Here is a 72,089-nt window from a genome sequence, read left to right on the forward strand (position 1 = left end):
CGTTAATAAACACACGGGAATCAAAAATTTTAATTTTTGGAATTTAGTCTGTATTCTCTCTTCGGAAACACTGTAGACAAATGGAAATAATTTATGAGTATTCCTTGTGTTTGGATTAGGGGTTGCACCTAATTCACACGCGATGTTACAAATCTGAGACGGCTTAGTAGAAAATTAGTCATGGTGGCAAAACACGGGAATATTGAAAATAGTTAATATAGAGAGAGACTCCCAAGGACAAACTCATGCAACTTCTAACAGGGACGCAAAGATTAAGCGAAGTCCTGCGTACGAGTCGTGCATTCAAAAGGAAAGGGCTTTGTAAATGTTTCGATGAGAAATAAAAATCGCTGTGATGAGGTCAAAGGCACACCGAGGCGCAGCCAAATATGCATTTTCTAATAGAATATCACCACGAAATTGTTACAGACAACGCTTTGTGGCAGGGGGAATTGTTTTCTAATATGAATATCATAAGATATCAGGTTTATATAGGATTGATGTTACTAAAACTATCATTTTATGAACGACCGAGTTGCACTCCTGAATTAAGCAATGGGTATGAATGAAGAGAGTATACGGTGTAAGGTGTTTCAGATTATAATTTTAGTAGAAATTGCACAATACATTTTATGGTACCCTTAACCATTAATACTAACTATACTAATAATTAATACTTAATACTAATACTTATAATTAACCTTAAATATTTCTAGTGTAATGTTTACTCATTAGTACAACTAATTTATATCAATGTTTCATATTCAAGAATAAGGAAACATTTGTGTAAATATTAAGTGTAGTAATAAACATAATAAAGAGTTTTATTACATCGATCACCTATTACAAGTCCCCTACCTCTTCACTATTTAGATCTACTTTTTAGTCTCGCTGAACTGGTCGTGAGGGCAGGAACTTGTAGAAACCAAAGAAGTATAATACTCTGCTCATTGTATGACCCCGCATGGCATCGGCAGCACCTCACTACTTACGTTGTTATATTTAACTAGTTCCTATATCACCTCTTCTTAGAGAAACTGCATTAACTGACTTAATGTATGAACTTAAACTAAAGAATAGCGTTTATAAAGGGAAATCAATCATTATACAATACAATAAGCGTAAAAAAATTGAAATAAACGGGAATTACGACGTGCTAAGCTGCGCGGACATTAAAAATTGTCCGTAGGAAACTACACCGGCTACTCCATAAAATGTTGCTTTCTCAAAATAGCCAAGTCCTTTCCAACTAACATTTTAAACTGCGAATATTTAATTTGATGGGGCTAGTATTTTTATTAATGAAATTACACTTTGGGCAGCTAAACATTGAGATCTCAAGCATCGTCTCCAACTGATGAACATTTCATTTATAGATCATCGTTTCCGGTTGCTATCATTTTGATTATTAATGATCACAGGAAAATGATTCAATCATAGACGTAGGCGAAAATGTTAAAAAATATTTTTAAATATAATGCAGGCGTAGTATCTAAAATCATCTTGACTACACTAGTGTCATCCCAAACCTTTTCAATGAATAGGCTCATCAGAAGCAATGCCGTAGTTGTCTCATCCGATCATGGAGACTTTTCATTGCCCTATGACTGCGAGGGAGAACGTCGGGGCCTCGCGGGAGTTAACCCACCTATTGTCAAGGTTATAATATAGATACCTATCGGTGACGTAAGTCCGTTCATCAAGGCCAGACGACTGCGCTTAAGCAGCGAATTGCGCACCGCATGAGATTTCACCCCCGGGGGAAGGAATCGGCATATACGCACGGGAGGGCTCCATTCCGTTGAATGGCGCGAGAGTTGAGCTCTCGTTCTGAGCGGGACTTAAGGGAGATGGGATCACGGACTTCTTCCGTCCCAGATGGGAATATGGAGAGAACGCCGAGGTCCCTTCATTCAGCAGACATAATATGCATGTACAAACATTTCGTGACCCCAAAATGCCATCTCCGGAAAAGGCATTCCTAAAAATCCTCATGTCCTTTCTTCGTCCCTGAGAGCTGAAGTCGTTTCCCGCTGCGTTACACGTGTATCGTGACGTCACCTCCTCATCTCGGCGTTTCTCTATTTCGGAGAGCATGATGCTGATCTTGCCGAAGCGGTCGCAGCGCGCCGCCCTCCCTCGGGCATCTTCAACTGTGTAATGCGAGCGATTCGCCCTCGGACTTATTTTCATTCGCCATCGGTTTTTTGCATTCACGGTCACTCGGGCATGCAAAGTGAGCGGTTCCCCGTTTGTGGGAGTCGACAATCTGCGAAAGAGCAGAAGGAAATGACGTCCACTGGGGTCCTTGCAAGCATGGACATCTCGAAAGTCACTCTAAACGGTTAATATTAATGTCTAATTACAACACGAGAAAGAGCTATGTGGCATGTGGCAAGGGGCGGCGGAGTCAGGACTGCTGGTTTGACTAAATTGGAGGAGGCTTTTGCAGGAACCTCTTTCACAGTCAACATATTGTGGCGGGGAAAACCAGTGAATTGGACGGCGAGTAGAAAATGCAGTTATATCATTCAAATAAAACTTTGTTTTGTTGATGATAAATGCGAATTTAAAGGCCCCACATTTTTACTGCCTTGGGGCAACATATGTCTTATCTATTAAAACTTAAGAGTCAGATTCGTAGCAAGAGAATTTTCTATGCCAAAAAAGTTATTACAGACTGGTTTATTAGTAGACATTTTAAAATATCTATAAAAATAAAGCTCATTGTTATGTACTAGTCAATTGATTTGAATTTTTCAAGATTAATTGTAAAGTGTGTGCTATGACTAATGTCGTTAATAAGAGGTACTTTACTTCCGTAGAGAGAGTTTCCTGCGTTCTACGTGTCGTCCATCTTTTTGATTTGCCGCGAATCGAAAGGAGAAGGAATCAGAACAAGTGGGAACTCGTCGGCGAGGAAAGATAGATTCATTCATATAGGCTTGCTAATGGTTCCAACAAGCAACAAATTCTACTTGAAATCAATAATCGCCGATAAAAAACAGTTTTCATTTAGTTTAAATTATATTCCGTAATGAGAGTTCATCTTTACATATCGTTTTCTCGAGTACTTGAGACTATTCAAGATTGCATTTGAATACTAAACGGCCAGTCGATACACGTGCCAAGTTCTTTGGTGTGAAAACTGTGTGTTTTAATACAATACCGGCCCAAATCTTTGACAACACTTTTTGAGTAATGTATTCCTAAAAATCTAAGATTCAGCGCAACATTATCTGCAATGAAAGTATATCGAGAGTGTATATGCAATCAGCGAAATGAGTGCGATTTTATAGTCAGTAATAAAGGCAACTATTCTAAAATATCGATACTGGAAAATTATGCTCTTCAAATATAAAGAAGGTGAGACATAAGTTGACATGAAACATTACAAGAATGAATTAGGTTGGATCGAATGGTTACATAAGTTCAAGAAGAATAAAGATTGCCCAATTCTTCAGTTCAATAATATTCCGCACGAGTTGATTCCTTCAAAATTCTGTCTCTCTCAGGAAGAGAAGCCGGAGCTGAGACCACGCTGTCCTCTCCTGGCGACATCCTTCTTCCAATGCATGCTAATAGTTTACGTTCGTCAATGCCAAGGAAATACTGCATTAATTTTCTATAACGTGTATGAAAACAGCTGTTTATTGAGCGTCTCTTAGCAGAAGGGCGTATCCGCTAAGTCATCATTTTGAAAGATTACACTGAGGTACAAAATAAGCATAATGTGAATTTTAAAATAAACCAATCATTAACGCCCATTAATTTAGGAGACATGAAACTTTTACTTCAGGCGTGTTATATTTGACGGTTGAATATGACAATAGAGTTATACTGGCCAGAACTGAATGACCCATGCATCGGAAAGGTACCTTTTATTTAATTTTTTATGCACCCTGCAAGCCCCCCCTAGGGTACGTATGTGGTGGCATCCGGCTATGGGCATGAAAAAGACTTCGGGAACAGACATCCCCAGCTCATCTTACCTTATATCCATTTTATTGCTCCAATTTTCCGGAAATAATTGCGTAAATAACATAATAAGTCATTTCCCTTTGGATCGTTGTAATAACGTTAGTGAAAGAATCTAATGTTTCAATTTTTTCCCGTCACTAGCATCCGTTTTTAAAACACTACCATCAAGTAATGAAAATTAATGAAGACATTAATGATATTAGCATAATTTAATATATCAAGCGTAATAAATCCACAAAGTCATCCCAATTTGCGCTTCACGATGTATTAATTCCAAGAAGAGCGATTACTGGGCGTGCAGTTTAATCATATTCTGCTCAATAATGCCTACAGAAAATTCCTTGTTTCCGTTTCCATTAAATTACGAAACCTGTACGTTTATTTTGGCTCGACATACATAGTAAACACCCGGTTGTTTAATACAAAGGTTATTTTCCTTATGGAAAGGTAAAAATGAAAGCTTTGGTTGATTTACTTTTAACAAGGCGAGCATTAATTGCAAAAGTAAAAAATAAAGTAAAGTTACATAGTTTATAGGTTTAAAATATGTAGAAATGCATACGAGAACTGCCAGGAAAGAATTAGCATAACTTTTCGTTCACTTAATTAACTGTGCAAAGTTTAATGATGTAAATATTACCATAATTTAGACGTAGCCATTTCATTTATATAACTCGAGTATTACGTTAGCGGCAGCATTTGCAGTGGTACTCGCGACACTACTTTGAACCTTGGCTTTCACCTGATAAAAAGTCAATCGAGGTTAATACAATTCTCTTGGGAGCCAATCAAGAGTCTGTTTATCCCTATGACACTGTTAAAAGATGGTTTCAAAGATTTTAATTTGAGATGCAATCATTTTCAAAGGATGGCGGACCCGAAACTCCAGTTCCTAAATTTACGGAAGTGAACATTAAAAATCAGCGTTAGTCTTAATGTCCATATTAAATGTTCATGATCTAATATGCCGCACATGGTTTCAAAAGAGTCACATTATCAAAATTCATTTAATTAATAATAACATACGGTTTAGAAACCAAGATCGCTGTTTTAAACCTACTATGAATTAAATTCCAAGAAAATGCGAGGGATGCCGCGAGAGTAACTTTAAACGTAGTCATCCGCCAAGTGTGGATTACAATGCAACAATTTCAGAGCGCAAAAACCATTCGCCTTGACCGAGATTCGAACCCGGAATTCTTTAGCCAATTAAGCTATCGAGGCGTCGTCGCCCGGATATCGAGGGATCCGGGTTCGAATCTCGGTCAAGGCGAATGGTTTTTGCGCTCTGAAATTGTTGCATTGTAATCACACTTGGCGGATGACTCCGTCAAAGGTTACTCTCGCGGCATCCCTCGCATTTTCTTAGAATGGTAATTAAAATCATCGTCTTAAACATAAAACTGTAAAACTTCGCTTTTTTGTTCCAAGCTTTAAAGTGCTCGAACGAAAACCTGTCGCTCAGTGCAAAGTTCCGGTTGATTCCGAGGTGTTCACGCGTTCCCGCCTCCGCTCCCACTTGCGCCCCCGCAGACGATCACCCTCCGCCCGCGGCGATTGAGTCACCCTCCGAAAGCGGCACTTAAGACGCGGGGGGGGGGGCAGAGGACCGGGGACGACGGCTGGGGAGGGAGGTGGGACCTCGGAGCGGAGGCGGCGAAGGCGTTTACGGAACGAGGACCGCTCCATTGTTTTTCTTGGCGCTCAAATGCGAAGGGAATGAGAACAAACCTATCAATCTCTCATCCTCTCCTCCCCGCCCCGCATCGCCCTCTCCCTTTCGCCAGTGGAGGGGGGGGGGGAGCGCCCCTGCGACTGCGGTCCTTCATAGAGGGAAGGAAAGGAGGCTGGAAATCCCTACAATCAATCAATAATCGATACCATTCAGATATCAGCGATCGGAATGTCTCCTTTCTTCTTCCCTCATCTCATCCTTCCCATATTTTCTTTTTCCAACGTTCATTCCCCACCCCTCCAACTTTATCTCGCTTTCTATTATCTGGAGTGTTTTTTGTTTCCCAATGAGCGGGGCTCTCGTCTGAAAAAGAAGCAGCACTTCTCCTTCGGCTCTCGTGTGTCACCCTCCCCGCTCGAGGAGTCCGGAGTGGATCAGAGGGGGGGGGGGCGGAGTGGAGATGTCGGTGTGCTGATACGGAGGCCTTGCACATCCGTCTGCCTCAATTCTATTCAGAAACAGTTTACCTTCAACCTCTCGTAGGCACACCCGGAGGACCGGGACTCGGAGGGCCAGGGGGGGATGTCTTTGGGGAAAGCCCCCCTCCCCTCGCCACTCCCTCCCGGGGCGGGAAAGGCGTGCGGGGTTTGTGTTGTGTGGGTGGGTGGGTCGAGGGGGAGGGTCGACAAGGGATCGCTTCCCAGCAGCCAGTCACTCGCCCCCTCCCCCTCCTACGTTTCCCACCCCATTGCATGCGGGTGGGTCCAGGGATACGCGCAGGTTGTTACTCTGGCATTGGCTACTGCAAAAGTGCACCGAGGGTGGACCACTAAAATATTGTCCGTCAAAGTAGCGTAAAATTTCTATAAATAGCACACAACGTTCTCCCCTTCCTGAAAAAGTACTGGTAATCAGGGGGAGGCGATCGACGTCATGGGTCATTCGCGCGAGAAGGGATAGGTGGGTGATCTGATAGGGGTAGGATGTACCTACAGTACCTCTCCTTTATGAACTTGGACGAACTCAATTTATACTGTTTCACACTCTTACCAGTTAGGCTAGTTTTCTTCCAAACCGCAGCACGATAAGAAAAATACTGGGAAAATATCCACTGCATCTACGATTATCTTGGCTGACATCAGTTCTTTACTATTCAGGAAGTTCTCTCGGGTTTCCCACCGGGTCAGCGTGGTGTGCACCGACGTTTCGACGGCTAACTCTGCCATCGTCTTCACCCTGAAGACGATGGCAGAGTTAGCCGTCGAAACGTCGGTGCACACCACGCTGACCCGGTGGGAAACCCGAGAGAACTTCCTGAATACAATACGCCGGGAAAAACTGAGATCCTTCAGTTCTTTACTACTATAGGATAATCTCTGCTATAATTAGTCCTAAAAAAGGATCGGATTAATTTCCAAAGTTTTGGGATTAATACTCATTTATTTATCAGCGTTTACTGTATATCCTCGAATATTTGATCAAACAAAAGATTTCACCCATATATATTGGGAACGGAACAGAGCCGACGGAAAAAACTTGTGATTCCCAAATTGATTTTAATTTCACTACCCAAGTTTCAACTACCTGAGTCATTTTCTGTTTCAAAGATTCGAGACCCAGTTGGAGAAAATTAATCAACAGTGGTAATTACAATTGTCTGTTCTGTTCTCTTCCCAGGATGGAAAATTTATTAAAAGCGAAGCCTGCGACTGTGCGACCAAAATATATGCATACGACAGCAACATATAATTATATATACATATATGCATTGTGCTTCAAGATGCATACAAAGTGCGGCAATGTAACTTCTTTTTTTGAAAGCGTTTTGCGTTTGAAAAAGAAAGTTATTTTGCCGTACCCTGCATTTCACCGTTCATGATGTAGCACTGTCTGTGAACAAAGGGCCATGCTTACTTTGGCGAAAAAGGGTCCATTATGCAGTGAAAAGAAAATGAATACATATATCGTTCATCAAATAAAACGTCATCGTATGTAATGAAAAACTTTCGGTTTGGATTTCATTGTCACTGGCATGTCTATTGCGCAGCTCCGTTTGAAGCAATTAAATAAGCAAAATGACATTCCAATCATATTGGGAAACCGTTGTGGAACTTATTGCCAATATTTGCCAATATTAATATATTCCACGAAACTCGCTTTAGCCAGCCAATCAGAGTCTCGGAAGAGGTGGTCTGGAATGCTGTCCACATTTCGGTCCATCTTAGAGACTGGACCATGGAAGGCGCTGCCTACGGTGAAGGGAGGGAATGGTAGTAATAGGTAGCTCGAATGTCCGCCGTATAATGATCCCATTGAGGGACAGAGCGCGCCGCGTGGGCGTCGATCAAGGGGTGACCCCCTGGTGTATACCAGGCGGAGGAGTCCCTCAGGTGACGAAGGCAATCGAGGCGGCGGTCAAAGGCACGAAGTGGTCTAGGATGCAGGTCGCGGCCCATGTGGGCACCGATGACGTAACGGACCGTGGATCCGAGGAGGTCCTCCGTTCCCTTGGGGAACTGAGCTCCGAGGAGAAGCGCGTCCAGGGCGTCGAGGGTGTTCGGCTGGGACTAACGCTCTGCAGCATCGTTCCGAGGGAGGATCGCGGGTATCTGGTTTGGAGCCGAGTGGAAGGCATAAACCAGAGACTTAGGAGATTCTGCTCGGACATAGGAGCCGCCTTCGTCGATCTAAGGCCAACCCTCCGATCGTGCAGGACTCCCCTTAACGGATCTGGGGTCAAATACTCGGCGAAAGCGGCGAGTAAGGTAGCGGATAGGATACTCGACCACTGTGAGCCTTTTTTAGGATAGAGAAGTGGTCATTTAGTGGGTCGGTAATATCTAGGGTTAGCACAGATCAAATCATAAATGAACACATAAAAGTAACCGAAAACACTGGCATTGATGTAAAAATACACTTGACACGCACTTCTCCACAAACGCGTCCTAAATTACAGTCAGTCACAAATAAAGGCGTGATTTAACATCAAAATAATCTAACTATCCTTGTAATAAATTTCAGGAGCCTCAAAAATAAAACTGCGGATTTCGAGCAAATAATTCAAAGTCATTCCGCTGATATAGTATTAGGAACAGAGAGTTGGCTGTGTAATAATATAAACGACCAAGATTTTTTCCCAATAGATTTCAGAGTTTACCGACACGACGGAGGTATAAGACCCGGAGGAGGAGTTTTTGTCGCATTGAAAAGTAATTTTAAAAGAGGACAATGCGTATTTGAAAATAATAACATAGAAAGTGTTTGGTCTCAGATTCTCAGTCAAGACTCAGATTTGAAAACAATTCATATACTCAATGAAAGAATATACAAATTGACACGTAAAAATAATAACAGTATCAACATAATTGCTGGCGACTTTAACCTCCCTGGTATCGATTGGGACCGTAATAGCGTAAAATCTCGACCCGCGATCGGGAATCTTGTAATTTCTTATTAAAATTGGTTCATGGAAACTCGCTCCATCAAGCAGTGCGCAAGCCCACCCGTGAAAAAAACATAACCTATTTCTTATGGACACACCGGAACGTTTTGTTAGTGTATCAATGGAAGAGAGCTTGAGCGACTATAAATCAGTTAATGTCAATTAGGAGGTAGATATAAAAAAGATAGATAAACCAAAAAGAAAAAAATTATAATTATCATAAAGCAGACTTCGAAACCTTTGCCCGTCAATTGAACTCTTCACTACCCGAGTTCAAAACGCCCTTAAGGCATGCCAACTTGCAAGAAATTTGGACACAATTGATCAATATTATGCAAAAAGGAACCACAGATTTCATCTCTATAAAATACGTAAATGCAAATCGCGACCCCAGGAGGTACAACAAAGGCGTTAGAAAAGCCCTTCGAAAGTAGAGAATGCTACACTTTAGGGTAAAGAGGGCAGGCGTGAACACAACATCCCCTGAGAATTAACAATTATGGGACACATATAGTTCCTCTAAAATTGAAACCAAAACACAATTACAGGGTTCGTCCGGAAAATAAGTGTACTGACTCCTGGGCTGGGCGCGCCTGGAGCGGCGCGCCCAGCACCGCTCTGACGGGCTGCGATTGGAGGGGGGTATGTTGGCAAGCGACGCTGAAAAAGGCAGTCGGCTCTGAGCTGTGGTGTAGTGAGGAGCTCTGTTAACGCGAACCTCCACGCTTCGACCCACGTCACGAAACGCGATGCCGAAGTTTTTGGAGCAGCGTTATTCCATCAAATTTGCGGAAAAGCTTGGGAAATCGTCTACCGAAACTGTCGGTATGATTAACCAGGGTTACGGTAAGTCAGCCATGTCCAGAAACATGATCTTTCGGTGGCACAAGATATTCGTGGAGGGCAGAGAAGAGGTCGACGACGAGTCTTCGAGAGGTTCCCGATGATGCCTTCGCGGGAGCGTTCCAGGAATGGGAACGCCGCTGGAACAAGTGTATCGACTCACAAGGGTCCTATTTTGAGGAATATTAGCTTAAGATATGTAAAAGTGTGATACATTTTTTTTCCTGAGCTCAGTACACTTATTTTCCGGACGAACCCTGTACGTAGCGCCTTACTAGACTTTAAACGCAAAGTACTTTGCGAGCACTTGGACACTGACCCCAAAGCTTTCTGGTCATATGTTAGAGAAGTAAATGGGAGTAAACAAACCGTGGCTTGCTTAAGGGATTGTAGCAATATAATTCATACAGGCAGTGAGGGTAAAGCTAACATCCTAAATTCATTCTTCCAAAGAGTTTTCACGAACGATGTTGCCACCGCATATCTCCAAGAAACAATACATACTCAACCCATGGAAAAAATAACAGCTGACCAACAAGGAATTCTAAAATTGCTTAATGAGATTAAACCCAACATATCCCCGGGTCCCGAAAATATACCAACTAGGATGATAAAACATTTAGCTCCAAACATTGCCCCGTACCTTGAATTCATATTTAACTAATCTCTCACAGAGTGCGAAGTCCCTAAGAATTGGAAAACCGCGCAGATGACGCCAATTTTTGAAAGTGGTGACAGGGAAGACCTCAGTAAATACAGACCTATATCTCTCCCTTCTATCTGTTGCATAATCTTAGAGCACATAATTGTCAGTTCAATAACTTTTCAGGTGACAAACAACACGGATTCAGGAAAACCCGCTCATGCAAGACCCAGTTAGAATTATTCACAAATGACCTTTTATTTACAAATTAGCTAGAGTTGACCTAGAAGTTGTTGATACGATAAAACACCTAGGCGTTACATTCACTAAAGACTTCAATTTGGGGACTCACATACGTAGAGTCTGCCGGCAAGCATTTAAAAAATTGGGATTCAGTAGACACATTGTCGGTAGAAGTGACTCCAAGGTCAAGGAACGTTGTTACTGCAAGGCCTCATTTAGAATATGGGATCCGATTGAAAAACACCTCATTCGATGGATAGAGAAGGTTCAACGCCAGGCAACCCGTTTCGTTAAAAAGTGTTGCGATAAAAGGACACGCGTCCCTGAAATGCTTACGGAGTTGGTTTGGGAATCATTTGGAAGAAAGACGACTCAATGCTACGTGTAACTTACTAAATAAATGTAGATCCTCATGTTTCAGTACCGATTACAAAATATTAGGAAAACAAAACATCCATTCCTATCATGCCCTTCAAATCAATAAATAGTGCACGTACCAATTGATATGTAAAACGCTCATTTTTTGTTCGTGTTTTTTTAACATATAAGTGTCATCAAATTGGGTAATCTAGCCTGGAGAGTGTTGAAAATCCTTTGTCGCATATGATAACAACAATTATTAAGAATGAGATGAAATGATTTTCGAAGAGTCAGGCTAAGGTCCTGCCTAAGGAAAATGGTGAAAGTATTACGTAAAAGTAAGCATTTAAGAGTTTCATGAGGGGAATTTAGTTCATATTCTCGTGAATATATATCGAAAAAATTGATTGATAGGCTAAAAAAACTTGGATAAATATTTTATTGTTTTCCATAAAAAGTCGATGCCAGTTGAATCGAGAGAGCGAGCAAATTTGGGATATTTATAACGGAAATGTTCTCTAGAGTTTACATATGATGCAGGAAGAATTAGATCAGAAGACATTGGGTCCTTCAACTCTATGTGCAGGTCAGACCTTAGATAAAACATAAGAAATAGGCTACACCGTAGAGCGGAGTTTAAAATACCCTTTATTCCCTCGTGCAGCACACGATCGAGGCAAAACCAAGCTTTAATACTCCAGGAACACAGGTCGCAAATCCCAAATATGAACCAGTATCTCATTAAAGCTAACAGTTTCAGGCTTAACTTTGTGGAATTCTTTCATGGTGAGGGTGAAAGAAAGAGAAAAAACAACTTTGCACTTCCACACACTTATTTAATGTAACACGGCCATGGTTTCGATGCTGCGCATCATCTTCACCTGAAGATGATGCGCAGCATCGAAACCAAGGTCGTGTTACATTAAATAAGTGTGTGGAAGTGCAAAGTTGTTTTTTCTCTTTCTTTCACCCTCACCAGTATCTCATTAACAACACACATCCTGTGCATATTTCCTATTTACATAATTGAGGCCGATGTCCTCCTACTTCTTTGCCTGCTCATGGAGTATTAAGGAAATTCAGACGTGATTTCTATTCCCCATAACTTAAAAAATTGGAAAGTATATTAATAATTTTTAACGTGAAGCAATACTCAGTCTCGTGTATTAAAAGTATTAAAACTACTATCGACTAGGACGATATGCACATTTGTACTGGACCTATTGTCACTTCTCACCTATTACCTCGAGAAGTTTTTCGGAACGTGAAAATAAAACTGGCACGTCAAACGGCTTTGTGTAACTTCGCCAAATGGAAAACCTAATGTGTATAATCATGCCCAGAAACATGCATTCTAATTGCCAACGGGGCCTTAGAAACATCTACGCATCAGTCTGCTTCTTAGAAATATAGTGACTCGGTATATTTCTCACAAGTTGAATTTATCAAGCCTTCATTTTGTAAAGGTTCCTCAGAGTGCGCCCGAGGACAGAGGGTGTTGACTAAACCTTCTCAGAAAGAGTGCGCATGTGAAGAATCCTTCATTCCTCTCTGTGAATGAACCAGGCTCAAAAACGAATGAAGTATATAGATAAATGAACGGCACAAAGGAGGTGTAACAAAAAATTGTGCCACAGCAGAACTAAAATGGAAAACAGCCGGCAAACTATTCACTGCGAGCTATTCATTGCAAACTATTCCGAGCGAACTAAAAGTGGAGCCACAGGTTCAAATTAATTGTCTCTTTGAACTGAACTCTATTGAATTTACATGTCAATGGCACCGAATAGTTTGCATAGTTCCCCGGAGTGAGTGCGTGGTTCATTTGACAACCGTTCAACCATAACCACTCTCCTCAACCTGTTATGTGCGTCCGAGGTCCCTCCCCAATGTGGGGTGGAGGGGGAACTGGAAGTATGACGTCGCTAATGAAACACGTGAATTTTGAGCAGTAAACAACGCGGAAGCCATTGAGGAGGCTGCTTTGGTACTTCTACTAGTTTAAGCCATTACGCCAGGTTCCAATTCGATAGTCATCAGCGTACACAATGGGGTGATGATTACATAATATTAAGGTGTCGGTGTGGAAACTCTGCCTCAAAATTCTATAGAAAACATCGTATCACGAAGAATTTTGAAATCAAAATATAGTGATGAGATTTATTGAGAACATTTGAGTAGGCCTTGGAAATATGACTAGGAAGGTAATAAAATGAAATAATTGAAACAAGCCAAGGAGAGTTAAGAGGCCATGGGTAACAGGAGGGATGATGCATAGGTATGGTAAATAAAAGAAGGTAACGGAGGAGCCTGGAAAACATATTTTTTTCGATGTTTCAATATGAAGACAAGCTTTGTATGGTTCGGAGTTCTTGCGACAAGGCAAGAAGATGAGCGTAGGTGGGGACAGCTGAGACTCGGGGGTGGAAAAAATTGGACAGGAGTGGACCTTACTTTAATCGACAAAGTAAATATGGTGGGTGAAAAGAGGAATTTGGCAGCTGATATCCGAAAAAGACAGGAAAAATTAGCGAAAAAAATACTAAGGGTTACGAAGGGGGAAGTAGAGAGCTATGATAGAGAAGATGATACGTAAAAAGAATATAAAAGACTTAAGACGAGCTTATGGCAGGTACAAAGTACGATACCTTTAGTACATAGATTGCCTTTAACGGCGATGGAACTCGAACGGCGTTTTGATCAAATAAGCCAAAATCAAGAAATAAACGCCAATATATGGGATTTCAACTCCGCATCTTGGAGTGGATGAATATAACCACTGCAAGATGCGGGGTTGAAATCCCGCATGCGATCATGATAACGCCAGTGATTTCAGAAATCATCGCGCGTAGGAAAATGGAATGGTTTAACATACAGGTTATCAAGAAACTGATCTTTCAGGAATGATGGCGGAGCGGTAAATACTGCAATCGTATCCGGAAAAACTTGCCTACAATTTATTTTCGTCGAGCGCATTCATTGCCCTCCACCTTGGATTTGGGAGTGAAGCCATACGAAACTGCAGCTGCCTGGCGCTCAAGTCCTTCCCTTCAGAACACATCGTCTTCGACTGGATTAGGATTACCAAAGCAGTGACCAATGTTATGGATTGCAGGCGCCCTTTTAGTAGAACATATTAAAGAGAAAGAATGGCTTGATGAAGCATATAGATGAACTCTGGAATAAAAATTTGAAGAAGAAAACTCCGTACATTTAACATGTATTCACGCAAAACTCATCATATTCTCTTTTTCAAAAGGCAGCTCTCTGAAGGCAACGACTAAAAGTGAACCGTGATTACCAATTTCATTGGTTGCTAAATTGGCAGGAAGGCTAATCAGAGGAAAAATTGATGAACACAAGTGCTGGTTAATCACCGCATCGCTATATGCGTTAATTTTATAACCCTTCGTTTTTTCCCTTCAGATGCCACCTTATACGCTGTTTGGCAGTAAAGCACAGGCATGTGGCCTTTTAATGCGATGGCGCGCATATGAAAACAAGCCATGCGGAAGAGGAATGCCAAAAAGGTTTGGCTTATTAATATCTTTGGATATGACATTGGGCAGGCAAAGCTGTCGGGATTTCATGTATGCATATGAATATATATATATATATATATATATATATATATATATATATATATATATATATATATATATATATATATATATATATATATATATATATACACATATGTATATATATACATAAAATATAATTATATTTTATGTATATATTATATATGTACATATTTTAAATACAGTGTTAGGGAATATGATGCACCAAGAGTTAAAAATAAATTGAGGTGGGCAAAAAAAGCAAAAGAAGCATGGTGGAAGACGCAGTATGAGGATATGGAAAGCCTGCAGAGGAATGGTGAAATTGGTGCGCTGAACAGAAAAGTTAAATCTTTATCGGGAAGTAAGAAAGGAAGTTATATGCTAACAGAGATAAGGCGGGTAAGATAATAGTTAACATAGAAAAGATACAAGGGAGATGGAATGAATATATAGAAGAACTGTACAGTAAAGAACTTAGACCAACAAAGTTATACATAGAAAAGAAACATGACGTAGGGGACGATAGCTTAGATCCAGGCATACTAGACAATGAGATAGAAAGGGCATTAAGGGAGATGAAGCTAAATAACACCGTGGAAGTGGATAATATTCCCGCGCAACTACTGATATGTTTAGGAAAATGTGGGAGGAAGAGACTATATGGGCTAATTTGTAATTTTTATGAGGAAGGAATCTGGCCGGAAGACTTCGTGAGATCGGTTTTAGTTCCTATTCCGAAAAAGGTAAAGGCTACATCTTGTGAGTACTACAGGACCGAATGCTTCATATCCCACGTAGCTAAAGTTGTTCTCAGAATCATAAGCAAAAGGATAGAGAGTAGGGAAAATGATTACTTAGGGAATGATCAGTTTGGGTTTAGGAAGGGGAGAGGTATGCGTGATGCCATTGCAGTAATGAGATTATTAATCGAGAGGAATACAGAACACAACCAAGGAGGTATTTGCCTGTTTCGTAAATTTCGAAAAAGCGTTTGATAGAGTAAATTGGGAAAAACTAATGAGTATACTAATGAATATAGAAAAAGATTGGATGGACATGGGGCAAATCCACAACCCTTACATGTCTCAAACTGCTCAGGTGCGGGTGGGGAACGGGGAGTCCGGTTCGGCAGTGTTAGGCAGAGGTGTAAGGCAGGGTTGCCCATTATCACCGTTGCTGTTCAACCTGTATGCAGAGGAAATGATCAAAGAGGCATGGGAAGAACTCGAGGTAGGAATGAAAGTGGGCGAGGAATTCGTAAAATCAGTTAGGTTTACAGATGACCAAGCTTTAGTTTGTCAATCAACCTAGGGGTTGCGAGCATTGCTGAGTGAATTGGAAATTCAGTGCGACAAGTATGGGATGAGAATCAATAATAATTAAACAATGGTTATGCGATTTTCTAGAAAGAAAAAGGCTAAGCTAATCATTAAAATAGGAGGGCAAAAACTGGAGCGGGTAGAACAGTTTACGTATCTCCGTAGTATTTTGGACCAACACGGTCAAAATAGTAGGGACGTAAGGAGAAGAATTGCGCTAGGCAAAGAGGCTTTCAACAGGAGGGAGTTGATGACAGGGACTTTGAGTTAGGATATTAAGAAAAGATTCGTAAAAAACTTTGATATGGAGCGTAACTAAGTAGGGGGAAAATGGTTGTCCTGGCGCAAGTTTGACCTTGAAACTCAAACCCGGAAGTATCGGTCGCAGAGAAAAACAAATTACGTCCCGTGAAAGAGGAGGCATTTGTCCTTCATATGAAATCTAATTGCATCAGGTCAACCCAACCCACGCAGGAAAAATCATCCTGGCTCAGGTTTGACATTGAAACTCAAACCCGGATACATCAAGAACAATCGGTCGCAGAGAAAAACAAATGGCTTATCGTGAAAGAGGGGGGGTGTTTTTCCTTCATATGCAAGCTAATTGCATCTAGTCAACCAAACCCATGCAGGAAAAATCATGACCCACGGCCATCGCCTCTTATATCTCGAGAACAATTGAATGTAGAGAAAAAAAACGGTGACATGTGACAGAAAAGGCAATTGAACTTCAGATAGAAGCCTTACAGTGTCCTCTTTATATAGCGCAATATATAGATTTCATCAATTATCTCGTTAAATAATAACGATAACAACAAATTAACGACATTAACGAAATACAACGTGATTTTACGTAAAAATAATAGCGATCACATTTTTGATAGCACTTTAAATAAGCCCGTAAAAAATTAATTAAAGTTCTCAAGACCTAATTTTTGAACATCCCACTTATTCTCTCTAATTCCGCTTCACTATTCTCTCTTTCTATTCCGATTATTTACAGGCTCCTTCTCCTATTCGGAAATGGACATTTAAAGCGGGGGTCATGAAGAGAGTTGAATTCCGTTAACAGGAAAACGCCCATCCCTCCCCCCCAGCTTTTCCCCCTTGCACTGCACCTTCTAAGCATTATATAAAGCTGGCAAATCGGAAGAAAGTCGGCAGCGGTCTGAGGCTAGATCAGGCTATCGGCCAGACATTTCATCGTGTAGGGTTCCAGTTAAGATATTCCTCCGTGGGGCTAACACCAAAAGCTGTGGGATTAGTTTGACCCGTTAGACGAATTGGCTTTTCGGATTTTTTCATTTTTTTCTTTACGCTCTAGAAGCGAGCAAATGTGAAGATGGGTCACTCTCGATACCCGCCTTTGAATCCCAGCGAGAAAACCGGAGACCCTTTCAAATATGGTTTAGAGCTAGGACTGGTGCTGACGAAGGTGCATAGAGTAATCGAGTTTAGTCAATCACCTTGGCTAAAGACCTATATTGATTTGAACACTGAGAAAAGAAAAATTGTAATCAATGATTTTGAAAATGATTTCCATAAACTGATGAACAATGCACAGTCTTTGGAAAAACAATGGAGAACGTGAGGAAACGGATGAATATGTAATTAGTGGTAAACTAAAAAAGACTACAAAAACTAATTAATAAGTCAACATTTCTGGATAGGACGATTTTTCGCGAGTGTTTAGTAGCCATTCACATGCGGAAGGCAGTCATAAAAAATAATAAATATATATAAATAAATAAATATATATGTATATATATATATATATATATATATATATATATATATATATATATATATATATATATATATATATATATATATATATATATATATATATATATATATATATATATATATATATTACAGACCAATGCTTCTAAAATACGGGGAAAATATATCCCTCGCCTACACCGATACTGACAGCTTCATGTATGAAATAAAAACGGATGATGTGCATAGGGATTTTCTGGGGAACGTAGATGCATTTGACACGTCAAAGTATCTAAAGGATCACTATTGCTTTTCTGAACAAAATAAAAAAGTAATTGGTAAATTCAAGGACGAATGTGATGGAAACCTAATGACACATTTCGTTGGATTACGCAGTAAACTTTATTCGTTCAAGGTAGAAGGATTTTAAGAAAAGAAGAAAGCAAAAGGAATAACGATAGCTGTTAAAGGAAAAGGTTTAAAATTTAACGATTATGTTCAATGTCTCCGGGAGAACTCGAAGGTACTTCGAAAAATGAACGTGATTCGGAGTAAAATGCTCAATATTTACATCATGGAGATGAATAAATTCACGCGGAATGCGACTGACGATAGGCAATACCTTTGCAAAAACGGGATAAAAACGATTGCGCGGGGTCATTATTAAATTCTACGAAAACGTACGCATAATGATGCCTTTAATGACGATTGAAATTCTAAAAGAATGACCTTTTTAATCTAAATTCCAGTGTTAACCATGACGTTAGCTTGGAAGCATCCATTTACCTGCATTTGCGCGGGTCCCTCACGCTACGGAAAAACCACATTTGTAACCCAGTTTTTGGAAAATTAAGATTATATGGTGAACAGCCCGATACGTTGAATAGTATGGCGCTGTGATCCTGGAAGTGAACCAAGCATTAGAATACCCGTTCAATTTCGAACCGGAATACCCCCTTTCGAAGAAGTTGGTGGTGTGCCAACGTTGCACGTGATTGATGACTTAATGAGCGAGGGGGCCTTTAGCAAATATGTCTATTAATTGTTCACCAGGGGAAGCCATCACTTTAACATTTCGGTTTTCCTAATTACGCAGAATATTTTTTATCAAAACCCGCAAGAGAGAAACATCTCGTTAAAGTCCAAGTATATCGTCGCCTTTAAGAATCCTATAGATAGGTCGCAATTTGGTCACTTGGCTAGGCAGGTATATCAAATAAAATCGGGGGAATTGGAGAGGGTATATAAACAAGTTACGAACAGCCATTCGGTTATTTGGTTCAGGATCTTGGTCAGGACTCACGCGAGAGGTTTTGTTTTAGAACGAAAATATTCCCTAAAGACGGGACTGTAGTTAACATGTCCCTACACGATGAAAAGATTGAAGAACAATAAAAAGTTGCTCCACGTCTTAAAATCGGCAAAACCAAAATTAACACGGCTATTGTGAAAACCTCGGACGACGAGTTGATCAAAGCCATTTGTGATTGTTGTTTGAATACACTTAACGGGAATCATAAGATAGATAATAGGTTAAAACAAAAACTATCCAAGCATCGTAACACGTTGAGTAAGTCGGCGGTGCGGGGGGTGAGTGTGAAGAAGAAACGTGCGCTGCTCCTACGAAAAGGTGGTTTTTTACCATTATTGCTGGGATCAATTTTAAGCAGTGTCTTCGGTAGCCTGCTTGGAAAATGAGCCTGCGTAAGATGCTAGTCGTGAGTCCGAAAGTTTTTGATCGAAGTCGTGTAAAGGCTAGGTTGAGTACATTGACAAGGAAATGAAAGGTGTGTGGGCTAAGAAAAGTATAAAGGATATTGATAAGTGGCATTTGTATAAAAGAATACTCGATACATACCTTGACGCCGTCTCAGACATAAATTCCCCCGTACACGTTCCAATAGTCAAGTCCTTGGTAGAAACACCAACGAGGTCACGAGTTGCTGACGAGAGAGAGGAAATCCCCGCATTGAGAAAAACTCTGGCAGAAGTGAAAAGATTGAATAAAGATTTAGACTCGACATAGGGACGCATACACGAAATGCTAGGGATGATGCAAAGCGCAACATCAACGAGAAAAAACGAAAGCTATCGCAAGAAAGAAAACCGCAGTTACTGTCTCCATGAAAAATACCGAGAAAAAGCGAGCGCGTAAGAAAACCGAAGATATACGGTCCAAAATGGGACACGACGTGTTTGAGGCCATATATAACAGCCCAGAGCACCTTGCAGGGTTTTCATCGGTTGAAAAATTACATAAAGCTACGGGAATAGGTCGAAAGATGATTCGTGAGTGGTTAGAATCTCAAGAGGCATATACACGACACAAACCGGCGAGGGAAAGGTTCCCCAGAAATCACTATCGTAACATACATTGATGAGTGTTGGCAGTGCGATTTGAATGATTTGAGGAGGTTGAAAAAATTCAACAACGAGTTCTGTTACAATAAGACTATAATGGACCTATTCTCTCGTTGTGCGTGGGCGAAAGCTCTAAGGACAAAGAGGCCGGAGTAGGTAATTGAAGTATTTAAGGCTATATTTCGCGAACGCAAACCATTGAAAATTCAGAGCGATAAAAGGGGTGAATTTGTTAATAGTAAATTTAAAACTTTTCTCTCGAATCGAGGAGTAAAGTTTTACACCACAAATAATCCGGAAATTAAGGCTAGCCTCGTTGAACGTTTCAATCGCACGCTACTGTCTAAAATGTGCAAGTATTTCACGAAATACAAAACTTATAAATATGTCGATGTGCTCCAAAAACTCATTAGTAGTTAAAACAATAGCGTTCATTCTTGCACAGGTATCGCACCCTCCAAAGTGAATGAAAAAAATACATTTTCAATCCCTAGTCAAATGAGGAAACCACTTACTATAATAAATTTTAAATTCAACGCGAATAATTATGTGAGAATAAGTAAGGAGCGACTTCCATTTACCAAAGGATACCCTCCAAACTATACTAGTGAAATATTCCAAATCACGGACGTGGATCGATCGAAGTCAATACCAACATATAAATACGCTTTTTCGGAATCTACGAAACAGGCAAATACCTCCTGGTTGTGTTCTATATTCCTCTCGATTAATAATCTCATTACTGCAATGGCATCACGCATATCTCTCTTCTTCCTAAACCCAAACTGGTCATCCCCTAAATATTCATTTGCCCTGCTCTCTATCCTTTTGTTTATTATCCTGAGAACAACTTTAGCTGCGTGGGATATCAAGCATATTGTCCTCCAGTCCTCACATGACGTAGCCTTTACCTTTTTCGGAATAGGAACTAAAACTGATCTCACAAAGTCTTCCGGCCAGATTCCCTCCTCATAAATACTACGGATCAGCCCATATAGCCTCTTCCTCTCAAACTTTCATAAGCATTTTAAAAGTTCCACGGGAATATTATCCACTCCCACAGCCTAATTTAGCTACATCTCCCTTAATGCCTTTTCTATCTCATTGTCTAGTATGCCTGGACCTAAGCTGTCTTCCTCTACGTCATTTTCTTTTTAAATGTCTAACTTTGTTGGTCTAAGCTCTTTACTATAAAGTTCTTCTATATACTCCTTCCATCTCTCTTGGATCTCTACTGCGTCATTTATTGCCTTACCCGCCTTATCTCTAACTGTCAGCATAGCTATTCCTTTCTCACTTCCCGATAGCGATTTAACTTTTCTGTACAGCGCACCGATTTCACCCATCCTCTGCAGACTTTCCATATCCGTACACTGTCTTCCAACATGCTTCTTTTGCTTTATTATTTGCCTTCCTCAATTTATTGTTCAATTCTTTGTACTTCAATTTTCCTAATTCTTTATTTACATTTTTCCATTTTCGCCGCTCATCCATCTTTGTAATCATCTCATCCGTGATCCATGATTTCCTAGTTCTTTTAGCGTAAACGGATCTAATAGTGTCTTTCGCGGCTTTAGACAACCCTTTCTTGAAACTTTCCCATTTTTCTTCGGTAGTACTTAGCTCTTTACCATCCTCTATGAATTCCTCTACCGCCTGTTTTTATTGCTTTCTTTTCAAACCATTTAATTCTTCTACATTCCATTTTCTGTATCGCCGCTCCTGCCTTATCTTTTTGAAACGGACGTTACATATCATAACTAAATTTTTGCCAGAGTCTGCATCCGCTCCGGGGAAGCTGTGCGAATTTATCACACTGTTCCTAAACCTGTGTGTAACCAGGATATAGTCTAACTGATACCTTTCTGAGTCACCTGGTATTTTCCATGTATACCTTCATCTTTTGTGGTGTTTTAACCAACTGTTGCTGATGACTAACCTCTGTCTCCTGCGGAACTCAACTGCTTTCTCCCCGCGGTCATTCCTGTGCCTAAACCGTAGTTCTTGACCTCGTCACCATCTCTTTCTTCGCCTACCGTCGCATTCCAATCTCCCATCACTATCAAATGTTTCCCTGCAGGGACACTCGCGATTATGTCCTCTTATTTATCGTTTATCCAATCGACCCCTTCTTCCTTATTGTTGCTTGGTGGCATGTATAACGGAATAATAACCAAGTTCGTCGGTTTCGCTTTTTTATCTATTAGTTGTATTCTATCCGTTACTTGCTCTACGGTGACTACGCTTCTTCCTACGTCCTCATTTAATACTATGGCAACCCCTCTAAAGATAATAGAACCCTTCTTAAGTTAATAGAACCCGAAATGAAAAGGGATTAGTTCGCGGGGAAATAGGAAGAGGACCACAGGATCCACCTAGTGAGGATAAAATCAGATTAAAAGATGGTTCGTTCTTTGTGGTACCTACCGGTACATACGAATCACTAGGAAAGGCCTTTGTCAAACCATTCCTTGAACTAGATAAAACGAAACGTAAAGTAGTACTAATGGAAATCTTCAATGCAAAAACGGATGATCTTCCATTCACTGAAAACGTATCAGGATTGAGTGATTATATAGACCCTGGCATGTTAATTACTGCTAAAAACGTTACTTAAACTCTACTCCGGGCACGTATAATTCGTTTCGAGATTTATTTATTTCTACACTGTTTTATTTTAGTACGGCAAGTAAAATTACATACGTTGAGACATATCAGGTATAATATTCATACTGGCAGCGGAGGACATAAAGGAAATAACTAGTAAAAACATTGATACATCACCCCTAAGAGTATTATTGATTATGCTAGAGAAGCACATGCAATAAACAAAAGCGGTGTGGTAAAAAGAAGTATAGCATACTCCTCTTCCAACATATATGTCTACACTAATATAATCAAACCGCAGTTTGTGGGTGATTTGCTTAGTCGGGGCATACGCAGCTTGAATGCTAAAACTGGTGAATATCAAACATTCAATCCGATGTATTATTTCCCCGTTGAGAAGAACCATATCGAAAGCATCGAAATTCTACTGAGTGATAAGCTCGGTGAGCCCATATCTTTTCATAGTGGTGAGCAAAGCTCTATAATAGTGTTACACTTTATAAAAAAGAACTAATTAACGTTAATTTTTCATTCTGCATCGAGATGGCATCGGTGGTGGACCGATATTACAGTTATTATACAAAGCAGGTGGGAGGAGAGATTGGACTATTGTATAGAGCTTTGTACAGGGTACAAAAGGGACGAGGCATTGGAAGTTTTCACGCTGGTCTGTGGCAATTTGCCAAGCCGTTACTATTCAGTGGACTGAAAAGTGTGGGTAAGGAAGCAGCGAGTACGGGAGCGGCAGCTTTCGCGGACCTTGGGACTAAACCGGTAAAGGATATACTGCGCAGTAGAATAAACGAGGCGGGGCAGAACGTGAAACACAAGGCCGAGGATAAGTTGAAAGGTATGACTGGTGGACGATTGAAGTTCGTGAAACTTCCAAGGCTAAATAAAATAAAACCCGTTGGTGTTAATAAAAAACAGCATTCGACTAGAAGGCGGAAACGAGGAAAGGTCGAGCCGAGTGATATTTTTTAAAATGAGTGAGCACATGCTGAGTTCGCTGGACATATTCCAACCCAATCCTCCGATACGGACTAACATTCTCTCGAAGCGACTTTTATCATCTAAACCCATCTCTTCGTTGGATAATAGATCCGTTATCGAATTTCTAATAAAAGATTCTGAAGATGCGTTCAAGGACTTGAATAGCGTTTATCTGAGACTTAAAGTGAAACGCAGTAAAAAGAATTTAACTGACTTTACAGAGAGTGAGACCAATCAGCCGGGAGTCGTCAACAATCTTCTCCATTCTCTCTTTGAACAGCGCAATGTATATTTCATTGGAACTCTTGTAACACCATCCGAGGATAATTACCACTCTTGCAGCTATTTCGAAAACGCGTTAAACTATGGGTTCGATGCGAGCAGAACGCACCTGCATAATGTAGGCTGGAAATTGGATACGGGAAATGATATCGATAACACTGATTCTGCCAATTCAGGGTACACGAAACGAAAATCATGGTTCAAGAATAGCACCGAGGTGGAACTATTCGGTAAATTGCACGTGGAAGTGTTCAATCAGTCGCAATTATTGCTGGATGGAGTCGATGTGGGAATTAGGTCGATGCTTGCACCTTCCTCCTATCTCATGGAGGGAGAAGGAGTTTTGAAAATTCTCGGCGATACTCTTTACGTGCAACATTTTGAAATCAATCCGTCCATATTGGTGGCGCATAGTAAAATATTACAAATTTGAAAAATGCGAAATATCATTACAAAAGAACTGAACTTAAGACTTTTACTATACCTGCCTTAGGTCGAACCTTAAATATCGATAATGCTATTGTTAACGGATACCTAACACAATCGTTTTTGCAATTGTAGATAATTAATCATGTGCCGGCAGTGTGATGAGGAATCCGTTCGCCTTATCTCATTAGAGAAATTTTCAATGTTTTTTAACGGTTTTTAGATTCCTTCGGAAGGTTTGGAGTGTAATTTCTACGGAAAAAATATTTGGCACGTGCGTACGATACATTACTATTGGGTACTGGAATAAAACACGCTGACAGAGGTAATCAAATCACGTACGAAATGTTCGGTCACGGTTATTTCATGCTAGTCTTTGATCTAACCCCCAACAATTCTGGGAATGAGGATTATATAAGTTTAGGAGGTTGAGGTGTTGTGAGAATAGAGGCTAAATTCGAGCGAGAGTTGACAAAAACAGTCACATGTCTGCTTTTTGCAGAGTATGACGCTACATTGGAAATAGATAAAAACAGGAACATTATCGCAAACTATTAGTCATGGATAGCGTGCAGATAGATAGGTTATTAAGACTATTAAAAATATTCCGCGGAGTCTATACATCTGGTAGGTTACGTAAATCACCTCAAAATGGAGTTAACATAGTTAATTTAGATCCTTCTAATTTACCGGGTTCTCACTGGGTCGGGATATACTTGGACAATAATTCAGCCGAGTATTTTGATTCTTATGGTCTGCCTCCCCTCGTAGCGAACGTACGTCAATTTGAAAACCATTCACAGTCACTCAAAATCGCGTACAAATTCAATGTTTTCATTCGGATATTTGCGGTGAAAACTGCTGTCTCTATACCGCGAGTAAATCTTTAGGACACAAACTACACAAATTCCTCAACCAATTCCACCAAACCATTCCCCACCTCAACGACTTCCGAGCCTTGAAGCTGTTACGTCCAACCTTCAACCGACTACGAGGCGCTAGATGTCACCCCAGAGTTCAACGGTCCTGTTCCAAAATAAATAGGACGAATTCGTGAGGAAAACATCCATTGCGGATGAGAAAGCCAAAGGATGCAGATCGTCGTGTCCGTGTGCTTTTCAAAGGGGGGAGTGACGGAGATGGCAGCGGCCGATTTGGAAAGCAATCGTCATTTCTGGGGAAGCTTTTGTCGTTATTGAAAGCTCACAGCTGCAGGAAAGAAGCTTCGATTTCAAGATCCACTGCATTGCAACGAGGAGACCTCGTTTGAGCACGGCTTCATCCCACACTTCGAGTTGGCCCCACCTTTGGAAGCCATAAAAGAGGGGGCCACGAGGCTTTACGCATTTAGCGAGGCAGAGTGCAAATTTCTCTCTGGGGCGCACGTATCTCACGTTTATCTCACGGGGCGCACGTTCATTTGCATGGAAAAGGAGCTGGCCTGCCCCCTTCCGGGAAATGCACCTTCCCCTCATTTTCCTGCCTGGATCCCCGTCATAAATTGCGTAGTAGCGTTTGTGCCCTCAGAAACGCGCACTCGCTGGCGCAGTGGTTCGAATACAGGGCTGAGGTTGAGCCCTGCCCAGATGACTGTTCCCCATCCCCCCTTCCATCACCGAACTCTTAAGCTATTTTAATACACACTAGACTTCAGTCGTGATGCAGCCGTCAGTGGATGCGGTTCTCCAGTCACCACCGGCGAAGAGAAAGATACCTGCTGGACATTCGACTAGCTCTTTGCCTCGACTTTTGATCAATTTACTTCTTGAAACGGTGTATTATTTGAACGAGGCAAAGACGAAGAGCGTGTGCATTGGTGACGGAAGTGACTTTGAATCAGTGGTTCAATTTAACGGTAAAAAAGTGTAGCATTTTCACAAAGTGAATGGGAAAGCATCTTGAATTCCATAGAGACTATAAATGTGTACTTTTATAAGGGAGAAAAAGGTGTGTTAACGTCACCGTGCTTGGCATATGCAAATTACTTTGGGAAGAGACATTTGGTTGTGAAAAGCAATTTAACGAAAAACACCTTAAATATGAATGGTAATGAGTGGGGGGCTCTAATACAACGCTCCAAACTGATAAATCGATTTCTCCCGAGGCTTTTGGATAGTCGTCAAAAAATAAAACATTTTTCGCAAATAAATTAGCAAATAATATCACAAATTGTGATATGGAGAGGCTTGAATTGGAGATGGTACTCATAGCGTATGATTTGGCTGATGACTAAAAAAATTGGCTGCCTGTTTTAATGCAAGGCTTTTTAACCTCTGGCACGAATGAAAGTTCTGTAAGTTAAAAAGCCTTGATGTAAGTTCAACCCCTGGCATTGGGTGTAAAAACCTTTTAAGTTGGACATACATCGCGATGAGTACCATTATCGAATTTCAAGGATATATTACCATCGATGAAAGTTCATTGCCAAGGAATTGGCAATTATCGCTTTCCAGAACAAATGTTGCAATACGTGTCTATTTAAATCACCGGCGAGATTTCTTTATGCTAAAGAGTCGACTTGGCTGCGAAACAATTATCACGGCTTGACAGAATATTCTGGAGACATGGATTATTCGGGATTGGAGAGTGTGTAATCCAATTACCCGAGGCAATATAAATATTTATTTACCAAGGGCGTACAAAGGGCAATTTCCTTAAACGGTCTTCTTCCTGAGGGAATTTGTGTTGCTAATCTTGAACTGTACGGGGTTCCCTCGCTCAAGAAATTAACTACGCATGAGGGGTGCTTGTTACCTGCACACCAGAATACCACACAATGTGTAAGAAAAAACCGTTTCAAGTTGGCTGAATGGTGTATTCAAAATAAAATTTTTAAATAAAAAAATTGTAAAAATTATTATAATTGTAATCAAAACCAGTAAAAAATATATTTATGATCAAATAAATTGTAAAAGCCGTATCCGTGTTTTATTTTTAACGTTATATCCCATAAAATGAGAAATAAAAAACAATGTTCAATAATAAACTTATATTTACTTTAATATACAAACATATCATCTTCAAATTTGAGTACAAATTTGATCACTCTCAGGCGGGTGCCTCTGATATGGTCCATGGTACAGAAACGCACTTCGATTCTTTATTGTCCGTGTAGCAAATTGGCTTCACTTCCTCCCGTCAACTTTCTCGCACTCTCCTTTGCTAACAAAGTGCGATCCACCGTCAAACTCAGTTCTTCCTCGACACTCTGGAACATATCCTACATTTACTCTCGATTGCGGGCATTGTGCTTCGTACACTTCCAGCCAAATTAAGGTCAAAAAGTTACGCTCATTTTGACGGAGAATGAGCATCCTTTCGGGCGAGGTCATTTATATACGGTAGTGGGAAGAGTCACGTTGTAACCTCACGTGTTTAGATCCTGGTAACTGCCAATGGGATATTGAAGCACTAGGGTAGTAGATAAGAAAAGCCGTTCCTGAAACACGCCATATTGGATTTTCTAGAAGCCGGTTCCTATGCCGGACTGCTGGGTTTTCCTACGAATTGCCGGTTATCTTTATTTTTAGTCGATGAAGGGACCAAGACCATCCGTTTTACGCGAATGCGTACTTCATAAATCAAGTAGAGATATTCCTAATGATTCGCTCCTACTTCGAAATTAGTCTCGCTCCAACCGTCGGTATGAACGAATCGGAGAACTTGATGTTACCCTCGTCGCCAGTAGTTGGTCAGCTCTCGACCGAGAATCAGGATGGACTAGTCTATGCGAGGTTAAAAACAATAAAAGCTGGGTGTCGAGGATAGGGCGTTTACCGGTTAACGCAATTCTACTCTCTCTTCATGACCCCCGCTTTAAATGTCCATTTCCGAATAGGAGAAGGAGACAGTGAATAATCGGGATAAAATGAGAGAATAGTGAAGCGGATATAAAGAGAATAAGTGGGATGTTCAAAAATTAGGTCTTCAGAACTCTAATTAATTTTTACGGGCTTATTTAAAGTGATATCAAAAAAGTGATCACTATTTTTTTTACGAAAAATCCCGTTGTATTTCGTTAATGTCGTTAATTTGTTGTTATCGTTATTATTTAACGAAATAATTAATTAAATCTAGATATTGCGTAATATTAAGGGGAACTATAAGGCATATATCTGTGGTTAAATTGCATTTTATTTCACATGTCACCGTTTGTTTCTCTCTACAACCGATTGTTCTCGAGATATAAGAGGCGATGGCCGTGGGCCATGATTTTTCCTGCATGGGTTGGGTTGACTTGATGCAATTAGCTTGCATATGAAGGAAAAACACCCCCCCTCTTTCACGATAAGCCATTTGTTTTTCTCTGCGACCGATTGTTCTTGATGTATCCGGGTTTGAGTTTCAATGTCAAACCTGAGCCAGGATGATTTTTCCTGCGTGGGTTGGGTTGACCTGATGCAATTAGATTTCATATGAAGGACAAATGCCTCCTCTTTCACGGGACGTAATTTGCTTTTCTCTGCAACCGATACTTCCGGGTTTGAGTTTTATGGTCAAACCTACGCCAGGACAAACAATTTCCCCCTACTTACCTATGTTAATCGCGGAAACCTAGTCATTGAAGCAGGAGGATGGACGTTGACTGAGGCTTTTGAAATGTGGGTTGTCGAGAGAATGGAAAAGGTAAAATGGATCGAGCAGAAAACGAACGACGAAATACTTGGTATGGTGGGCGACGAGAGGGGTTTGTTGGGAGCAATCCTATGGAGGCAGGAATAGTGGATGAAGGGTGCACTGACCGGCAGTGGGATGTTGAAGACTGTAATAGAGGGGAGAATGTTAGGCAAACGAGGAAAGGGAAGGAACAGGATAGGGATGTTGGACGGGATGAATGGAGGAAAAAGTGCTCAGAGATGAAGAGGGCCCTGATTCAAAAGTAGGATACTGGATTTTGTTTTTTTAGGATTCACAAAATGTATTTAAAAGCTTTGTCCATCCAAAAATCTACCTTATCCGGTAGATTACCTGTGTGTGTGCGTGTGTATTCTTGCAGTTATCATCACAATTACTTAATAATCTTCAAAATAAATTCCTCCTGCATCGATGCACTTAGTTCGGCGCATCTGCCACTCGTCTATAGCCCACTTGGAGTTGATTTTCGGAGTACTGTTGAAAGCCTTTGTCGTCGCCGCAGTCCACGTAGAGTGTGTTCGTTAGTGAGGCGGCTGCAATGGCATCTGACCCCAGAGGAGTGGCCAGTAAGTGATGTTGTCACGTTAAAAACACTTTTGGGGAAGGAAACGGGAATTATCATTCCCAAGATTTAAATGATTGATAATAGAGAGATTCGGAGTCCTGACAACGACGCAGTTCGGCCCAATCGGCCGTGTGTCTTGCCCGGCAGGGGGGGAGGCAAGGCCTCCGCGGTCGTCATCCGACGAAACCCTGGAAAGGGAAAACCAGCAGCAGCAGGACAGAAGACGCAGGAGAAGAAGACCAAATTAGTTAGAATAGGAACGTGGAATGTTAGGACAATGATGAGGACAGTGAAACTGGAGAATATGAAGCGTGAGATGAAAAGGTGAAAAATAGATGTTTCAGGTCTATGCGAGGTGAGATGGAAGGATAGTTGGTGGTCCTCAATAGTTTTTTTAACGTGACCCTATCACTTACTGGCCGCCCCACTGGGGTCAGGGGCCATTGCAGCCGCCTCATTGAGGAGCAGACGCTGCTCGGACAACCTTTTTCGTCTGGCTCCTAACCTTCGACCTATCTGGCATGGGTGACCCTACCATGAGCAATTATTATTACTCCCGCCAGCACAGCTCTAGGGATCATCGGAACGCACAAGCCCTTCCACCACGTCAAGGTTGTAGTCCGGGGAGGGATATATATATGTATATATATATATATATATATATATATATATATATATATATATATATATATATATATATATATATATATATATATATGTAAGGGTAAGGGTAGGGGATATACCTATATATATATATATATAGGTATATATCTTTGAAATTGAACGCTCTTCGGCGACGCACATATATATAAAAACACAGATGTAGATTGTTTAACCATAGAGATCCAAAGAAAGGACACTAAAAATATATTGTTTTGACCTTTCGACCGTTCGGCCGTCGTCTTCAGAATGCCGTTCTCGGGGAAGAGCGGGGAGGACATGTGCCGAGTAGGGGTGAGGGATGGAGAGGAAAGGGACCAATAGGAAATGAACAAGGTGGTGGGAGGGTTATGTAGGCAGCTATTGCATGCATTCAATGGCCGTGGTTCCGTCCGGGGGTTGAAATGATTGTGACACTCAGATATGTGCCATCTCGAGGGTCCTCACCTCTATGATATTTGCAGATTTGGGAAGGGTTTCAATCACCGAAACGAAGAAGCAGTCATGAAAAGATTGGCTGTGGGGAGCAGTGTGAGTAGGGATGGGATAATTTTGAAAGGTGGGGAATTATGGTGGGATATACTCCTTGATCAAAAAGTTCCCGGAATAACCACCGTGTGGCCCTCCCATCGTTCCGATTTGAGTTCTGTTTTTTTTGTTAAATTGGTACATCTGTTGTTGATATTCCCTTTAAATCTTAGTGTCATAACTTGACATTTGCAAAAGTTACGTAGCCAAGAGTACGTCTATCTCTGTGTGTGTTGGCGATTTTTTACAATGGATTTAAATTTGCTACAACGAACTTGTATTAAATTTTGCGTAAAAAACGGATTTAGTGGCGCACGGACGTTGGAAATGTTGGAAAAGTGTTTCGGCAACGATTCTCTAAAAAAAACGGTCGTTTACCAGTGGCACGAGCGGTTCAGAAGTGGTCGTGAGTCAATCGAAGATGATGAACGCAGTGGCAGACCATCGACATCGAAAGTCGGTGAAAAAATTGATAAAGTAAAAGAAATGTTGGTCAATAACCGCAAATTAACCATCAGAGAAATAGCGGAGGACTTGAACATTGCCTATGGATCCGCCCAAGACATTGTGGTTAATGATTTGGGTTTCCGTCGTGTAGCAGCAAAGTTGGTTCCAAAAGACCTCAATTTCATGCAAAAAAGAGACCGTGTTGACGTCGCAAAAGACATGATTTGCGAGGCTGAATCCGATCCCACATTCATCAAAAGGATCATTACTGGAGACGAGACGTGGGTTTATGAGTACGACACGCAATCCAGACATCAGGCAAGTGAATGGCGTTCACCAAATGAGCCGAGACCAAAAAAACCACGTCGTTTTCAATCAAAAAAGAAGGCAATGCTGACTGTTTTCATGGATTACAACGGTGTAGTGCATCATGAATTTTTGCCAGAAGGCCAGACAGTAAACAAAGAGTATTATTTGGGCGTTATGAGACGTTTGCGTGAAGCAATTCGCCGAAAGAGACCAGAAATGTGGGCAGAAAACTCGTGGATTTTACACCATGATAACGCACCGTCGCACAGTGCTATCATTATTCGTAATTTTTTGACGAAAAATGCAACAAATACCATCCAACAGCCACCGAATTCACCTGATTTGGCTCCCTGTGACTTCTTTCTGTTCAATCGAGTTAAAAAACCATTACGGGGAACGCGTTTTAGCAGCCGAGAGGAAGTAATGGAAAAATCGCAGGAAGCACTGACGGACATACCGAAAACCGAATATAAAAAATGTTTCGAGGATTGGATCAAGCGCTGGCATATGTGTGTTGCAGTCGATGGGGATTACTTTGAAGGGGACAATATAGATTTAGATGAATAAACTTGTATTTTTAATTTTCTGAATAAATTCCGGGAAATTTTTGATCAAGGAGTATGTGGTTATTCCTGCGGAGGGAAAGGGTGGTTGTGCATTCGCCGACGTAGAAAGCAGGGAAGAAGTTACAGGAGAGGCGATATATAATGTTTTTTGAGATGCTGTTGGCGTCGAGTTGGGAGTTGGCAATAAGGGTAAGGGAGGGTCTTAGAAGATGGACACATTTGCAGCTTGGGCGGTTGCATCGGGGGATATGGGCGGGGAAAAGACGGGCGTGCTCGCAGTTGGTTTTGTCGACTTGAAGATGTCTCGCAAGTTCGACGGGCGTTTAAAAGAAACAGAGTGATAATGTGGGAATAAAAGTGATGTGGACTGACTGTTATTAATAATTGGGAAGATGTAACGGATTAAATGTTTAATTTTGTGTGTTCCGGGGAAGTTAAAAAAATCATAAACACAGTAATCAACTCGAAGGTCGGTTTAGTAGGTGATGGTAGAGATCACCCAGTACTAAGCCCTATAGTGCGTATGAAAATTCACACATCAGGGTAGGGGGGCCAGTTCCTTTCCCTGTGCCGGTTATGGTTTCCCAGGAAGACCTGGTACCCGAAAAAGCACTATATATATATATATATATATATATTTATATATATATAAATACTACCTTGATCAAAAAGTTCCCGGAATAACCACCGTGTGGCGCTCCCATCGTTCCGATTTGAGTTCTGTTTTTTTTGTTAAATTGGTACATCTGTTGTTGATATTCCCTTTAAATCTTAGTGTCATAACTTGACATTTGCAAAAGTTACGTAGCCAAGAGTACATCTATCTCTGTGTGTGTTGGCGATTTTTTACAATGGATTTAAATTTGCAACAAGGAACTTGTATTAAATTTTGCGTAGAAAACGGATTTAGTGGCGCACGGACGTTGGAAATGTTGGAAAAGTGTTTCGGCAACGATTCTCTAAAAAAAACGGTCGTTTACCAGTGGCACGAGCGGTTCAGAAGTGGTCGTGAGTCAATCGAAGATGATGAACGCAGTGGCAGACCATCGACATCGAAAGTCGGTGAAAAAATTGATAAAGTAAAAGAAATGTTGGTCAATAACCGCAAATTAACCATCAGAGAAATAGCGGAGGACTTGAACATTGCCTATGGATCCGCCCAAGACATTGTGGTTAATGATTTGGGTTTCCGTCGTGTAGCAGCAAAGTTGGTTCCAAAAGACCTCAATTTCATGCAAAAAAGAGACCGTGTTGACGTCGCAAAAGACATGATTTGCGAGGCTGAATCCGATCCCACATTCATCAAAAGGATCATTACTGGAGACGAGACGTGGGTTTATGAGTACGACACGCAATCCAGACATCAGGCAAGTGAATGGCGTTCACCAAATGAGCCGAGACCAAAAAACCACGTCGTTTTCAGTCAAAAAAGAAGGCAATGCTGACGGTTTTCATGGATTACAACGGTGTAGTGCATCATGAATTTTTCCCAGAAGGCCAGACAGTAAACAAAGAGTATTATTTGGGCGTTATGAGACGTTTGCGTGAAGCAATTCGCCGAAAGAGACCAGAAATGTGGGCAGAAAACTCGTGGATTTTACACCATGATAACGCACCGTCGCACAGTGCTATCATTATTCGTAATTTTTTGACGAAAAATGCAACAAATACCATCCAACAGCCACCGAATTCACCTGATTTGGCTCCCTGTGACTTCTTTCTGTTCAATCGAGTTAAAAAACCATTACGGGGAACGCGTTTTAGCAGCCGAGAGGAAGTAATGGAAAAATCGCAGGAAGCACTGACGGACATACCGAAAACCGAATATAAAAAATGTTTCGAGGATTGGATCAAGCGCTGGCATATGTGTGTTGCAGTCGATGGGGATTACTTTGAAGGGGACAATATAGATTTAGATGAATAAACTTGTATTTTTAATTTTCTGAATAAATTCCGGGAAATTTTTGATCAAGGAGTATGTGGTTATTCCTGCGGAGGGAAAGGGTGGTTGTGCATTCGCCGACGTAGAAAGCAGGGAAGAAGTTACAGGAGAGGCGATATATAATGTTTTTTGAGATGCTGTTGGCGTCGAGTTGGGAGTTGGCAATAAGGGTAAGGGAGGGTCTTAGAAGATGGACACATTTGCAGCTTGGGCGGTTGCATCGGGGGATATGGGCGGGGAAAAGACGGGCGTGCTCGCAGTTGGTTTTGTCGACTTGAAGATGTCTCGCAAGTTCGACGGGCGTTTAAAAGAAACAGAGTGATAATGTGGGAATAAAAGTGATGTGGACTGACTGTTATTAATAATTGGGAAGATGTAACGGATTAAATGTTTAATTTTGTGTGTTCCGGGGAAGTTAAAAAAATCATAAACACAGTAATCAACTCGAAGGTCGGTTTAGTAGGTGATGGTAGAGATTACCCAGTACTAAGCCCTATAGTGCGTATGAAAATTCACACATCAGGGTAGGGGGGCCAGTTCCTTTCCCTGTGCCGGTTATGGTTTCCCAGGAAGACCTGGTACCCGAAAAAGCACTATATATATATATATATATATATATATATATATATATATATATTATATATATATATATAAATACTACCTTGATCAAAAAGTTCCCGGAATAACCACCGTGTGGCGCTCCCATCGTTCCGATTTGAGTTCTGTTTTTTTTTTGTTAAATTGGTACATCTGTTGTTGATATTCCCTTTAAATCTTAGTGTCATAACTTGACATTTGCAAAAGTTACGTAGCCAAGAGTACATCTATCTCTGTGTGTGTTGGCGATTTTTTACAATGGATTTAAATTTGCAACAAGGAACTTGTATTAAATTTTGCGTAGAAAACGGATTTAGTGGCGCACGGACGTTGGAAATGTTGGAAAAGTGTTTCGGCAACGATTCTCTAAAAAAAACGGTCGTTTACCTGTGGCACGAGCGGTTCAGAAGTGGTCGTGAGTCAATCGAAGATGATGAACGCAGTGGCAGACCATCGACATCGAAAGTCGGTGAAAAAATTGATAAAGTAAAAGAAATGTTGGTCAATAACCGCAAATTAACCATCAGAGAAATAGCGGAGGACTTGAACATTGCCTATGGATCCGCCCAAAACATTGTGGTTAATGATTTGGGTTTCCGTCGTGTAGCAGCAAAGTTGGTTCCAAAAGACCTCAATTTCATGCAAAAAAGAGACCGTGTTGACGTCGCAAAAGACATGATTTGCGAGGCTGAATCCGATCCCACATTCATCAAAAGGATCATTACTGGAGACGAGACGTGGGTTTATGAGTACGACACGCAATCCAGACATCAGGCAAGTGAATGGCGTTCACCAAATGAGCCGAGACCAAAAAACCACGTCGTTTTCAGTCAAAAAAGAAGGCAATGCTGACGGTTTTCATGGATTACAACGGTGTAGTGCATCATGAATTTTTGCCAGAAGGCCAGACAGTAAACAAAGAGTATTATTTGGGCGTTATGAGACGTTTGCGTGAAGCAATTCGCCGAAAGAGACCAGAAATGTGGGCAGAAAACTCGTGGATTTTACACCATGATAACGCACCGTCGCACAGTGCTATCATTATTCGTAATTTTTTGACGAAAAATGCAACAAATACCATCCAACAGCCACCGAATTCACCTGATGTTGCTCCCTGTGACTTCTTTCTGTTCAATCGAGTTAAAAAACCATTACGGGGAACGCGTTTTAGCAGCCGAGAGGAAGTAATGGAAAAATCGCAGGAAGCACTGACGGACATACCGAAAACCGAATATAAAAAATGTTTCGAGGATTGGATCAAGCGCTGGCATAAGTGTGTTGCAGTCGATGGGGATTACTTTGAAGGGGACAATATAGATTTAGATGAATAAACTTGTATTTTTAATTTTCTGAATAAATTCCGGGAAATTTTTGATCAAGGAGTATGTGGTTATTCCTGCGGAGGGAAAGGGTGGTTGTGCATTCGCCGACGTAGAAAGCAGGGAAGAAGTTACAGGAGAGGCGATATATAATGTTTTTTGAGATGCTGTTGGCGTCGAGTAGGGAGTTGGCAATAAGGGTAAGGGAGGGTCTTAGAAGATGGACACATTTGCAGCTTGGGCGGTTGCATCGGGGGATATGGGCGGGGAAAAGACCGGCGTGCTCGCAGTTGGTTTTGTCGACTTGAAGATGTCTCGCAAGTTCGACGGGCGTTTAAAAGAAACAGAGTGATAATGTGGGAATAAAAGTGATGTGGACTGACTGTTATTAATAATTGGGAAGATGTAACGGATTAAATGTTTAATTTTGTGTGTTCCGGGGAAGTTAAAAAAATCATAAACACAGTAATCAACTCGAAGGTCGGTTTAGTAGGTGATGGTAGAGATCACCCAGTACTAAGCCCTATAGTGCGTATGAAAATTCACACATCAGGGTAGGGGGGCCAGTTCCTTTCCCTGTGCCGGTTATGGTTTCCCAGGAAGACCTGGTACCCGAAAAAGCACTATATATATATATATATATATATATTTATATATATATATATAAATACTACCTTGATCAAAAAGTTCCCGGAATAACCACCGTGTGGCGCTCCCATCGTTCCGATTTGAGTTCTGTTTTTTTTGTTAAATTGGTACATCTGTTGTTGATATTCCCTTTAAATCTTAGTGTCATAACTTGACATTTGCAAAAGTTACGTAGCCAAGAGTACATCTATCTCTGTGTGTGTTGGCGATTTTTTACAATGGATTTAAATTTGCAACAAGGAACTTGTATTAAATTTTGCGTAGAAAACGGATTTAGTGGCGCACGGACGTTGGAAATGTTGGAAAAGTGTTTCGGCAACGATTCTCTAAAAAAAACGGTCGTTTACCAGTGGCACGAGCGGTTCAGAAGTGGTCGTGAGTCAATCGAAGATGATGAACGCAGTGGCAGACCATCGACATCGAAAGTCGGTGAAAAAATTGATAAAGTAAAAGAAATGTTGGTCAATAACCGCAAATTAACCATCAGAGAAATAGCGGAGGACTTGAACATTGCCTATGGATCCGCCCAAGACATTGTGGTTAATGATTTGGGTTTCCGTCGTGTAGCAGCAAAGTTGGTTCCAAAAGACCTCAATTTCATGCAAAAAAGAGACCGTGTTGACGTCGCAAAAGACATGATTTGCGAGGCTGAATCCGATCCCACATTCATCAAAAGGATCATTACTGGAGACGAGACGTGGGTTTATGAGTACGACACGCAATCCAGACATCAGGCAAGTGAATGGCGTTCACCAAATGAGCCGAGACCAAAAAAACCACGTCGTTTTCAATCAAAAAAGAAGGCAATGCTGACTGTTTTCATGGATTACAACGGTGTAGTGCATCATGAATTTTTCCCAGAAGGCCAGACAGTAAACAAAGAGTATTATTTGGGCGTTATGAGACGTTTGCGTGAAGCAATTCGCCGAAAGAGACCAGAAATGTGGGCAGAAAACTCGTGGATTTTACACCATGATAACGCACCGTCGCACAGTGCTATCATTATTCGTAATTTTTTGACGAAAAATGCAACAAATGCCATCCAACAGCCACCGAATTCACCTGATTTGGCTCCCTGTGACTTCTTTCTGTTCAATCGAGTTAAAAAACCATTACGGGGAACGCGTTTTAGCAGCCGAGAGGAAGTAATGGAAAAATCGCAGGAAGCACTGACGGACATACCGAAAACCGAATATAAAAAATGTTTCGAGGATTGGATCAAGCGCTGGCATAAGTGTGTTGCAGTCGATGGGGATTACTTTGAAGGGGACAATATAGATTTAGATGAATAAACTTGTATTTTTAATTTTCTGAATAAATTCCGGGAAATTTTTGATCAAGGAGTATGTGGTTATTCCTGCGGAGGGAAAGGGTGGTTGTGCATTCGCCGACGTAGAAAGCAGGGAAGAAGTTACAGGAGAGGCGATATATAATGTTTTTTGAGATGCTGTTGGCGTCGAGTTGGGAGTTGGCAATAAGGGTAAGGGAGGGTCTTAGAAGATGGACACATTTGCAGCTTGGGCGGTTGCATCGGGGGATATGGGCGGGGAAAAGACGGGCGTGCTCGCAGTTGGTTTTGTCGACTTGAAGATGTCTCGCAAGTTCGACGGGCGTTTAAAAGAAACAGAGTGATAATGTGGGAATAAAAGTGATGTGGACTGACTGTTATTAATAATTGGGAAGATGTAACGGATTAAATGTTTAATTTTGTGTGTTCCGGGGAAGTTAAAAAAAATCATAAACACAGTAATCAACTCGAAGGTCGGTTTAGTAGGTGATGGTAGAGATCACCCAGTACTAAGCCCTATAGTGCGTATGAAAATTCACACATCAGGGTAGGGGGGCCAGTTCCTTTCCCTGTGCCGGTTATGGTTTCCCAGGAAGACCTGGTACCCGAAAAAGCACTATATATATATATATATTTATATATATATATATATAAATATAGTATATATATATATATATGTATATACTATATATATGTATATACTATATATATATATATATATATATATATATATATATATATATATATATATATATATATATATATATATGCATCTATATACGTATGTATGTATATATATTTGTTTATTTATTGCTATAATATATCCGTCGGATACATGTACCAGTGTCGTAGCGTAGTTTGGACGAACAATGACTGACAATTCACGTTAACTGGCTAATATTAGACAATTAGCAAATGCGATCAAGTCTGCTGAAATATTTGTAGGATTCTGTCAGTGCCACAGCCTCCGACTTTGACTTCATAGAGTGTAAATCGATTGATGCGGCGGTATCGATTCCGCCATAGGCCTTGTTCCCATCAGCCTAGAGCGGCGTCGCGCGGCAAAGACGCACTCCTGAGGGCGGCGCGGGGGCGGGGGAGCGGCGAAGGCTGGTCTTGTGGGTGGGGTGGTGGGGGACTGCGATTAAGTCTTCTTCCTCTTTCTTCTTTTACATATATCCTTCCTTCGAGGAACACTTCAAGCCCACGCCAATCCCAACTTCTTGATAGACTTTTTCGAAGTTTTCAATTTCCTGTGCGCCCAAACGACACAATGGCGGTGCGCGGACGGACGGGAGTGCCGCCTTGTGCTCTAGGTGCACGCCATAACCCTTTGATGATGGAGGGACCCACCACCCTCCCCATATATCTTCCCCCCGCCCTACCGAAACTTATTCCGTTCCCGAAAATGTAATTTCATCGAATCGATGCAGACGTTCGCCTTCTCGTGGTTTCGGAGTCCGGAAGCGTGGCGTGCTTCAAATCGGCCCTATATACTGCTTGCCCGCGTATGGGGGCGGGTTGCGGACGAAGTTCTCTTCTTAATCCCCGTCGATGGAAAATAAACCCTCTTGGCATGCCTTGAAAGAATTTTATAGAATTCCTCACTTCATTCCCTGGAATTTCTTCACGAATTCAAGCAACCTTTTTATATGTACGCTCTTAAGTAATTCTCCGGGTTACAGCCGCCTGTGCAGGTAATTTTCTCCATTTTTGGCGTCGGTAGGAAGTTAAGGTTGGATAGAGACCACTAGGCGTACGAGATGCATGTACGCAGAATATGCATTGAGGGTGGGGAGCCACTAAGATTAAAAAAAGAGTCGCGCAACCGAATTTTTCCTTACTCTATGACATAAAAATAACATGAAAAACATGACATGACATGAAAAAACGTTAAAAGTACTGTATTCCTTATTTATGGCTTAGATTTCGGGAAGCATTCTTTATATATTACGCGCTCATGGATGCATTCTTTAAATATCACTCTTTCATGCATTTCCCCGAAATTTTTGCGCGAGGAATGTTTAATAAAGAATGATCATTCATTCTCTTCTCATAATTTGCTGTGACAAATATTAGTTATATCTTAAATTGTTGACCGAATGTTTAATGCATGTAAGTACCAGTTTCGTTGATTTGACTTGCGTTATTTTAGCCATGAGGCGTAATATGGTGCAATTCAATATAAACATGACCGAATTATAACAATTTTCTCCTAGATCTTAATTTAAAACACGGCCGATTTTGTCGTACTACGTCATCTTCAATTCTGCATCATCCGAAGACGACGCTAGGCCTGAAGAATGGATGGAATATCACATGGAGATGACGTCGTGCATCGAAACCAGTCATGTTAGTGGAATAGGGTTATTATTTGGTCTTTATTCATTAATTTGACTTCAGTATTGTGCCAGTGGTAGTCACTGCAATTTATAACATATTCATTTTGCCTTGATAATGAAAGGCACTCTCCACGACCTCGCGTCTCTTCACATGGGGCGACAGCAGAAAGTCACATTTTGCACGGACTGAAGGAAGGACGATGAGCACACTTCGCGTGATTTTCGCTTGATTATCACGACTCTTCCGTGAGTTTCGTAGAACATACCCCGCACAAATATGCCATTCGTTTGTCTTCCCTCTCTGTGGGTGACTCCAAATGAGATTTGCTCTACAGGGTTCGTCCGGAAAATAATTGTACTGACTCCTGGGCTGGGCGCGCCGCTCCAGGCGCGCCCAGCACCGCTCTGACGGGCTGCGATTGGAGGGGGAATGTTGGCAAGCGACGCTGAAAAAGGCAGTAGGCTCTGAGCTGTGGTGTAGTGAGGAGCTCTGTTAACGCGCACCTCCACGCTCGACCCACGTCACGGAACGCGATGCCGAAGTTTTTGGAGCAGCGTTATTCCATCAAATTTGCGGTAAAGCTTGGGAAATCGTCTACCGAAACTGTCGGTATGATTAACCAGGGTTACGGTGAGTCAGCCATGTCCAGAAACATGATCTTTCGGTGTCACAAGATGTTCGTGGAGGGCAGAGAAGAGGTCGACGACGAGTCTTCGAGAGGTTCCCGATGATGCCTTCGCGGGAGCGTTCCAGGAATGGGAACGCCGCTGGAACAAGTGTATCGACTCACAAGGGTCCTATTTTGAGGAATATTAGCTTAAGATATGTAAAAGTGTAATAAATTTTTTTTCCTGAGCTCAGTACACTCATTTTCCGGACGAACCCTGTATTTCTTAGAGTGCTCTCTTTATTCGAAATCCTTCCCTTGTCGCAATCGAAGCAACAGGGGTGTTGTTGATATTTACTCTCTTCAGAGGAGTACTACCCCTGGAGCTGGACGAAGGACGGCCTTCCTTTGACATTACCTCCCCACTTTAAACCTTTCTAAACCATCGCAAAGTTGATCACTACGTAAATTTGGTGCCAATCAGGTTTTGTCAAAAGTATCATAGTTTTCAAGAAAATTTTTCTTCGCTGTTTTAATGCATTCCACGAGTATTTAACACTCCATCAAATGCTTCGTATAATCTATCTAATCAGATCTATGTTCCTTAAAACAAATATGTTATTCTGGAGAATTATTTTTTCCAAAATACGTAACTCATACAATGATACACATCGATAGAAGAAGGCTCAGTGCCTCGCGACTGGAGGCTAGCCCATATAACTCCCATCTATAAAGGCGGCGATAGGGATAAACCAACCAATTACCGACCCATTTCTTTAACATCAATCTCTTGTAAAATATTGGCACACATTATTGTCACTAACATTATGAGATTTCTTGATAGTAGGAAAATACTAATCCACAACCAGCACGGATTTAGGAAAAGCAGATCTTGCGAAACACAACTTGGTCTCTTCATTCACGATATACTTAGATCGGGAGAAAACAACACACAAGTCGATGCAGTATTCCTGGATTTCAAAAAAGCCTTCGACAAAGTCCCACACAATAAATTGTTACATAAACTTAAATACTATGGGATCAATGAGAAAATAATTAATTGGATTAGAGACTTCTTGTCAAACCGCAAACAAATAGTAGTCATAGATGGGTTGTGCTCAACGGAGAGAGATGTAACTTCGGGCGTCCCCCAGGGAAGTGTAATAGGGCCTCTTCTGTTCTTAATATACATTAATGACTTAAGCACACACGTTAGTAGCAATCTAAGGTTATTTGCTGACGACACGGTGATATACAGGGAAATAAGGAGCCAACTAGATCGCCAGCTACTCTCTAGAGACTTAGACAATATCTCGGAATGGTGCAATAAATGGGGATTAACACTTAATATAGATAAATGTGCAGTTTTGAAATTTTGGAATAAAGGCAGCGAGGAACAGGATATAAACTACAAAATAGAGGGTTCAGTATTGACTGCGGCAAATCAAGTTAAATATTTGGGGGTTGTTCTAACAGCACGCCTTTCATGGGGAGCACATATCAGGACAATATGCGGATCAGCTTTAAAGAAACTTGGCTTCATAAAACGGGTGGTGGGGAAATGTAATGAAAAAGCCAAAGAGAGGTGTTATTTTGCTCTAGTTAGACCTCATTTGGAATATGCCGAAAGTATTTGGGATCCGTGGGAGAAAATTTGGCAAAAAGAATTAGATAAAGTCCAGAGAAAATCCGCTAGATTCGTTAAAAATTGTAATGATAAAAACACAAGTGCGACAGGTCTCTTAGGGGATTTAGGCTGGGAACCACTTGAAGTGCGGAGAGAACAAGCGAGGCTTAGACTTTTAGAAAGGTTCAGAACAAACGAGTTTAACTATGACACTGAAGGAATTATAATGGCCCCACACTACTTAGGTAGATCAGACCACAAAGATAAACTAAGGGAGATAGATTCCAAGACTGATAGGTACAAATACTCATTCTTTCCCCGAACAATCAGAAATCATAATAGCAAGAAACCGAAGTCACTTTAGAAATATTAAAAACGTTGAATTTACAAGTCGGAACAAAATTAAACACTATAGAGATGTTAGGTATACTCGTAGATTCCTTGCCTTGTTTGAAACAAGGTTTGAAGACTACGTATGAGGGAATTTCATTCCAAATGGACCGATATAAGGTAGAGAATACCGAAAATTGCCTACGCTGCGGCATAGTGATCAATCAGCAGAAAATATGTCTATTGACATTTAGGGTTTTAACAAGTTAATCCCAAACTCTAGATTGTGTGGAATAACACGCGGGTACCTGGGAAAATAAAAAAAAATCGATTTAAAGTCATGAAAAAAATATAAAACGGAAAATATGACGGCTAACCTGTTTTTCCCGATTTCTTTTGGTGTCAAATAACTGTTTAACCTTGCAGTTCCACAAAATGGATTTTTCCCTGAACTACGCTAACATTTGGAAAAATCTTAGTCATTTGTAGAAATAATTTTAAGAGGTTGATATTCTGGGAACTAAACTAAATACCGTGTTTGTAAATATAGGAATTTATCAAATTTTGATGAGCATACATTTTGGCAGAAATTAAGTTCCTAAATTATATTAGCCTTATGTTCCTTATGAATGCTCTTCTGTCGAGGTTAAGATTTTACTGGAAAAGGAAATAGTTTGGTCTTTCACAAGTTTTTATTTAGCACGACCTTGGTTTTGACTTAAAAATGATGATGAGTAATGACGACACTTATTGAAAACGTATTTGAGAGACCCAAGTGTTTCTTTCCCAGGAAGAATCCGCAAAGTGACACCTCCAAACATCCTATTCATTTAGATTTTACCCAAAGAAGAGGAAACTTAATACCAAATCGGAGTTGATCCCTCTGCTTTGGCATCTTTGATGCAGTTTAGGCGTGGTAAATGATGCAACAAGGTGTTAATTCTTCTGCAGCTGGCAATAACAAAATAAGCTTAATTTTTGTCGCCACTAAATTTGCGCCACTAATAGATTCGTTAGGATATCATTTTTTCAGGTATCGTACCCAATCGAAGAGCCCCTGATGTGATTTTATTGCAATTTTAATAATAATTTGATTAAATACGCTGAATCAACGTGTATCGCGTTTGCAATTTGAGGGGTTATGACTACTGAGGCACCAATAAATTCCTTGGCATGATGTGTCGCAAGCTATTTTCCATATTATGATGTCAATTTTTTTAATTTGCATTGTTTTTTTAACTGGCGTATAGAGCCCATATAATATGCGGCAACCAACACCTGCACCATATTTCGTTTCTTAATCTAAACTACTCGATTTTATAATTGCCAATGGATACTATTTTTATTAGGTAATCTACCGGTTAAGGTAGGTTTTTGGATGGACGAATTAAATCATTTGTGACTCCTAGCAAAACACAACATCCAAATCTACATCAAGTCCCTCTTTATCTCCAGTTACTCTCTTCCTCCCTTCATCCTGCCCAACATCCCTATCCTGTTCCTTCCCTTTCCTCGTTTGCCTAACATTTTCCCCTCTATCATAGTCTTCAACATCCCTCTGCCGCTCAACACCCCCTTCATCCACTTTTCCTGCCTCCATTGGAGATCTCTCAACAAACCCCTCTCTTCGCCCACCATACCAAGTACTTCCTCGTTTGTTTTCTTCTCGGTCCATTTCACCTTCTCCATTCTTCTCCACACCCACATTTCAAAAGCAACCGCACCGCACATAGCTACGCTCCATATAAAAGATTTTACGAGTCTTTTCTTAATATCCTTACTCAACGTCCCTGTCATCAACTCCCTCCTCCTTGTGAAGGCCTCTTTGCCTAGCGCAATTCTTCTTCTTACGTCCCTACTACTTTGACCGTGTTCGTCCAAAACACTTCCGAGATACGTAAACCGTTCTACCTGCTCCAGTTTTTCCCCTCCTATTTTAATGTTTAGGTTAGCCTTTTTCTTTTTAGAAAATCGCATAACCTTTGTTTTATTAATATTGAATTTCAACCCATACCTGTCGAACTGAATTTCCAATTCACTCATCAATGCTTGCAAGACCTTGGCTGACTGATAAACTAAAGCTTGGTCATCAAGGAACCTAACTTTTTTACGAATTCCCCGCCCACTTTAATTCCTACCTCCAGTTCTTCCCATGCCTCTTTAATCATTTCCTCTACACACAGGTTGAACAGCAACGGTGATAATGGGCAACCCTGCCTTACACCTCTTCCTAACACTGCCCATCCGGACTGCGCGTTCCCCACTCGCACCTGAGCAGTCTGAGACGTACAGGTTGTGGATTTGCCCCCTGACCATCCGTTCTATTTCTATTTTCTTCAATATACTCATTAGTTTTTCCCAATTCACTCTATGAAACGCTTTTTCGAAATCTACGAAACAGGAAAAAATATATCCAGGTTGTATTTTATATTCCTCTCGATTTATAATCGCCTGGACTTAAGCTCTACGTCATATTCTTTTTCAATGTCTAACTTTGTTGGTCTAAGCTCTTTACTATACAGTTCTTCTATATACTCCTTCCATCTCTCTTGGATCTTTCCTGCGTCAACTATTACCTTACTCGCCTTATCTCTTACTGCTATCGTTGATCTCCATTTCTTACTTCCCGATAACGATTAACTTTGCTGTACAGCGCACCGATTTCATCCTTTCTCTGCAGACTTTCCATATCCTCGAACTGCGTCTTCTACCATGCTTCTTTTTCTTTATTTGTTGCCCACCTCAATTTATTGTTTAATTGTTTGTACTTCATTTTGCCTAATTCTGTAATAACATTCTTCCATTTTCGCCGCTCATCCATCTTTGTAATTATCTCATCCGTGATCCATGGTTTCCTAGTCCTTTAAATTTAACGGTTTCAATGGTGTTTTTTGCGGCTTTAGACTACCCTTTCTTGATACTTTCCCATTTTTCTTCGATAGTACTAAGCTCTTTACCATCCTCCACGATTTTCTCTACCGCCTGTTTGTGTTCCTTCCTTTTTAACCCATTTAATGCTTCTACATTCCATTTTCTAACTCGCCGCCCCTCCCTTGTCTTTTTGAAACGTACGCTACATTTCATAACAACTAAATTGTGGTAAGAGTCCGCATCCGCTCCCGGGAAGCTGTGGGAATTTATCACACTGTTTCTAAACATGTGTCTAACCAGGATATAATTTAGCTGATACCTTTCTGAGTCACCTGGCATTTTCCATGTATACCTTCGTCTTTTGTGGTGTCTAAACCAAGTGTTGGTGATGACTAACCCCTGTCTCCTGCAGAACTCAACTGCTTTCTCCCCGCGGTCATTCCTCGTGCCTAAACCGTAGTCCACGACCTCATCACCATCTTCTCTCTTCCTTCGCCTACCGTCGCATTCCAATATCCCATCACTATCAAATATGTTCCTGCAGGGACACACGCGATTATGTCCTATAACTGTTCGTATATCCTATCGACCTCTTCTTCCTTATGGTTTTATGGTGGCATGTATACCTGAATAATAACCAAGTTCGTCAAGTTCTGCTTTTATCTCTACTAGTAATAATCTATCCGTTACCTGCTCTATGTTGACTAATTAATTTAATACTATGGCAACCCCTCGTTGGCTCTCGTCCCCGCCGCTGTACATTATTCTATAATTATCACTCCAGTAATCCCCGCTATCCTTCCATCTCACCTAGCATAGACCTAAAATATCTACTTATCCCATTTCCATCTCTCGCTTAACATTCTCCAGTTTCCCTGCCCTCATCATTGTCCTAACATTCCACGTTCCTATTCTAACTAATGTGGTCTTCTTCTCCTGCGTCTTCTGTCCTGCTGCTGCTGGTTTTCCCTTGCAAGGGTTTCGTGAGATGGCGACCGCGGAAGCCTTGCCTTCCCCGCTGCCGGGCACGACACACGGCCAATTGGGCCGAGCCCCGTAGTTTCCAGGACTCAAAATCTCTGGATTGTCCATCATATAAATCTTGGGAATGATATTTGAGGTGTTTTTTCGTTACATATAGTATATATATGTATAAATATATATCGTCTAATATAATATACATTATATAGTAATAATATACATTTATTATAATTACATTATTATCCGGTTAAGGTACGTTTTTGGATGGATACAACTACCAAATAATTATTTTGCGACTCCTAGCAAAACACAATCCAGCAACAACCCTATATCAAGCTCACAATTAAATATGTATTGAAAAATGAAGACAAGGGGAAACTGGCCAATTACAGACCTATTTCTCTCGCATCCATTTGGCGCAAGTTATGGGAAATATAGTTTCTAGTACGATCGTGAGTAGCCTCGAAAATCAGAATTTAACAATGAAAAATCAGCACATTTTCCTTAAAGATAATCCTACCAGACACAACTTGCACTTTTTGTTCATGATATTCTTATTCTGGTAGAGAACAATGTTCAAGTGGACGCGATTTCCTAGACTTTAAGAAAGTCTTCGACAAAGTACTTTATGGTAAACTACCCACAAAGCTAGAGGGGTATGGCATTGATAATAAAAAAAGTCCGATAGCACTTCCCTAGGTAACATCTGAAGTAACTTCTATTGCATTTGAGCTAGGTCCATCTTCTCTTTTTATCCGATCATTCAAATAGTCTTTAGTCCAACCCCAGATATTTATATCTATGCCATATTTTTCTAGGTTTGCGAGTAGTTAACTATGTGGTACTTCGTCAAAGACTTTCTTAAATTCTAAGAAATCGTGTCGACTAGAATATTGCCATCTTCCCAAATGAGAATATAATGAACAAAAAGCGTAATTTGTGTGCAGCAGGATCTATCTTTGTGGAAACCGTGGTGATTTTTCATTAATAATTTCTGAGTATCTAGGTGTCTCACGATCGAAAAAGCAACCTTACACAAAATGGACGTGAGGTAAATAGGTTTGTTATTGCTCGGTACCTCCTTGTCTCTGTTTTTATATATTGATATTAAGTTAGCCCTTTGCCACTAGGAACCTTGTGATCTAATAGCGACTTCTGAAATATGACTTTTAGATACGGTGCAATTTTCGTTGCTTGTGCCTTACATATAAGAGTGGGTATTTCATCTGACACGGAGAATTTATTAGGCTTAATATTTTTCAGCAAACCTTCAATTCCATTATATGAGATTTCAATTTGAGGCATAGGTTTGCCGGTACGACTTGATAGGCTATTGTAGGCATTTGGTTAGTCATTTATCATGACTCTTTGAAGAAAAGGAATTTAGTATGTTAGCTTTTTACAAACTGCTGGTTACTCTTTAGCCTTTATGAGTTTTGAGGGAATTAACTGTTGAATTATTTCCCTGAACCTCTCTGGCGTATGACCAAAATGCTTTCGGATTCTATTTCAAAATTTCCACCGACCTTTTCCTTCTGAATTTGCTGAAGGCTTTCCGAAATTCCTTGTGTGCATTCGCCCATGGTATCTTGTAATAATAAGTGATCTACATTCTTAAGTCGCTGCAGATATCATCCCTTTTTTGTTATCCTTGCATGGCATAGCCTTTGACGTTGCAATGCTTTTCTAACATCCTTGTGGTACTATTTAGGTTCCGTGTTATCCTTCACAAATTTGCTGAGAATGAACTTGTTGAGTGCTAGGCGCGTGATCTCAAGGAAGTGATTTCGCGGAATACGCAGTATTTCGATGATTACTATCTTTCTTAAGACTCGCAATCGACTCTATAGCACGCTTTTTAGGTCATAACAGTCCCCTTCTTTAAACAAGTAAATTTTCCTTTTCGTCTTTTTATTTCGGACCCCATGTAGCGGAAACCTAGCATTTACTATCCTCTGGTCACTACTTCCTTTACAGTTTCTATAGTTAAGACTTAATCGGGAATATTTGTTGCTAAAAAATCAAGAATATTATCGCCTAGTTGGTAACGTGACAAGATGATTCAATGAGTTCAATGCAAAAGAATTCAACAGCAATTCCCAGATATCTTTGTCTTTACCTCCTGTGTTAAAACTATATGTACTCCAGTCAATAGATGGAAGATCTCCACCAATTATGACGTCGTAATCATTCTGTTGGAATAAGAAATCTTTGATTTACTGATCTACGAGCTGATCTCGTAATTATAGTATTTCAATATTTCTGTCGTCCGGCGGTCTGTTAAATGCGCATACATAAATTACTTTGGATTGAGGACTTTTAATTGAGAACCAAACGCTTTCAAAAAAATTGCCCGGAATTACCTCAGCCCTGTTGACGCAGGAATTTTCAACTGCCATAAAGACACCGCCCCCGATTCTATTCGCCCTGTTTTTTCTCTAAATGAAAAAGGATTTTAGGAAAATTTCACCGTCGGCAATATCAGTGGATAGCTTTCTGTCCCAATAATTATATCTGCGCTTTTTCTTTGAATGAGGTGATGATATTCTGCGACTGTTTTTTAAACTTTGATAATAAACTGCCAATCCTGACAATGATTTCTTGACCTTACAGTTTTTTGAATCTTAAAGGAGGATCATGTTCTTATTAATATTGAATCCTTTCTATAATTTTCCGTCCGATGCTATCCGATTAGTGTTAAATGAACTATTGTTGGCCCTGAACCTCACTTCATCTGAAGCTACACAATTTGGCAAAGTAGACTCTAGGGACCAACTATTTGACCTACACGCTGGCCTACACTTTAATCTAAGTAACCCTGCGGTGCTCTAATACCCTACCCGCCACACACCTGGCGATCTCAGACGTAAAGTGAACACCAGAACGGTTCAGGGTGTTCCTATATGATTGAATCGTCGGGTCAACAAAGGGCGCCCCTATACCCCGGCAGGAGGCACGCAACCTCTGATTGATGCCTCCTAATCGGCTCCCATCTAGTTGTGACCATGTGATGTGCATACAATGTCACAGGCTTTAGCAGTCATGGCGAGGTTAAAGCCAACGTCAAAGCCAATGACGGTTAACCTTCGACAAATTCAAAGAAACTGCAGGAGATGCTGTGACAATAACTCTTAACGGAGTAATTCGCCACATTTACATTACAATGTAAAATGCGGAATGTAAAAATCATTCCAACCCGGATCCCTCGATGTCCAGGGTGATGTAGCTAGTTAAGCTATCGAGACGTCCTGTTACACTCCGAGATTTTGGGGACTTCAAAGGATCACGATGTTGTGACGAAATACCATCCGTACAATGTCACAGGCATTCACAGTCGTGGGCGATGCGCCACAGTCCACGAGATTAAAGCCAACTTTAAACACTAGGGGTGTTTTACCTTAGACAAATTTCAAGAAACTGCGGGAGACTGATTTGCTGTCATTTGCCGTCAAGGACTGGTAAAGTTATGGGATGAGAGGGGTCTGGGGTGTATGATTATGCAGAAAAGTGAAATGAATTTCAGGAAGTTTCTTTGATTGTTATTGCCTATATTACGTTTTTCGTGGCATTTTTTGATCCATCCACGCATCATTGAATTAAAAAGAGTGTAAAGGGAAAAAATCCTGCAATAATAAAATATAATGCGGAAATAACCTAGGACTGCTTCTTGCTACGAAAATGACACAATCTACGCGTCAGCAATAGCGTCGGCTCTCTCTATACGGATTAGTAAAACTCTAATGCGAGATGAATGGACTCTTCGGCTGGGCAGGCACTGTGCATGAAAATGGCATCTTATCGGCTTTTTGAGATTGGACCAAGGGGAACTTAGTTTACGTGATGATCATTACCTTTCATCAACGCCTGCTTCCTCACGAGGGAAAGGCCATTAAGGCTTTCGGAGCAAGCGAGGAAAAAGGAATATTCATTGAGAGGGCCTGTCGCACGCCCCTCCACTCGCCCAAACGTTGCTGAGGGATAAGCCGGAATCTCTATTGAAATTACGCCTTTCCAGTCGTATCTCAATAGATTCTTTAATAATTCTGTCCCTGTAACCAACGGAGTGGGCAAGCAACTTCGTTCCTTCGAAGTGTTCGAAGTTCCTCAATGGTGTGGTCCATCCCGATGCTGCGTTGAGCGATGGCTGAATTTTCCTTCTGCCTCAGCCGTAGAAGTTCCTTTAATCTTTTCTCAATGGTCCTTCCCGCCTCTCCAATGTCTCCGCATGCTCAGGGCACCTGGCCTGGGGTCTTAAGGTCAATTGGGTCCTTGGCTCTGACGACAACATTTCTAATTTTCGCCGGTGGCTTGTGCACGGCCTCGATGTTGTGCCTCGCCAATGTTCTTGACTTGATTTTCACGGATGTCGTAGATGCACGTGGCAAGCAGGCCCTGGCTCTTGGTCTCACCTGTTCCTCCTGCGGCGCACGCACCCGCGGGTTGAAGGGCCTTTCAAGGGACATTGAAATGTCGCGTCCACTGAATCCACTGTGGAGGAAGGATGCTCTAAAGGTGTCTCTCATCTCCTCGGGCAAACTGTTCTAGTCGGTGATGGCCCTGGCTCGATGGAATGGTGTGCTTTCTCGCCGCCGCTCGCCGCTGGGCTCGGAGTTGGTGGCTCCTTCCTCGCAGATGAACCATTGTGTTGTTAGGAGGACGTCGGAGGGAAATCGAGCCCGTTGTCACCCGCTGAAGTGTCTACCAATGCGAAATTAACATAGTGCAAAGGGAAGCTCACCTACTCGATCCCGGATCAATGGATATCCGAATGAGCATTTCCGAAGAATCTGGGTTCAATCGCTAGTGAATGTCAATGGTTTTTCGTGCTGCTGTGTTGCCCCATTGGGATGGACATCGGCGTGTCTTCTGAGAGGACTGCTTCCGGCATTTCTTGCATTTCTCTGGATTTGTCAACGCCTATGTGTTTTGGCTTTGGGTGAAAATCCTCGTGGATGCACTGCGACGCGACACTCACGACTGCAATCACCTTGTGCCATAGATACGATTACGCGCTACAACCTCCGCTTTATTTCTTAGAAATCGAAAGTGTAAAAGTATGACTCGGTGACTTATCTTGCTCGTTCACATTTCGAGGAGTCCGGGCTGGAATTCCGGTCAATGCCACTGATTTTTTCACCAAAAAATCTCGTATTTCTTCTGCAAATATCTTCGCATTTATGGCTGTAAAAATTGCACATCTATTTTCTTAAAGGCAACCATGATCCCGCTGTCAATATCTTAGGGAATCATTTGCTCCACGGGTGCTACAAGACCACGCGGATGCAGTAATGTACCTGAAATTATCGAAGGTGCTATTGAGTCGACCGAATGAAAATTCATGGAGCTCTGTTCATCCACCCACCATATATTCAATATAAAATCTATTCAATGTTGGATATGATCCGAATTTTGGCATTTCCTGTACCATTAGTAGATGCCATAGAAGCGAACGCTCGTGTCAGGTGAATTTAAGGATGCTTGAGGCTTCAAAACCGTGTGCATCGTCTAATGTTCATGTTAGGCGTTCTCTTCCAATCCAAATATTCTGTAAGTTTCCAAACCCCAAAACATGCTCCATCTTTTCTCTTAGTGCCCTGAGCATTATGAGTATACCTATGTATTTTATTCCCACGCATTAGAGACATGTGATACATAAATGTATGCCGCGTGGTTGGCGTGGGATTTGATTATTAATGATGCTGCTTGTGGGAGTCCGATGATTCGGAGAGAAAGCAGCGGATCGAGTGGGGTTGGGAGGGAGAGAGCGCGCAGTGGCCATGATGAAATATTCATTCGATGATTTATGGCGAGCCAGGTGATTACATTGAGCCGAGTGTCCGTGGAGAGAGGCGAGAGTTCGAGGCGAGAGAGTGGGTGGAGGGGGGGTCGGGGTGAGGGGGGATGAAAGGAAGACGACGTCGAAGATGTTATTGGGCTTTTGGGAGGCCGTCTCTCTCTCCCAGATGGGTGGGTGTAGTATGCATTCGTGTTAGGGGGTGGGAGGGTTTTGAATGAGAAGGAATTCTGCCACCACCGCCGCCGGAGAAGTCGCTACCCGAAAGTATTGCGCTCCTTCCAGCCATCCAATTCTCTTCCCATCAGGAGCGAGCCGTCGGACTGCCTGTCGAAGTCGAGACGGGTGAAACTGAAAGGCTTCTCGCGATCATTCCTTGACTTTCCAACGGTGAAATATTTCTCCGTCAACTGTTCGCGGAGTAAGCGACGCGAAAAAGCGATCTAATTTCCGGGACCTCGACTGGATTCCCCGGAAATTCGCGAAACAGGAATGCAAATAAAGTTTTAATTCCATCCAATATCGCTCACTCGAGAGGTCTACGGTTGGTGATAGATGGAAGAATGCATCGGAATGCGTATCTCGCCCCAAATAAAAGACGATTATCATTTTATGTGACGAACGGTGATATTTTCATCGATTAAGAAATTAGCGAGTTTTTTTTGATTCATGTTCGCATATGATATAAACAACTGATGATGACTATGTTACAGCAATTACTAAACTAATTGAGAAGAGAATAATAAAAGTTGGGGAAGTCTACAATCTAATTTAAGAGGTTAACTTATAGCAAAAAATAAACATTAGGGCCGGCAAACGTGTTGGCCGAAATAACATTATTTACCAGGACTCATTTTGAAGTCCGAGTTGATGAAACTTTTGGAAAATTCTTTCGAAGACTAAGATCTGACTCCGTGAGCATATTTTACTTTGTCAAATAATACCTGTTAAATATAAGTACGCTCTTTATTCAAGGGGACGCTGAACTTTTCTGTTAAGAAAGAAAATTTATTTGTGAACCTATTGACAATACTTATCATTATATTTGTAAAAGTTATAGATGTTTGAATCAGAAATTTTGAAATTAATGTTTATGGGAAACATTTGAGAAAAAATGAGCAGAATTTGTTTCAATTTAAGGAGCTTCGTTTCTAATATATATATATATATATATATATATATATATATATATATATATATATATATATATATATATATATATATATATATATATATATATATATATATATATATATATATAATATAATATTATTTTTTAATTATATATTATATAAAATAATATATATTACATTATTATATACATTATTATTAGGTAATCTACCGGTTAAGGTGGGTTTTTGGGTAGACACAGCTACTAAATAAATATTTTGGGACTCCTAACAGAACACAAAATCCAGTCTCCTACTCTAAATCAGGTCCCTCTTCATCTCTGAGTACTTTCTTTCTCCCTTCATCCCGTCCAACATCCCTATCCTGTTCCTTCCCTTTCCTCGTTTGACCACGTTTCCGCGCCGTACATAGCTACGCTCCATATCGATAGATTTTACGAGTCTTTTCTTAATATCCTTACTCAACGTCCCCGTCATCAACTCCCTCCTCCTTGTGAAAGCCTCCTTGCCTAGCGCAATTCTTCTCCTTACGTCCCTACTACTTTGACCGTGTTGGTCCAAAACGCTTCCGAGATACGTTCACTGTTCTGCCTGCTCCAGTTTTTGCCCTCCTATTTTAATGTTAAGCTTAGCCTTTTTCTTTCTAGAAAATCGCATAACCTTTGTTTTATTAATATTGATTCTCATCCCATACCTGTCGAACTGAATTTCCAATTCGCTCAGTAATGCTTTTAACCCCTTGGCTGACTGATAAACTAAAGCTTGGTCATCAGGGAACCTAACTGATTTTACGAATTCCCCGCCCACCTTCATTCCTACCTCCAATTCTTCCCATGCCTCTTTAATCATTTCCTCTGCATACAGGTTGAACAGCAACGGTGATAATGGGCAACCCTGCCTTAAACCTCTTCCTAACACTGCCCATCCGGACTCCGCGTTCCGCCACCCGCACCTGAGACATGCACAGGTTGCGGATTAGCCCCCTGTCCCTCCAATCTATTCCTATTTTCTGAAATATACTTATTAGTTTTCCCCAATTTACTTTATAAAACAGGCAAATACCTCCTGGTTGTATTCTATATTCCTCTCGATTAATAATTTCATAACTGTATTGGCATCACGCATATCTCTCTTCTTCCTAAACCCAAACTGGTCATCCCCTAAATATTCATTTGCCCTGCTCTCTATCCTTTTGTTTATTATCCTGAGAACAACTTTAGCTGCGTGGGATATCAAGCATATTGTCCTCCAGTCCTCACATGACGTAGCCTTTACCTTTTTCGGAATAGGAACTAACACTGTTCTCACAAAGTCTTCCTGCCAGATTCCTTCCTCATAAATACTACGGATCAGCCCATATAGCCTCTTCCTCCCACATTTTCCTAAACATTTCAATAGTTCCACGGGAATATTATCCACCCCCACCGCCTTATTTAGTTTCACCTCCCTTAGTGCCCTTTCTATCTCATCGTCGAATATGCCTGGACCTAAGCTATCTTCCTCTACGTCATTTTCTTTTTCTATGTCTAACTTTGTTGGTCGAGTTCTTTACTATACAGTTCTTCTTTATACTCCTTCCATCTCTCTTGGATCTTTCCTGCGTCAACTATTACCTTACCCGCCTTATCTCTGACTGCAATCGTTGATCTCCCTTTCTTAGCTCCCGATAACGATTTAACTTTGCTGTATAGCGCACCAATTTCACCCTTCCTCTGCAGACTTTCCATATCCTCGCACTTCGTCTTCCACCATGCTTCTTTTGCTTTATTCGTTGCCCGCCTCAATGTATTGTTCAATTCTTTGTACTTCATTTTGCCTAACTCTGTATTTACATTCTTCCATTTTCGCCGCTCATCCATCTTTGTAATCATCTCATCCGTGATCCATGGTTTCCTAGTCCTTTTCGCGTTAACGGTTTCAATTATGTGTTTTGCGGCTTTAAATAACCCTTTCTTGATACTATCCCATTTTTCTTCGATAGAACTCAGCTCTTATCATCCTCCATGATTTCCTCTGCAGCCTTTTGGTACTCTTTCCTTTTCAATCCATTAAATTTCTATGTTCTATTTCCTAACCCACCGCCCCTGTCTTATCATTTTGAAACGGAGGCTACATTTCATAACAAATAAATTGTGGTCCGAGTCCGCATTCGCTCCCGGGAAGCTGTGCGAATTTATTACACTCTTACTAAACCTGTGTCTAACCAGAATATAATTTAGCTGATACCTTTCCGAGTCACCTGGCATTTTCCATGTATACCTTCGTCTTTTGTGGTGTCTAAACCAAGTGTTGGTGATGACTAACCCCTGTCTCCTGCAGAACTCAATTGCTTTCTCCCCGCGGTCATTCCTCGTGCCTAATCCGTAGTCCCCCACCTTATCACCATCTCTTCCTACGCCTGCCGCCGCATTCCAATCCCCCATCGCTGTCAAATGTATCCCTTCGGGAACACCCGCGATTATGTCCTCTAATTGATCGTATATCCCTACCGACCTCTTCCTCCGTATGGTTGCTCAGTGGCATGTATACCTGAATAATAACCAAGTTTTTCGGTTTTGCTTATATATATTATATATATAATTATATATATGTATATTATATATATATATATATATATATATATATATATATATATATATATATATATATATATAAAATATGGGAAATGTAAACGAAAACATGAAAAATTGGCATAAATAAATATATATATATACACGCACGTATACATATTATGTTTATATGTTTATTTATCTAGCAATATTTTTACGCTTTTACCCCCAGGCTTGAAGCTGGCAAAGATGAGCCAAGAGAAATATTTCAGTATGGCATTTCCAATAATAATGAAAAATACGTATAGGAAGATTTGAATGCAGAATTCTGACGGATTTTTTTTTGCCTCGCATTATATAACTTCCTGGTTCCATTAATGCAAGGGCAAAGGCAAAATCAAGACGAAATGAGTTATAAAACGCAAATAAAATAAAATAATTTCCAACTCATTTGCATTTCATCGGAGGATGATTTGTTAAGGGGACATTTCATGGAATATTTTTGATAAAGTGGAGGTGCACATATCAGTAAATTACAATATTTTGTGCGCACCGAATAAAATATTCCTAAAGTGATATTTTAATTCTCGCCTGCTTTGGGATGATCCGAAAATTAAAATTCCTCCGAAAAAGGTGCAACGAGGGAGAATTTTTATTTGACATTTCGAATCCATGTGTGCAAATCATTCAACATTTCCGGCTGAATTTGAAATATAGTGGCGACCTTTTAACTTATGTCATACTTACTTACAATTGAGAGCTTAGCAGTTCGTGGTATCGATGCCATTGTGAGCAATTCTGGTACAGTATATTTTAAGTTATTTTTTAACTTGAAGTTTCAGTAAAATTGCTGAATATTACTTGAAAAATATGCGGGTTACGGAAATTTTGACGCGGGTAATGCATCCCATAAAAGTCTATAAATAAAATAAAGAACTATCGAGCGGAAAATAGTTACTATATTTTCCTTATTATCTTCGAATACCTCCACATTACGCCTGAAAATACTCAATTTGTCTATCAATAAAAACGTTTTTGATTCGCCGCTTTAAAAGAATAGTTGGGCCTTTACCACATTGTAATGAAAATGATATTATATTAATCTTTTGTAACCTAAAGCAATGTGCCACTATCAATTTTTTCAAATTTTGACTGGCAATATTTTAATGTTGCACTATTGAGTATATTCACGACTTCATAATGCGGACTTATCTATAAGTTCATGTATCCAAATTAAGGTATAATTTCGGTTGCTATGACTTTCCAATACTTATATTAAAAAGATAACATAAATTAAATATGAAATAACGGATTAATTAGAGCATAAAGGCAGTTTAGAGCGTACACTACGGTTAATACAAAATGCACTTTACATTTTCATATCTTATTCCGAGGTAATTCGTTTCAATTCGATTCTTTTGCGCTTTTATTGTTACTGCTTAATCACACGGATCTCAAATTTAAAACATGCAGAAAACTAGTTTTGATAAATTCCTGCTAGAGAACCTCAATATTACGAGGTCCCTGGGCAAAGGTTTTTGTAAAATATTTAAAACTAGATGCGTTGTCAAAAGCCATCAGCATATTGGTATTTGTATAATTTCATCCCATTTTAATCCAAATATTGCATCAAAATAAATAAATCAGATAGAATAAGGAAGTAATAGTGGTATCCTTAAACAGGGAAATATTACGGGGATGATTGAATTGAGTGTAATAGATTAGAGATCTAAATTAATTATCGGGGAGTAAAAACAAACTTGGACATAAAGAGAAAAGCTCAATAGTCTTTAAACCTTCAAAATAGAAAAATAAACATTCATAAAGCAATTAACATAGTGGTTAATTAACATAGTGAATATTTTGGAAAATTTTAAACCATTCAGGTAATGTTAAGCTTTAATTTTTTATACGCATATCTCATTTTCATTTCAATTAACCTGACTTAAAGTTAAGCTAAAAAGGCTTTTCTTTGCTGAGACACTTCTAAGGCCATTAATGGTAAAAAAAATAAATCATATGATTTTTTAAGTATCTTCCTGGGGAATCGTAACCGGTTTAGGGGAAGGAAACTGGCCCCCGTGCACTGTAGCATGAATTTCACACTCCGCATAGGGAGGGGGCTCAGTGCTGGGAAAACTCATTCCCATCATGATTTACCAAACTAGACGTATACATACATGTTCATAGTTCGATGCCCAGGCATTACAACACTTTATTGGAACAATTTGGCAGTGAGACAGTGTGGTGGAAGTAGGTTATTCGATAAGTAGAAAGAAGGGATAAGCTTCTGCCCCCATTTCTACAGCGCACCCTTCAAGCTGCGGCCGGAGCGGGAGGCGTCAGGTCACCAGCTTTTGTGGATAAACATTCACAATTAATAAATATAAACATATATATTTTCACAAACTTAGATAAAATTGCACTTCTGTACATGTATACCTATCTACATCATGTAATAATGCGTATGTTTCCCTGAGTAATCTTCTTTAAGTAATTTAATTAAGTTTCTTCGCAAATTTTAATATTTTCTTATTTATTTTTAGTAATATTTTTTCTTTAATTTTGATATTTTATATTTACTTTTTTGTGAATTTCCTTAGAGCAAGGGAAAAATGAGTATTTTTAACTATTAGCAGTGGTTTTCATATCTTTCATATCTTCTCAAATTGCTATAATAATTCTCTCAGATAAGCCAGAAAACTCCCTAATTCGATGCCTCTATCATTGCCCTAAGTTTGCTTTAACACTTTCTGAGTCTACTAACTCCCATCTTAAGCAATTTTTAACTTTTTTAAGCCGATCGGATTTTATTTGGACGGCATATACCTGTAGGGCAGAGAGAGGATAAATAGGTGGAGAACGGGATAATTTATTGCAAATAGAGTTGGAAGTAATTGGACACCACCAATACGAAGTATAGTTTCAATAAGGGCCTTCCATACCCAACGTTATATTGATAGCTCCAGCTCCCATAATTTGGTGTCAATGGCGATGAGAGACTAAACCTTCAGCGGGGAATGCCAGCGGAGGTTGAAGCTTTGCCAACGACACATATTTCGTGTATTAAGGAAAACATATTTTTGCTCGCTGCCTGTATTAAAACTGTAATTGAGATCAATTTTTCCTTTTACGAATTAGAGAAATTAGAGCGGGTCAGTTGACAGATTAAAGTAATATTATTTATTTATGGTGACAGCAAAGTAAACAGGGCAAACGCCATTGAATACGAAAGTATTTAATGCAAGCAAAGAACCGTAGTAGTAGTAGTTTTGAGGGGAGGCGACCGACAGCTGAGGTCATTTGCGCCATAGGGGATGGACAGGAAAGGATGAAGGGTGGAGAGAAACCCGGCGTCGGCATTAGCCTACTCTTTACGAAAGGCGCCAAGGGGTCCGCGGCTTAACGTCCCATCCGACGGACGGCGTACTCACCCAAAGTGCCCTCCACAAAGCACCTCAAGTAGGGATCGAGATACCTCTGAAAAATATTCAACACCGCCGGGATTTGAACCCGCGCCCTCAGGGTGGGAAGCCAGTACGTGAGCCCCCGCACCATCTCGATCCCCCAAAGAACCGTTAAAATGTCACTAGAACACGAATGTTTTCCTTAACACCAAAGAAAGAAAATCAATCCCAAACTATACTAAACTACTGGATCACAATAAGGAATAATCGATTGGCAATGGAATGGATTCAATTAAACCATGGGGCAAATATATGAAGCAGCCAGTGCAATTTGTTTCCGTCCCGTGTTTAAGTAAACTTCGGCTTAAATACCCGCATTGATCCAACTGGAGGGAATTTATTTTCAATTATCAGGCAATTAATTGTAGTGAAGAGTATTGAACTTGAAATTTGGGATTAAAATTCATTAGAGTAGGTTATTTAATAACTTTTCCAAAATGAGCGTGCAGTGTGTGCGTGCGTGCGTTGAGGAGGCCAAAATAATTGGTTCGATCGACCGGCGCCAGCGGTGCAACAACTGAATATTGATTACGGGTCATCACAAAACATTTCACATGAAGACGTCAACCAATTTTCATTTTGCTTGTACATTTTGCTCGTATATGTCCTCACATGTGAGTGTGTCTACATATATTAGTACATATATATAAATATAAATGTATATATATATATAAATAAATAAATAAATAAATAAATATAAATAAATAAATAAATAAATAAATAAATAAATAAATAAATAAATAAATAAATAAATAAATAAATAAATATATATATATATATATATATATATATTACAAGGCAATTCTGAAAAAACCCTCCAACTGAGATATGCACAAAGGCAGTCGCTTCCGTTTTTCGGAGCAGAGCCCTAGCCCAGCAATCGCGTGTGCATACATCAAGGAGCCGGGTGAAATGAGGCCACATCCGCAACCCGACCCCCATCGTGATATACTGCGGTGTCAATGAAGTGAGCACCGCCTAAGCGGGCGTGTCACGGCAATTTCCTTCCTCGCGGCACTCGAATACGGACCGACCTTGGAAACAGAGTGAGCACGAGAGCGTAGGAATGCACCCGCGACGACGCCATTCATAATCCATCCACCGGGAAGTCGTGATGGATGCCTCTTTGTCAGTCCAGTCTTCGGAATTTCCCGACGCTCCTTTGGACAAGAGAGGTGACGGAGCGTCTGCTTGGGCAATGGCGTCCTCTACCCTCCGCAACCTCTACAATCCTCCAGGAGATTCTTTCATGTAAAAAATATATCCTTTTTTAAAGTTATCATATCAGGGTTACGGTTAAACATAAAGAGGCGCTAACATTGATAGCCCTGAAGGCGGAAAAAATGCCGTTCGACAAGCGACGTGCATTCTCCCACCGATTGCCCATCATTGATGCATCATCGGCGTCCATGGATGCATTTCGTATTCTTAATTTACTTGATGTGCTTTACTGTCGTATTTCCTTGGCATTGCTCACTCCCAGCCAAAAAGGCTGCCTTTTAAATTCTAACTTGGAACCATAATGGCTTTGCCACGGAAAAACTGTTATTGATAATGAAATCCAAAGAAAGCGACCATTTCTTGGTTTTCCTTGTTTGGCTTTAGGTGCTGGTTCTCAAACTCCAGCAATTGCCAGTGTAATCAAGAGAATTGTCACATGCGAGATTAAGACACCGTGTGATGCCAAGAACACTGCTCTTGTGCATTGCGGGAGGACATTGTTCATTTCCTGCTTCCCCTCGAGTGTTCGCGCTTATCTGAGATGCTGCTGCATCCCAGATAAGCGGAAATTCAGAACAGCTACCTTATTCCTTCGTGATTAATGCTAAACCGATGACAAATTAAATACAGCGCACATATGCTATTCTCGGAAGGGTGGAAATTTATTGGACTTCTTCGAAAAGAATTTCGAAAAGAAAACAGCCTATAGATTCTGAGATTCCGACTATCCTGCGATCGCAAAGTGAGTTGCGCTTTTATAAATGTTAATGCTTGACCACCTTCGAAATTAGGTTGAACATTTGTCTTCTTCACTTTACAAACTGATTTAGCAAGATTCTTTTGTCCACTTCCATCCCGGAGATTCCGCGGCTAATTTTTTTAGTCTCCAAATCGCAATACATTGAAAGTGCCAGTGCATTCGTCCGTCATCTTATCATAGTTGGGAATAGCCTGAATTTCTTTGACTAGTTCTTGTTTCGGTAGCAGCAATTCCTTCGATCCCTATCCTGCACTCAATATTTTCTTCAATTTCCTTCGATACATTTCTGTAAGCAATATTTCTGATCACTCCCGACGCTGAAGGCCAGATATGTCATCAGCCACACCGCCCTCTTCATTACCCGTGTCAGTTAAAATATTATTTTATGGAAAGTAAACCAATATTTGCTGGACATCTCTAATTTTCACTTTGTAGTTAGGATCCAGGGCGAATGATGACGGCAAGTCAATAAGTTCAAAGGAAATAGGAAACCATTTTCAATTTCACACGATTCAGAGATTGCTTCGAAATACCAGGGTCGATCAATAATGCCATAGAAAATCCAAGAGATGGCGATCGTAGTATCGGAAAAGATTTGCCTCAAGTAGTTTTGCCTCGTCTGTCAATTGAATACTGTTCACATTTTAGCTATATCCATCGCGTGGATTCATTTCCAAAATTGATTGAAGCAACAAACTTTTGTATTTAGGAAAATGAAGAAGTGAGTTTCGTGCGGTGATAAAAACTTATAAATAAAAGGCTTTAACAGTGAAAGGAATCAAACCGAACTGAATGAAGTAACTAACCAGCGCTACACAAATTTGAACGTGTCTTTTTGCAAATTCAAAGAAATAAGCATTTTCAGGGAAATTTAACGGGTTGTGAGGTAGCTCGGTAGATACAGATGGTTCGACTACCGATTTTACTCCGCTTTCTCAAATAATACGTTGGAAATTCCTCAAATTCAAGATTTAAGATGTCAATTTTCCCACGAATGATAAGGGAACAGAATTACCACTGCCCTGGGAGCGAAAGATGTTTTTTGGTTAAGGGTAGTCTGCTGTGTAATTACCCCCTGCCACACACCCCAGTGTTGGCTTGCAGGGTACTACGGATGTAATAAATAAAGTCTCCCGGCCAACCTACTTCCCCATATTCATGATCCGTTATGAAATTAATGCACATGATTTTATTGCGACGCGACTATCAAAGGAAGCGCAGTAAAACCGGTCGGGAAATGTGGTGGAGGGTCTGCCCTTCCAGCGCAGGCCAACAGCGCCTCTTTCTTTAGAGCAGTCCGCGTGAAGTGTGTTTTTCGAGTTCATTACACGGAGCGATGGAACGTTTGCTTGACTATGACAAAACCCCCAGCTACACGTCCTTCATCGTCACCAACTTCCGGCCCAGAGCACACCCCCTCACAGTCCCGACTTGGATTTTAGCGACTTTTTTCTGTTTCCCCGGACTGAAGAGAGAGCTGAATGGAAAGCATTGGGAGACCGTGGAAAACATCCAAAAGCATGTTACTCAACGTTGCTGGGGGACATTCCCGTCTGGAGGAGTTTCAGGGTGTCTTCCAGGCGTGGCAGACACGCCTCCGCAATTGTCTGATTGGTGCAAGGGGAGAGTACTTATTTTGAAGAGTTTTAAGCATTTGTACAAGCACGATGGATGAAACTATTTTTTCCAGAGAATGCGCATCACTTTGATAATTGTCCCAGTATGCCACGAATGAAACCGCAAAAAAGTTTCCTTCTATATTTTACTGAACATTTGAGCACTTATACAGGGGCTAATTATTTATAGTGCAGTTATAACGCATGGAAGCAAATGTTGGGCATCAATATTCAATCGCAAAATATGTTTATGTTATAAAATGAAAACCAAAAATGATAAATTATCTGCAGCTCAGAAATGTGTGTACAGGTTTTCCTTCCGAATTGAACTTAGCCTCGATTGGAGTTCGCAGTTTATGTTCCTCGTGTGCATTTCTGCCTCTCAGGAACATATGCCCGGAGCTCTTTCTACGGAGCGTAAAATATCTTGATTGTTGCTGTCGTCAGCGGCAACAAACGCAATACTTCGCGGCGAGGGAGGGAGTCCAGAAAAATCAATGAAACGTGCTGGGTCTTACGAGACTAGGCGGTGCATGTGAACCTGCCGAGAGATGGAATCACCCCGGGGTTCAACTCGGGAACCGCTGTCTACGTTGAGGGGCCTTGGAAACGCGAGAGAAGCCTCGTGTGCGGAACATTTCGCGTCAACCCAAACGGAAACCACAGCGTTGGTGCGTGAACGACAGCAGCCGTATACATACAGCCGTGCCATCACTTTCAACTAGTCCGCAGGGGGACCGAAGCTGAGTTGGTCGCCGTAAATACGCAGTGAACATGGAGGTGCTGATTTCAAGCGTAGAATTACAGGACAGCGATAATCGAAAACCGTCAATTGACGGCGCTCGGTACTTCTTGTGCTCAATAAACATCAAAAGACTAATTGAATACTTCTAAGTTTAATAAGCATTTATTAATTGTCAAAATTCAATTGCAGTTTATTTAATTAATTTGAATTCAGTAAACTCTCGTAACCATGGAATCACATCACTCTATTAAATCCCAGGGTATCCAAGGATATGAACATCGGAATGTGAACTCCGATTTCTCGAACCAGAAGCCGAGCGTTCTACCCACTGGGCGCAAAAGTATATTCCAATGCCATTGGTTAATAATCAAGCGTCAATAATTGTTATTTCTGAATATAGGTCGTTCACCAATGTTTTAAAAGTAATGTGTTGACCATATTGTATTTTATTCTCTGCCATATTGGTACCTTAAGAGCCATTAATGGAACCGCAATTACGTATCTCTTTCGGCTCATCTTTTCCAAAAATATATACATTACTCCTTCATTCAAATCCTACGATATCATAGCTCGTATCGTGAATCAAATTACGTTTTCATATGTACCCATTGCCCCGTGGAAGCTTAGCCTTGCTTGAGTTATTTTTAGCCCCGTAATTTATCGTTCCTTCCATCTCCTCTTTATTCTTTGTGATCAAAAGTTGGCATTTTGTCATAATGACTAACAATTGATGATACACACACCCGCTTAGACTTTGCTCGGTGTTTATTTTTGAAACAGCGAATTAATGAAATAGATAAAAGCTACGAGGAAAATATGACTGTAAAACCTCCGTTTTTATTAATTTATTTAACCCATATGACAAACTGTATTATCCTTTTAAATTTTCAATATCTTTCGCACCTCTCCAATTGGACTTCTTCTACGAAGCGCAGTGGGCGATGCATACATCGGGTGCACGACATTAATTTGACAGATGTGGGATGAGAATAAATGAAAAGTAAATGCAGGTAATGAATTTCTCAAGAAAAAGCAAGGCTGAGGCAAACATTTAGGTTGATAACATAGAACAAATATGGTATTTAGGAATTACTTTGGAAGAAGGGAAGTAAACTGTTAAGGGTATTTAAAAACTTAATTGCGTATTATAAGAAACTTATTGAGCTTTAATATAGGAAAGGGGGTTGACTACAGACCACTTAAATAAAGATATGGAGAAAATACATTCAAAATGTTTACGATGGAGCGTATTTAATGGCTCGGGGACTAGTTCTTTTACGGAGGAGAATTGGAATGTGTAGGGAGGCATGGTTTCTGAGATGTGGGTGTTGAGAACTATAGCAAAAGTAAATTGGGCGATAAGGATAACATACGAGAAAGTATTAGTTATGACAGGAGTGCTGAGAGGGGAGTAAGGAAAAATCCTAATAATGTAAAAACATTGAATGCAAGATACATTGAATGTCAATGGAATGTTGAAGACTGTGATAGATGGAATAATGTGGAGGCAATAGAATTCGGGAGAGAAGAGACTTGTAACGAAAGAATTAGGGCAAAATTAATGTCGTAGAGGAATAGTTTATTGATATTGATATTTTAGTACCCTGAAAGTCACCGCTAGGGTGTGTGACAGGGAGTAAATTTACATTAGATTAATTTTGACCCAAAGTTAACCCTACCGCGGTCGGATAGTGTTATCCTGATCCCTCATCGTTCTTAGGAAAAATGGCATCTTAATCCATCTGTTGTACACTTGATCACTCTAATTTTATTGACACGATATGTCCTATCATGGTATGATGGGGGTAATTGCACATTTTAAACATCACTGCCGAAGAGAAGTCCTTCCAATTTATACAAGAGTTTTAATCTGGAATTTAACCTTCGCTCCGTGAGTGATTCCCAGCTTAGCTGATCTAATATTTTGGAATACACCACTAAGTTTATCAGGACAACGCTTCAAAATCTAGCTCGTTGAATATGCACCTGATCCAAGTCGGCAATCAGTCCAACTTCGTGAAGATTCCATATACCAACAACATATTTTAAATGAGGCCCAACCAGCGACAGATAACATTTCTCTTTTAAGTCTAAAGGTAGAATTCATTTTTACAGTTTTCAGCGTTGTGTTTAGAAATGTTTAGAATTGTAGCAGTGGTTAGTTTCATTTTATTTGCATGCTCAGTTTGTAGTTGTTAATTAAAAAATACGTTGTCGGGTAGAATACTGCTGTAATATACTGAAATTGCATGATTTCTAAATCACCAGAATTGCAAGGGCTCTAAAACACATTATTTTTTATTCGAAACCAGTCTTCATCTCCAATCCTCATTTATGTCCTCATCACTCCAATCCATGGATGTACGCCCGTGTCATGGATCAGGACAAGGGCCTTTAAGATTTCTTCGAATGTTTACGCCTGGCCTATCCCTGAACATTCAGGGTGCCACTTCCTATCTTTCACGACCGCTTCACTCTCAAAAAATGCATTACTTTCGACAGTAGCCAAACACTGTATGTGGCGATCAGCCCTGCCATCCGCAACTTGTTGGGCGGATCACTTAAATTTAACTAGAGCCGCGAGTTCTAATGAGAACTAAGTACCTTACCTTTAAAAGAGGGATTAATTTTGCATATTAATAATGGCTTTCAAGTGCAGCAAATGCTCTTTGACGGCGTTCAAGCCTTTTCTTTGCCACGGCTTTTTGTCATTAATTGAAAGGCTAACCCATCATTAATAAAATAGGAGATGTGAATCTCTCCTATTCATATATTCTTGTTCTGCCTTTGAAAATATAATGCATTTCTCCTCTCTCTTTTTTTTATCAAATTCCATTGAGGGCTTAAATTTTCCCCGGTGATTAAAATTTTACGTCGCACGGAGCAAAAAAGTTATAAGGTCTGAATGGAAAACTCCATTGTTCCTCGCTTTCTGAAAGCACTGATTTTTGAGCGAAATTTTTCATACTTTCGTCCTTTTTGTTTCTTTCTCCCTCTCTCTCTTTTTTTAATTAATCAACCGCTTCGTTTTATCCGAACGCTCGGTTCTCCCGGCCTCCGCGCGGATTGGCATGGCGTTGTTGTCGCGCGTGATTGATTTCCATTCAATCACGGGGCGCAACCATGGTTTGTCTCCGGCGTGGGCCCTCGTTCATCGACGCTTTATGGGGAAAGAATTTCCTCGACACTTTGAGGCTTCCAATGTCGGTGGACGGCGAGGCGTAATTTCCCCCTGGGGACCCGAGAGGGAGCAGCGTCCCATGGATTGAGCTCTTGAAAGATCGTCTCTTCGCTTCGAAAGGGCGGATACCGGAGCGGAGGCTGTGTCCGCCCGTGATGTGAGCGAGGGGAGCATAAAATGTAGGTCCACATGAAATAAGAACATCGTGAAAATTTATCTCCGTCGCTTGTTCTCTGTCCAGCTGGCATTCGAGAGAGGCTCGAAGGCGTGAGAGTTTTTCATGGCCGTGAATTGGGTCAACTGACTCACGATAATCATGGACTGTTAAGCATACCATTTCAAGGTCATGGGAAGATGAGCGAATATTGCGATCGCGAAGGCATGGACACGGCATGCGGAATGACATGTTTACATTTTATTTTATGAGTGGCCCGCAGATAAAGTGGTTCTCAGGATCACCAGCAAGAGTATGAAGAGCAGGGCAAATGATTACTTAGGGGATTATCAGTTTGGATTTAGGAAGGGGAGAGGCACTCGTGATGCTTTTGCAGTATTGAGATTACTAATGGAGAGGAACATAGGATACCATCAAGATGTGTTTGCCTGTTTCGTGAGGAAGAAATCATAAAAATGACAGAAAAGATGGATGCGGACCGTTTTGATTGTAAGTGAGATGTTGAAGACTGTGATAGAGGGGAGAATGTTAAGGAAACGAGGTAGGGCAGGAATAGGGTAAGGGATGTTGGACGGGATGAAGGGAGGGAGGAAGTGCACGGAGATGAAGAGGGACTTGTTTGTGGAGTTGGATGTTTGGCTGCGTTTTTAAGGAGAGAAAAGATAATTATTTGGTGGCTGTATTTATCCAAAACCTACCTTAACCGGTAGATTACCTGTAATAATCTTGCAAGCCAAAGCTTGGACGCGTAGCAGGCGGTGATTACCCACCAAACTACTTTTCACCCAAAATACTGTTACCTCCTAGCGAGGTTGGACCTCATTTTGATCCCTTATCGTTTGTAGGAGATATGACATCTTAAATCCATCATTTACACATTTAATCCCTCAAGTTTTATTTAAATGATCCCTCCTACCATGGTACAATCGATCTAATAATACATTTTCAACAACCTTGCTTAAGAGATAACCGTCCAATTTATGCAAGAGATTTAATCTGTAATTTAAATTTTGCTATGGTGGCGATTCCAATCTACAGGTTCCTTCAATAATTTTGATGCGCTACTCAGTTTGGCATAGCAATGTTTCACAAATCTAGCTCCTCTACGATCCAACTCAGCAATCAACCCGAACTCGTAGGCTTGTTTGAGGAAGAGTCGAGGATCCCATATATATTAGCTGCATATTACAAATGAGGCCTAAACAGGAAGAGATAACAATTCTTTTCAGCCTAATCATCACATTTTCCCAATACTCTTCTAGTAAATGCTAATTTTTTGCCAGCCTGTCCACATATTTCCCGTGTGTGTTTCCCCCGGGGGAGGCCGTGGGTGAGGGTAGCGCCCAAGTATTTTACTCGCGTCGAGACTACGCTCTCTATTTCGGGATTTCTATTGCAGCGGCCATCCGGGAAGGAATTGCTGTTTTTCCAAAATATCATCACTACGCAGATTTTTTAAGTTTAGGAAATGATGTATTACTTAGGAGATGGTGACTTTGGATTTATCCATGCTGAATAAACGCATCAAAAACACGTTCAGTCCACAAAATTATTACTTGGGTAGTTATCTTTCAGAACATTTATAATAATCAGTGGATACATTAACGGATGATGATTTGGACTATCAAGCTATAACCTATTCATGATTTCGCACATTATTACATTCCATTTACATTCCACGTGTTAACGGGCATTGCTCCTCTTTAAACTCTCGCTTTTGATATATTCTCGTTACTGAACTTTCTCCTTGAAATGTTTCCTTAAATTGCTTCATACTAATACTAGTTCTCCAATCAACCCTGCATGAAATTTTCGCAATTGCCTCCTATGCCATTTACCCTTTTTAAAACATTATTTACATTCGCATTCAAAACCTTTGCCCCTGACTTAAGTGCACATAATGAGCAACTATTATTTAACTCTGTTGGAGATTCTCGCCACCGCTTCGTACTTAAATTCAGTTTAGCTCTCCGATTTTCCCTTTCCCATGCGTGCGGCTTGAGTTATGAGGAGCGCGGAGGATGAACGAGTCCTTCGGCTGTTTCGGCTTTTCTTTTTTGTCGTGGAAGCCCGCACCGAATCAGACACTAGTGCCAAGTTGAGAACTCGCGATGCCGCCTTCGCTCGCATTATTGCGGTCATGTAACCAATCCGGGTATTAACATCTCCACCTCAGCACTGCTCTAGAAGCAGAGCAAATACTCTGCCCCCACCCGAACTCCGATTCTCCTTCTATCTATTCCCCTTCCTCCTTCCATCCAACATCAACACCCTGTGGATTGAAGAAGACCGCCGTTAAAATAGGAATGCTTTACCATCATAGTGCTAATTTTTATGCCTATCAATTTTTACGCTCTTTCATGTGGTCGAGCTTAAATGGACAATCGTTTAATCGGACCACAAAATGAAATCTCCAATTCCTTTTCAATGCATATCCATATACTACGGGGTTGATCTGAAAACCTTTCGGCTTGATGATGAAAAATGACGTATTATATTTTAGAAACAGTTTTATTTTTCAACATAATCGTCTTAAACATTATTTACATTTCATCTAGCGGTTTTCCATAGTGTTCTTTCGGAGGGGCTGCAAAGTACTCATCTAAAGCCGCGGTCGCTTCTTGATTGGACAAAAACGTTGCCCGTTAGCGCAAAAAGTTTTGAGTTTTCGTAAGACTTGAAGATGTCCGAGGGAGTCAAATCCGGGGAATGGATGGATGGATGTTCCAGCACTTCATAGTAGTGCAAATATCTCAGTTTCCCTACCGCCAAATGGGGTCTGCTCTCACCGATTTGTGCGTCTAGTTTTATTAGAAGGTAGAATAGTACTCCTCAGTTATTCTGTCACCATTTTGAAGATGGCCATTCCTTTCGCATCCCAAATAAACCGACGTCGTGACCTTCCGCAACGTCTTCTCCTTCTTTGGAGCTGAATAAACGGCCTCTGTTCACAGCGCCCTTGTATTACTTTGCCATCCCTCTGGCATTAGAAATTTCTCGCAGATTAGTACGCCAAAATCATTTCGTGCACTGTTTTGATGATTTCCGGTGTGGTTGCACTTTTGGGGCGTCTTTCACTTGGGTCTTGGAGGCCCTCACGAACAAGTTTCGGACTCGGCCACCCATTTCTTCACAGTGAAAATTAAAGGGGAACAGTCCCCATACATACATTCCTCGAATGAAATTCGGCCGACATAAAGCCTTCTTTTACGAAGACTTTTGTCACTGCACAATTATCGATTTTTGTTCATTTCTAACAATACACAGACCGCAATCGATTTACTGCCTACAGCAAACTGCTGGAAAGAATGGCTTGCAATTTTATGCGGTGTTTACTCACAGTTTTGCCAATATGAGAAAAAAAAATTATTTGAGTGGGGTTGCCATCTATGGGCATGGCCGAGAACCTTTTACGCCGCGAAATTAATTTCAACGCAAAAGTTCCAAAATACGCAAAAAAATACACCTCCATGATATACGTTATGATTCCGTTACCCCTTAAATGGCTACTGATGCATAAAGAGGGTGTGGTAACCTTGTGGGTATATTTTTCGGTTACCAACCGGGAGGGATGAAATCAAATCGGGACTACCCTGGTCACCTTCATTATCACCCAGTCAATGTGCTCTCTGAGTCGCTAGCACTTCGCGGGAAACCATAACCAAGACAGAGGGAAAGAAATTGACCACCGACCCTCGGTGCGTCAGCACCTTAGAGATTAGCATGCACACGTACAAGGTCAGCCTTTTACTCACCTATCAAGCCAACATTTGGTTTCATTACTTGTCGTCTTAACTCACGTCATTTGATTACATTGGCGATAGATTTAATTTCGGTATCCATTCAATTCCAGCGAAATACTTTAATTTTAATGTAATAATTAAATTCAGACAAATCGTTTCCCTTTGCCCTCTTGGCCCTCTTCCGTGGGCTATTTTATGAAATGTGACGCCTTTGGAGATTATGAATCGGTTCCCATATTCTTATCAGTCCCATCAATCCAAATGCATAGTTGACCAGATGCATTTAAAATTATGCGTGCTTTGACGAGTGCGGTGAACCTGGCTTGGGAATCTTGGCCCCGGGTGTCGAATGCATTTTTCAAGTCCAGCCGAGGGCCCTATTTGCGAACAGTATACACTTTATCGGATATCATTATGAAACAAATTGAAACTCGGTGATTAAGAGGATTAATTTTTCTCTCTTTCTATTGCAAAGAATTTTGACCCATGAAAAAATTGAACTCATAAATGTGCATTATGACAAATACGAGGGGCAAAGATTAAACCAAAAATAATTATTTTATAAAGCTTTCATGAGGTTCATAATCCCCAATGTTTGCGCTAAACGTAAGCCGGTGGCAAAACCAATATCCCGGAAACTGTTTGATTTCCGATTTTTCAAAACGAATGGTGTATTCATTCGCTCTACGCCCATCGTCTGCCGTCACCATTGGCTAACTCATTTATCTTGATTTCCGTTCTTGGCGGTGGCAATTAGCAGGTATCCTCCATTAATTTCCTTTATTCAGTTCCCAATTTTATAATAAATATAGGGCATTGGTCTCGTCACCGTGGCATCATCCCGATCATTGAGATTTAATGATGATGCGTCAATGATTTTTCCATTACCTCAGCTTCGTGAAAAATGATTTGCGCTCGTTTTGCCAGCTTCATTATCAACACAGAGACCCGGACAAAAATCTAACATTTCCCCTTTCCTAGGATC

Source organism: Hetaerina americana, unplaced genomic scaffold (assembly GCF_022747635.1).
Source record: "Hetaerina americana unplaced genomic scaffold, ioHetAmer1.1.p SCAF_9, whole genome shotgun sequence".
NCBI lineage: Eukaryota > Metazoa > Arthropoda > Insecta > Odonata > Calopterygidae > Hetaerina > Hetaerina americana.